This window comes from Mus musculus, chromosome 1, assembly GCF_000001635.26.
Source record: "Mus musculus strain C57BL/6J chromosome 1, GRCm38.p6 C57BL/6J".
Classification (NCBI taxonomy): Eukaryota; Metazoa; Chordata; class Mammalia; order Rodentia; family Muridae; genus Mus; species Mus musculus.
The window spans coordinates 92,496,564-92,549,834 of record NC_000067.6 but is presented as its reverse complement, the minus strand read 5'-3'; the positions used below and the strand labels follow the sequence as shown (position 1 = coordinate 92,549,834).

The window sequence follows — 53,271 nt, the reverse complement described above, 5'->3', positions numbered from 1 at the left end:
GAAGATATGGGTACAGGGGAAAAATTCCTGAATAGAACAGCAATGGCTTGTACTGTAAGATTGAGAATCGATAAATGGGACCTCATAAAATTGCAAAGCTTCTGCAAGGCAAAAGACACCGTCAATAAGACAAAAAGACCACCAACAGATTGGGAAAGGATCTTTACCTATCCCAAATCGGATAGGGGACTAATATCCAATATATATAAAGAACTCAAGAAGGTGGACTCCAGAAAATCAAATAACCCCATTAAAAAATGGGGCTCAGAGCTGAACAAAGAATTCTCACCTGAGGAATACCGAATGGCTGGGAAGCACCTGAAAAAATGTTCAACATCCTTAATCATCAGGGAAATGCAAATCAAAACAACCCTGAGATTCCACCTCACACCAGTCAGAATGGCTAAGATCAAAAATTCAGGTGACAGCAGATGCTGTCGAGGATGTGGAGAAAGAGGAACACTTGTCCATTGTTGGTGGGATTGCAAGCTTGTACAACCACTCTGGAAATCAGTCTGGCGGTTCCTCAGAAAATTGGACATGTACTACCGGAGGATCCCGCAATACCTCTCCTGGGCATATATCCAGAAGATGTCCCAACCGGTAAGAAGGACACATGCTCCACTATGTTCATAGCAGCCTTATTTATAATAGCCAGAAGCTGGAAAGAACCCAGATGCCCCTCAACAGAGGAATGGATACAGAAAATGTGGTACATTTACACAATGGAGTACTACTCAGCTATTAAAAAGAATGAGTTTATGAAATTCCTAAGCAAATGGATGGACCTGGAGTACATCATCCTGAGTGAGGTAACCCAATCACAAAGGAACTCGCACAATATGTACTCACTGATAAGTGGATATTAGCCCAGAAACTTAAGATACCCAAGATATAAGATACAATTTGCAAAACACATGAAACTCAAGAAGAACGAAGACCAAAGTGTGGACACTTTGCCCCTTCTTAGAAATGGGAACAAAACACCCATGGAAGGAGTTACAGAGACAAAATTTGGAGCTGTGATGAAAGGATGGACCATCTAGTGATTGCCATATCCAGGGATCCATCCCATAATCAGCTTCCAAACGCTGACACCATTGCATACACTAACAAGATTTTGCTGAAAGGACCCAGATATAGCTGTCTCTTGTGAGACTATGCCGGGGCCTAGCAAACACAGAAGTGGATGCTCACAGTCAGCTATTGGATGGGTCACACGGCCCCCAATGGAGGAGCTAGAGAAAGTACCCAAGGAGCTAAAGGGAACTGCAACCCTATAGGTGGAACAACAATATGAACTAACCAGTACCCCGGAGCTCTTGTCTCTAGCTGCATATGTATCAAAAGATGGCCTAGTCAGCCATCACTGGAAAGAGAGGCCCTTTGGACTTGCAAACTTTATATGCTCCAGTACAGGGGAACGCCAGGGCCAACTAGGGGGAGTGGGTGGGTAGAGCATTGGGGGTGGGTGGGTATGGGGGACTTTTGGGATAGCATTGGAAATGTAAATGAGGAAAATACCTAATTTAAAAAAAAGAGAAAAAAAATTTAAAAAAAAAGAAGGTCTTTAATTTCTTTCCTTATTTCTTCTTTGACCCAGTGGTTATTGAATAGGAAGTTGTTCAGTTTCCATGATTTTGTCGACTTTCTGTTCTTTCTATTATTGTTGAAATCCAGCCTTTAATCTATGATAGTCTGATAAGATATAAGGAGTTATTTCAAATTTTTGTATCTGTTTTGAGGCTTGCTTTGTGTTCAAGTATATGGTAAATTTTGGAGAAGGGTCCATGAGGTGCTGAGAAGAAAGTCTATTCTTTTGTGTTTGGCTGAAATGTTCTGTAGATATCTGTTCAGTCCATTTCATTCATGATATCTGTTAGTTTCATTATTTCTCCATTTAGTTTCTGTCTGGATGACCTATCCATTGCCGAGAGTTGGAATGTGTGGGACAAGTGGACTGTGCCACCAGACAAAAGAACTGATAAGATTAAACCAGGTTCAAACCCCAGCTTATCTATCTCATAATGGAGGATGGCTGAGAACTAGCTCCCGACCAGGATCTATTTGCCCTGGAACACATGACTAACACCTCATTGAAAGGATCGTGACAATCAATCACATAGGGAGAACACTGGAAGTCTTTCCCCATGCAAATTAAGCACCTGTAACATCTCAGACTGACCCACCCTACTCCCAAAATCTTTATAAGGTCCCTATCCACAGTGAATAAAGTACACGAGTATTTCACCAAGAATTGTCTGAGGGTGGCTGTTTTATTAAGCCATAACACCCTAGGGAAGAGTTCTCTCTCTAGAAGCACTGATTGCTGGGCCTCAGCTCAGCCCATCTGGCCAGGCTTGGACACTCTCACAGCCTCCACTTGCCTCTGTGGCTACCAGCTGCTGCTTGCTGGCTGTAACTGTCGGCTGTAGCCACATCCCACCACTTGCTTAGTGGCTCTAGCTCTGGATCTGGCATCAATGGGAGGAGAGACATTTGGTCCTATGGAGGCTTGTTGCCCCAGCAAAGGGGGATACTAGAGGGGTGAGGCAGTAGAGGGTGAGTGGGTGGGTGGACACCCTCTTAGAGGCAAAAGAGAGAGGGAAGGGATGAGGGGTTTGTGGCGGGAAGACCGAGAAGGGGACAAGAGTTGAGGTGCAAACAAATAAAATAATCAATTTTTAAAAATTGAAAAAGACACCAAGAAAGAGTGGGGGAGTAAGTAATTTAAGCAGATTCAGATCCATACCCAGCAATGAGATTTAATCAGTGATTTACAAAATATTTCCAAGTATGGAAGTACAGTGGCAGTGGGAAGTGAGGGAGGAACTGGAGGAGAGGAAGTGGCAGGTAGATTTGACCTAAATATACTATATGTATGTAAGATTATTAAATAAAATGTATTTTTAGTCTCCTAACTAAAGATGCCCATGATCAGATAGACTCATTGCAAAATTATCTCAGAACTTCGAAGAAGCACTAACATCAATATAACTCAAATTATGTCATAAAATAAAAGAAAGGAAGGCCTTCAAAACCTTTTTATGAAACCAATACTATTCTCATACCCAAACCAGATACACATAAGTGCGTGCTCATGCACACACACACAAATTACAGAATAATCTCCCTGATGAACATAGATACACTCTCAATAAAATTCTTGCAATATGGATTTAAGATCACGTCAAAAAGGTCATTCCCGTGACCAAGGGAATTTCATTTGAGAAATGCAGGAACAGTTCTGACATTATTTTTGAACTGCCAAATTCAAATTCATATTCCAAAATATGTCAATCAGCCCACTTTATATAATTCTAAATTCAAGCTAAAAGTAAACTCACAAAGCCTCACCTTAGCACTCTGTGAGCCAAACACTAGTGGTAATTGGGTGGTTTTTTTTTTTGTGTGTGTGTGTGTGTCTGTCCAGAAAGTTCGGGGCCAGTCCTGAGCCAGGACCCAGCATGTGTCTTCTGCACATAAATCCCAGCACTGTCTCCACCTGAAGGCTGCCCTTGGCTGCTTGCCCTCTGCTCTGTCCCTACTGGAAACAAGGCACCCATCTCCCTAGGCTGTGTACTAACAATATAGAACTTATTTTCCAGCCCTAAAGTAGCTGCTCCCTTGGGTTCCGCCTTCAAACAACCTCTGCTAATTTGCTGGAGACTCTGCCTGGTTACTGAGTTTCTAATGAGCTCATCAAACATAGATGACTGGGCCAAGGGCAGGGCCACAGAGGATCTGGATTCTGAGACAGTGAGTAAGACAAGAAGCCTTTGAGGATTCAGCCTGTACACTTTGGGGAATCCTAATGAGCAAATCTGACTAACAACCTACTTCTATTGAGCAGAAATCATCAAACAAAGTTATAAGGAGTTTGGACTTCCGACTCAGCCCTCAGTAGGCCAGGTTGGCATGGTTCTTCTTCTATGATTTTCAAATTGGTGTGCCACTACCATATGCCAAGTTAAGCCTCAGAATCCACAGCCCAGGGGAACATCTCACTCTCCTGTTTAAGCTGGTTCTAAACATCTATCATCAGATAGGGAGGAAGCATAGACAATGTAGAATTTTATAGGTTTTATTAGTTGTTTGATATTAATAATAAAGTGAAGATACATAAATCATAAAACCTTCACAACGAGAAGCCATTACAGGGATATAGGAGACTTAAGGCAACCCTTAATCAAAAACTCCACTCAACATGGACAATGATTCATGAAATTTCTCACCTGGAGCTCCATTCATAATTTGCAGACAGCTCAAGTGTACATCCTAGGGGAATCTCTTCCCCTGAGTAAAATAGTTACTGCTTATATAACCTTGGGGAAGGGCTGTGTGCATCCTGTAAGTTTCAGGAGCTTCCTAAGGCTTGTAAGTTGTTTACTTTCTGAGCCTTGTATGTTTTAATTTCTAAGTCTTAACAGCTTCTCTTAAGGATAAAATATTTCAAGTTACAGGGAACTGCTATACAATAACATAGGCAATCCACTCTAATATAAAAACTAACACTGAGGAGTGGAGAGAAGAATGGGAAACTGTGTGTTTAAGCACTTGAAGAGAGCTCCTAGGCTTATGATGTACTACAGAACCAGCACGGTTAAGGACTTTTTGTAAAGCACTAGTTGCTTTCAACACAAAACATTCTGAATTACTCAGATACATTAATTAAAACTGAGTGTTACTAAGGGATTACACAGACACATATAAATAAGTATTTCAAACTAGAGGGGTATGGGATAATGAGCCTTTAATTTGGAGAGGTGAAACTCTACCTTACTTGATATAAAAATTAATTCAGATGGATTAAAATTAAAACATAAAAATACTAGAAGCTCACTTAGAAATGTTGTATAAATTATTAAGAATGGTTTTATTCACCTCATATTGGAGATGTTGCCTATAAAAGTGCAAACCTTAGAAGTGATAATGAAACAGAAGGGACTCCATAGACAAAGGGATGCACAAAAACCGAGCTTTGGAACAGCATCAGGATGCAAAGCAAGCAATGCTCTGGCACATACTGAGAGGTGCTATGGAGCAAGGGAAGTATTTTATTTTATACCTTTTCACTAATTATTTATGTGTTCACTTTACAAACTGATTGCAGTCCCCTCTCTCCTCCCAGTCCTACTCCCACATTCCACTCCCCTATTCCTCCTCCTCCTCTCAGAGATGGGAAGGCCCCCCCCATGTATACTTTTAAGGGTCCAAGAATTGCTGAAGGAAGACCCCAGACTCAAATAATATACAAAAGCAAAGAGTGTTTATTCTGCAGAAACAACCAGCATATAGGGTCAGTCATTCATACAAAATGGTTACAAGAGAAGCTCACAGCCAGGTGTGATGGTGCATGCCTTTAATCCCAGAACTCAGGAGGCAGAGGCAGGCGAATTTCTGAGTTCAAGGCCAGCCTGGTCTACAAAGTGAGTTCCAGGACAGCCAGGGCTATACAGAGAAATCCTGTCTTGAAAAACCAAACCAAAACAAAACCAAAACCAAAACAAAACCCAAAACAAACAAACACACACACACACAAACAAACAAACAAACAAACAAAAAAACAAGAGAAGCTAACTAACTCCATTTATACAGGGTTGGGGACATTTTCTAGAAGGGTTAGGTAACCTCTAACATGATTGGCTAGGAGTGCAGCAGTGATGTTAGTATATTTTTTATTGGTTGTTATATTATCTATATTCTATTTGGTGAGACCTTAAAGAATTCCAGGAATTGACCCAATTCAGGGCTTGTTATCCCTTCACCAGACATCCCAGGAATTTACTCAGCTCCAGGCTCCTTCCTCCCTCTCAGCCAAATATCAGGGCCACTATTAACTAAGGACTCATTGTTTGTGACTCTCCCAAGGAGACTTGCCTCCTTCTTTGGGAAATTGAAACTGTAGACCTAAGATGGCTGCCTGTTCTAAAATGGAGTTGGTTAGGTCCTCTCATGCTAACCTGCCCTGACACATCAAGTCATACAGGGACTTAGCACATCCTCTTCTACTGAAGCCAGACATGGCATTCCAGCTAGGGAAAGAGATCCAAGGGCAGGAAACAGATTCAGAGACAGTTCTTGCTTCGATTGTTAGAGGACCCATATGAAGACCAAGCTGCACATCTGGTACATATGTGTAGGGGGCCTAGGTCCAGCCCATGTATGCTCTTTGGTTGGTGGTTTAGTCTCTGTGAGCCTCCATGGGCCTAGGTTAGTTGGCTCTGCAGGTCTTCTAGTGGTGTCCTTGACCTCCAGCTCCCTCAATCCTCCCCACCTCCCCACTCTTCTACAAGACACCCCTTGCTCTGCCTAATGTTTGCCTGTGGGTCCCTGCATCTGTTTCCATCAGCTGCTAATGAAGTCTCACAGAAGACAGTTATACTAGGCTCTTGTTTGCAAGCATAGCAGAGTATCATTAATAGTGTCAGAGATGGGCTCTCTCCCATGGTGTGGATCTCAAGTTGGGTCAGTCATTGGTTGACCATTCCCTCAATCTCTGCTCCCTCTTTATCCCTGCTCATCTTGTAGGCAGGACAAATTTTGGTGATTTTGTGTCCTCCTTTTTCCACTGGAAGTCTTGCCTAGCTACAGGAGATGGCCACTTCAGGTTCAGGCTCCATATCCCCTGATGCTAGAAGTCTCAGCTAGGGTCACTCTCATAGACTCCCAGGAGCCTCCCTGCCCCCAGATCTTCAGCTTATCCCAGAGCTGTTCCCCCACCACCAATTTTCTTCTCTCTCCCAATCCGCTCTTCCCCTACTCTCCCCATACCTGATCCCCACCCCATGCCCCCCTTCATAATAGCCAAAAACTGGAAAAACCCTAGGTGTCTCTCAACCAAAGAATGAATAAAGAAAACATGGCACATTTATACTATTGAATACTACTCAGCTATTAAAAACAAGGGCATCACGAGTTTTGCATATAGACAGAACTAGAAAGTATCCTGAGTGTGGTAACCCAGACCCAGAAAGACATGCATGGTACATATTCACTTATAAGTGGACATTAGCCATAAAGTACAGGATAACCTTGCTACAATCCACAGATCCAAAGAAGCTAAGAAACAAGGAGAGCTCAGGAGAGGATAAGTGAATCTCAGTCAGAAGGGTGGATGGAGGGAGTAAACTGTGTAGACGAAAAGTATTCTAAAGCTGGGGAAAGGAAAAGGATTGGGCACAGCAAAGAAGATAAAATTCAAATGAAAAGTCAACATGAAAAGATTTCATCTCAATGATTAATTATTGTTCATCTGTGAAGAACTGAGATGCGATGTTGAATATTGTCTTGGTTTCCTTGTTGCTGTGGTAAAATATTCTGACAGAAGCAACTCAAAAGAGAAGTGGTTTGTTCTAGTTCAAACCCCGTGTGAAGTTCATCAAGGTCTAGGCAATCACAGTGGCTGGAGATTAAAGCAGTGGCCTCCTCATATGAGGGCCAGACTCCTGATTTCTTGCTTTCAGCACAGAACACCCTGAATTATTCAGATACATCAGCTAAAACTAGGTTAGTGGGGGGCTACCAGACAGATTGGTACATCCCCATACAAAAAGATAAACATTTTCATGACTCCTCGCCCATGCTGAGTGGGGCTTTTTGATGATGCAGCTGCTTTGAGTCTCCCATATTCATGTAATAAGCCGTCCTTGTGAAGATCTTATAATTTATGGATCTCCTCTTTATGATTAACATAAAACAACTCAGAAAATTATAGAATTCTGCATTGTCTATGCATCTTCCCTATTTGGCTAAATGACCATATGGGGTTGTCCTGGTTCCCTGATTCTGGCCCTGTGTGACATCGTTAAGAAGCAGAGGGTGATGTCTGCATGTTGCTGATCAGTCCCCTTTCTCTTGTACAGTCCAGGATCCCACCCAGGGAATGGTGCTGCCCACAGTGGGCAACTCTTCATACCTGAGTTAATATTATCAAGATAATCTCCCACAGGCGTGCCAGAAGCCCATCTCCCAGGGGATTCTAGATTCTATCAAGTTGAGTATACTGATCATCAGAAAATTGTTCAACCTCAGTGAAGAGAGATTCAAATGTCAATAGTTAGGAAAGTCATGAACAGATTAAACACTTAAATTTCATTGCTAAGTGGATATAATGTTTAAAAGGTTGACAGCATCTTGTGTGGGACAGGGATGTCATCTTTAACTGGATGCCAATGAAGAATTCTCAAAATGGACATATCCAGAAGAAATTCTTTAATTTTTCCCTTCCCATCAGCCTCTTCTCTATCCACTTCTGACTCCTCCATGCAAGCCTGGCACAGACACTCTTCCCGTTGCCCCTCTTTCCCACACTATCATACGTCTCCCATCATTATCTACATAAAAATGCCAGTTTAAAACTAGAAATAATGACACGTTTTAGAATATACACTGACATCTTCCCCAGGGTTTCCTGAGGACTGCCAGGAATCCAGCACCACAGCTGAACAGAGGTCTATGTAGAGCCAAAACAGTAGACAAACAGTGTTAGAGCTGGTGTCATTGTCCTCCAAACATGAAGTTGAGTTAACAGCTCATAGTGCGAAGGTGACCCATTCCCCCATAACTCAGGGTCACTATGCTTATTGCTTTTAGATTTTAAAATTGAGGTAAAAATACACATAAATACAATTTATCATTTTAGCTATTTTAGAATATGTTTTATGAAATGGAGTACATTCTATTGTTGTGAAGCCACCATTGCTGCCAATCTCCAGACTTCTTTCAACTTTCCCACTGAAACATGTATCCATCTAAAAGAACATATCTTTAATGTGTAGCAACCAAAACATTATTGTTGTGGCTTGAAAAAAAACCACATAGACCAATGGAACAAAATGGAGTGCTGAGTAACCAACACACACACACAGAGGGAGAGAGAGAGAGAGAGAGAGAGAGAGAGAGAGAGAGAGAGAGAGAGAGAGACAGAGAATTGATTTCCAATAGAGGCATCAAGAGTTTGAGGGGTATGGGATGCTCTCATCAATGAACAGGGTGGCAAACTAGATGTCCATATGCAGATGGAAGCAAAGGCCCTGTCACTCACACACACAAGTCATCTCAGAACGAGGAAAGATATGTGAGATTGAAAGTGATGAAGCTCTTATTCTAGAATAAAGTTTATAAAGAATCTTCAGGGCATGTGTTTGAGTGAAGATGTTCTGTATCGAAACGGCTAAACAACAAAAGCAAAAAACAAACAAATAAAAACCCCCAGATGAATTAAATTACACCAAACTAAGAAGCTTCTACACACTGGAAACAGCACTGGAAACAATCAAAAAGAGAAGAGATGGTATCTTAGTTAGGGTTTTACTGCTGTGAGCAGACACCATGACCAGGGCAACTCTTACAAGGACAACATTTAATTGGGGCTCTCTTCAGTTCACTACCATCAAGGCAGAAGCATGCCATGGGGCAGGAAGAGCTTAGAGTTCAACATCTTGTCCCAAAGGCAAACAGAAGACTGACCTCCAGGCAGCTAGAATGAGGGTCTTAAAGCCCACGCCACAGTGACACACCAACTCCAACAAGGTCACACCTACTCTAAATAGTGCCATTCCCTGGACCAAGCATATTCAAGCCACCACAGACAGCATTTGTTGGAAAGGGTAGCCTCTTTAACAAGTGCTGCTGAGGAGAAAGGATCCAGATGTAGAATACTGATACTCGATTCCAATCCCTCACCCTTTACAAAAATCAACCCAGATACAAAGAGGATTCTAATGAGAGTCTGAAAACTGAAAGTGGTACAGGAAATTGTAGGAGAACACCTCAAGACTGAGGGGAGAGCTGAGACTTTGTCAATGAGATGCAGTAGTCCAGAAATAATACCAAGAATAGGCAAGTAGAAATGAATCAAAGCAAAAAGTATCCCCTAAAACCAAACAGGAAAGGAAGAAAGAAAGAAAGAAAGAAAGAAAGAAAGAAAGAAAGAAAGACAAAGAAACGAAGGAAGGAAAAAATAAAGAGAGAGAAAGACCGAAGGAAGGAAGGAAAGAGAAAGAGAGAGAAAGAAAGAGAGAGAGGGAGAAAGGAAGAAAGGAAGAAAGGGAGAAAGAAAGGAAGAAAGAAAGAAAGAAAGAAAGAAAGAAAGAAAGAAAGAAAGAAAGGAAGGAAGGAAGGAAGGAAGAGAGAGAGAGAGAGAGAGAGAGAGAGAGAAAGAAAGAAAGAAAGAAAGAAAGAAAGAAAGAAAGAAAGAAAGAAAGAAAGAAAGAAAGAAAGAGCGAACTGTGCAGGGATATCCTACAGAAATAGTGGGGGGTGGGGCGTCGATTGCAGCTGTTCATCTGGCAGGAGATTAATTTCCAAAATGTGTAAAGAACTAAAAACATTAAATACCAGGAAAGCAAATAATCCAGTGTGAGGGAGGGAGCAAGACAGACAAGTCTCAAACACAGAGATATAAATGGGCAATAAACACAGGAAAATGAGCAACATCTTTGGCCATCAGGGAAATATCAACCAAATCAAGAGACATTCTATTTCAGCCACTACACAATCACTGTCATCAAGAACGCAAATCCCAAGAGCTGGTAGAGGCAGGGCTGAGGGAGGGAGACTTAGACACTGTTGGTGGGAATGCAAATTAGCCCTGACTAATGGAAATCAGTGTGAAGTTTCCTCAAAAAACTAAAACTGTAATTTGCATATAATCCAAATATATCACGGCTGGATACAGAACCAAAATAATCAAAGCCAGCTGACTAGAGTCACCTGCATGCCCATGTTTACCCAACACTAGTGACAACAGCCAAGCCAGGCAACAAGCCTAAGTACAGACTGGTGGATGGATGGATCAAGAACAGGTGGGATAAATGGACCAAGGAGTTTGACTTATCCATAGAGAAGAATGAAACTGTACTGTTTTCAGAGGAATGAATTGAATTAGAAGCCACAAGGCTAAGTGAAACACCTACTAAGTCAGTCCTGTACAGTATTATGGCTTTTTTTCCCCCTCACATGTGGATTTGGGGAAGGCATGAAAGTAAGAGTGACCGTGGGAAGTGGGTCAGTGAAGGTCATAGAGAGGGTATAATCAACACATTGTCATATGGTGTATGAAAATGCAATAAAGCCTGCTACTTTGTATGATTGGTGTGAACTAAAACTGCTTACTCTCTTATACTCTCATCACCACAGAATTCCCAAGAGGAGTTACATTTATGCTACAGCCACTGGGTCTGCCCCAGGACTCCTTGCTGCCTCTGGAAGTTGTGAAAGACTCCCTGCAGTCCTGTACCAAATACCTGAGAAGAACAACTTAGACAGAGAGAGGGATAGTCTGATTCTCCTTTCTCTCCCTTAGATTTCTATTAATATAAAAGCTTAATTTTTTATTTTACCTCTTTCTTCTTTGTAATATTTAAAGCTGCTAAAATTACCCATGAGCACTGCTTTAGCTGAACCTCCTAACCCCTGGCATGCTGTGGTTTCAATTTCATTGAGTTCTTTTTTAAAAAGTATCTTTTACTCTTAGAAAGTTCCATGCATGTATACTATGTATCCTGATCACATTCACCCACCATTCCTCCCTCCAGCTCCTCCTCCAGCCTCACAGGTCTCCGTCTCAGGGTCAAGGTCTCTTTTTAGTTTTATTTAGTTTTATCAAGAAACCCCTGAGTCCAATTTAGTGCTGTCCCTATGCAATTAAGTGAATCGCCTTCCCTCCAGGAGTTCAAAATACTTTCTAAATTCCCTTGTAACTTTTTTGACAAATATCTTTTTAAAATTTATTAATAATATGTAATTTATGTCACACATATCATTGAGAAATCTCTGTGAGTTTCATAAAATTTCATGTTTTTGATTTCTGTAGTAAACCAGAGGATACCCCTGTGTATGATTTTAAACTTTTAAATGTATTCTATGGCTTAGCATATGATGAATCCTGAATAATTTTTCATATGGGCTTGCAAAGGATATTTGCTCTTTTTTATGTTGGGCTAGGGTTTTATGAAAAGCTCTTAGATGGGTGGGGTAATCGTCTTCTTCAAGGGTTCTATGTCAGTATTACTCTCATGTCTGTTGCTACAACAGAATATCTGAATGTGGGTACTTTATAAAGACAAATTTATTTAGTGAGCTGTTTTGGAGGGGTGAAAATCCACCCAAGAGCCCTCTATGTCTAGACTTTGTTGAGGGTTCCTTTGGCTAGGTAACAACACGACAGAGAGGGAAATGGGGGAACTCGCCACATACAGAAGTTGTCAAGGGCAGGAAGTAGATTCACTTTATAGGAAACCGCCCATACCTGGATGGGACAGCATATGCCTACAATTCCAGAGTTTGGGAGGCAGAGGCAAGAGGATTGCTGCAAGTTTGAGGACAGTTTACCTGTTGAGTTCCTGGCCAATCATGATAAAATAAGACTCTAAAAAGTAATAGTAAAGTAAAACAAAAACAAAAACCTACTCTCCTGAGAACTATCCTGCATGTTCAACATGAATCCCTCACAAGGGCTACATACACTCCACTTGCCTGGTCATCTCACACTGAAACAGCAAACAGGGCCAGAGAGAGTGAAGTCAAGATGTAAAGAGAGCTATGGACTCCAGAAGAGCAACTGGCCCTGCTCCGCCCCGCCCAGCCCTGCTCCGCCCCGCCCCACCCCACCCTGTCCTGCCCTCACTAGAGGCGCCCAAGCTTAGACTGTCAGTCCTTCCTGTCCCTCCTCACCTCTCTCTGCTTCCCCTTTCATGATTAGTATATATGTACAGCACAGAGAAGGGGATTTCAATATGACATTTCTACAGATGTTTATCATGCAGGTAGCTTAGCTCCTATTCCCCTCCCTGCTTTCTCTTTCTGTCTCTCCCCCCACTTCTTGGTGGCTCCTATCTCCTCTCCACACAGTCCCTGACTACTCTCATGCCTTTGTTGTTAAATCTAAGTTTTGCATATGAAAGAAACACACTTATCATTTTTAGTCTGGCTTATTTTTGTTCAGCATCTCCAGTTCCATCCAGGTTTCTGAAAAATGGTGTAATTTCCTTCTTCTTTATGGTTCAATAAAATTCCATTATTTTGTATTTGGATCATATTTTTAATTTTATTTACCTGTTGATGTTTGTCTATGCCAACTGTAAGCTTAAGCATCTCTGTGGTATGACTATGATTACCTCAGATGGCACCAAGAAGTAGTTTGTCTGGATCGTATGGCAGTTTTAGTTTTTTAGCTCTTAGTATCATGGTTGGGTTTTTGTTTGTTTGTTTTTGTTTTGTTTTCTCCCATCTTTGTCAATATTTGTTGTTGCTTGTTTTCTGGATAATACTTTTCTGACTCGGGTAAAATGGAATTATAATTCAATTTTGATTTCCCTGATGGCTAAGGATGTTAAGCAAATTTTCATACATTTATTGGTCATTTGTAATTCACCTTTTGAGGGCTATTCGTTTGCCTGTTTATTGATGGAGTCGTTTGGATATTTTATTTTTAAGACCTTTGCATATTCTATTAACCATGGTCACATGCACAGCAGGTGGACTTCCTCATGACCTGCAACTAGCTCTCCATGTTTTAGTTGTTCTGCAAGTGGTCCATGAACCTCGGAGCTTCACACAGTCCGAAAGACTAATCCCTGCTCTTGCCTTCTGGGCTATTGGAACCCTCTTCAAAAAACCCTTTGTCTCTGCTTAGACCTCCAAATGTCAGTGTTTCCCCCAAGGATTTTCAGAAATGTTGGTCTCACATTAAGGTCTCTGATCTACTTGAACTGGTTTATAAAAGGTGAGTCATAGGATCTAGTTCCCATACATATGGATATTCAGCTTCCAGAGCCACAGTGGAACACTCTCTTCTCCAATTATGAGATGGTTGTATCAATGTGGCATTCTTACTGAGTTCTCCACTCCATAACCTTGGTGTCTATGTGTGTTTTGTCCCAGTACTATGCTAGTTTTTTTTAACTATGGCTGAGTAGTGTGACTTGAAGTCAGACATTACTTTAAATCCAGCCTGTGTCAAGTTGACACACAAAACCAGCCAGTACAATTAACCCCTTGTCAACTTGATGCACAAACACATCACTATTAAGCCTCCACATTTACTTTCTTATTCATCCCCAAGATCTAAATAACTTTAAAAGTCCCACAGTCTTGCATATTAAAAGTTCAATCCCTTTAAAATATCCATTATCTTTTAAAATTCAAAGTCTTTTAAAAATTCAAAGTCTCTTAACTGTGGGCTCCACTAAAATGTCTTCTTTCTTCAAGAGGGAAAAATGTCAGGCACACAGCCTAAGCTCCCTGCTACCGGAACTTCTCACATTTCCACAACCAACCTTCCAGAGAGAGAGAGGGAGAGGGGAAGGGGGAGGGAGAGGGGGAGGCGGAGGGGGAGAGGGAGAGGGAGAGAGGGAGAGAGGGAGAGAGGGAGAGAGGGAGAGAGGGAGAGAGGGAGAGAGGGAGAGAGGGAGATTACATTTAATTGTAATCTTAGTCTCACTTAAAGACAAATTATATTTGTTGTTCTTTATATGTGTGCACAAAATAGGCCATGTTGTTATACATTAGGCAGATGGTATAGCTTATAAAATGACCTTTATACATTATAATTAACTATTTAAGTAAAAAGTACAGTCTAAGTAAGTACATGTTTTTTTTTAAATAGAAATTCTGACCTATTAAAATCTGAGACTCCCCTAATCTGTGTTATATCCAATTTCAACAGAAGTATATGGGAAATTATTTGTCTAGATCCACTTTCATTCTAGGTTCTATACTCATGTATGACTACAGACTTCCCATGCAGCTTGCAATTTACCTCAGCAGAATATCAAGAAAAATACTTCCATGTTTACTTATTTTATGTCAAGCTGTGATGCCTTATGGTCATTCTGAAGCTGTTAACATACTTGTTTAATATTTTAGCTCACTTATACATTGTTATTGTTCACACAGCATTATGCAACTGTAATATAAAATTCAAATTCAAGTTATTGCTTATTTTTAAGGCAGAAGAAGAAGATAATAACTTAAAACTTTACCCTTTAAGGTAAGTTTTGAGATGTTCTCTGAGTTTCTATCACTATGAGATACAGTCCTCTATGGTCCCCAATAACACTCAACATCCCATGCAATACATTATTAACTAAGGTCAGGTTATTATAGATACACTATACTTTTATTCTACAAGATAAGAAAATATTGAGTAGTACAAAAATTCTACATGCATATTCTTACAAAGGATAAACTAGCAGGTGGCTCATCCCTAGAGAAGGCTGTTCTCCACGTCTCAACAGTCAATTAATTGTTAATTACCTGAAGCTTGTTATCTAAATGTGGAACCCATGAAACTTCTCTCATCCATGTCAGCTGTTTTTTTCCTAATTTTATTATTAATTAATTTATCTATTTATTTACATCCCAAATGTTACTCCACTTTCTGTTCCCCCTTACAGAGTTCTTCCCCCACACCTCCTCCCCTTTGCCTCTGAGAGGATATTCCCCCCTCCTTGGGCATCAAGTCTCTATAGGATTAGGTGCATCCTCTCCCACCGAGGCCAGACAAGGCAGTCCTTTCCTATATATGTGCCGGGGCCTTGGACCAGCCTGTGTATGCACTTTGGTTGATGGCTTAGTCTCTGGGAGTTCCCATGGGTCCAGGTTAGTTGATACTTTTGGTCTTCCTGTAGGATTGCAATTCCCTTCAGCTCCTCTGATCCTTCCCTTAACTCTTCTGTAGTGGTCCCCTACTTCAGTCCAGTGCTTAGTTATGGTAGTATCTGCATGTGTTTTAGTCAGCTGCTGGTGGAGCCTCTCAGAAGACAGCCATGCTAGGCTCCTGTTATGCATTTCCTTTTGGGTCTGGGTTACCTCACTCAGGATGATATTTTCTAGTTCCATCCATTTGCCTGCAAAATTCATGATATCCTTGTTTTGAATAGCTGAATAGAATTGTGTAAATGAACCACATTTTCTGTATCCATACTTCAGTTGAGGGACAGCAGGTTGCTTCCAGTTTCTGGCTATTACAAATAGAGCTTCTATGAACGCATGTCTTTATGATATTGTGGAACATCTTTTTGTGTATATGCCCAGGAGTGATATATTTCCAATTTTCTGAGGAGCTACCAGATTGATTTCCAGAGTGGTTGTACTGGTTTGCAACCCCACCAGCCATGGAGGAGTGCTCCTCGTTCTCCACATCCTCCCTAGCCTGTGCTGCCACCTGAGTATTGATCTTAGCCATTCTGATTGGTATAAGGCAGAATCTCAGGGTTGGAGATGCTTTCTTTTTTTCCACTGTAGGATTTTGGCTTCCTTGCATCATGTGTCCATAGGTGTGTAGGTTTATTTCTGGGTCGTTGATTCTATTCCATTGATCAACCTGTCTGTCTCTGTACCAACACCGGGTAGTTTTATTACTGTTGCTTGCTAGTATAGCTTGGGGTCAGGGATGGTGATTCCCCAGAAGTTCTTTTAAAGTTCAGAATTGTTTTGGCTATCTTGGGTTTTTTGTTTTGTTTTGTTTTCATATGAAGTTGAGAATTGTTCTTTCCATGTCTGTGAAGAATTTTGATGGGGATTGTATTGAATCTGTAGATTGCTTTTGGTAAGGTGACCATTTTCACTATATTAATCCCACTGATCCATGAGCATGGGAGATTTTTTTTCCATCTTCTGAGATCTTCTTTGGTTTCTTTCTTCAGGGACTTGAAGTTCTTGTCATATAGACCTTTCACTTGCTTGGTTAGAGTCATACCAAGATATTTTATAGTATTTGTGGCTATTGGGAAGGGTGTTGATTCTCTAATTTCTTTTTCAACCTGTTTGTCATTTGTGTAAAGGAAGGGTCCTTATTTGTTGGAGTTAATTTTATATCCAGCCACTTTGCTGAAGTTGTTTATCTGCTGTAGAAGTTCTTTGGTAGAATTTGGGGGAGGGGTCACTTATATATACTATATCATCCATACCTTGACTTCTTCCTTTCCTATTTGTATACCCTTGATCTCCTTTTGTTATCTTATTGCTCTAGCTAGAACTTCAAGTACTATATTGAATAGATAGGGAAAGAGTGGGAAGCCTTGTCTTGTCCCTTATTTTAGTGGAATTACTTCTAGTTTCTCTCCATTTAACTTGATGTTGGCTATTGGTTTGTTGTATATTGTTTTTATTATGTTTGTGTATATGATTGAATTCCAGATCTCTCCAAAACTTTTAATATGAAGGAGTGTTAGCTTTTGTCAAATGCATTTTCAGCATCTAATGAGATGATCATATGATTTATTTTTCTTTGAGTTTGTTTATACAGTGGATTATGTTGATGGATTTTCATATACTGAACCATCCCTACATCCCTGGGATGGCTGATCATGGTGAATGATGATTTTGGTATGTTCTTGGATTCAGTTTACAATATTGAGCATTTTTGTGTTGATGTTCATAAGCAAAATTTGTCTGAAGTTCTCTTCACTGTCTCTCAAGACCACCTGCTGGGAACCTGCCTGGAGCACCACAGAACACTGGTGGTTCTCTCTAGAAGGTAGCTGATTGGGCAGACGTTGGCCTGAGCATAACTTAGCTTTGTGAATGTAAAAGCTGCTTAGTATTACTGCTATTTAATCTATTTGATCCTTAGTTACACTGGGGCCAGAAGCCTACAGCTTCAGAGGAATTATCACCTTTTGCTTAATGGCAGGGGATAAAGTAAAAGATGTACTCCTAGTGCTCCCTTTTCTGGCCCATCGGCCAGAAGCCCTTCACTGGCCAGGCTGCTTAACTGTTTATGAACCAGGGAGGAAGGGAAGGAAAAAGAACTCAGATCCTTTACACAGGCGAATATGCACAGACACATATACATAAGTATACCCACACTCTGGCCAGGCCAGACTGTCTCAATCAACTCCACAAGTATTACCTGCATATATGTACATATACACAAACAAACATATATACATTTGGATGGATAGATGAGGCAGAGCCCCCCTCCCCCCAAGCCATCACATCACACCATATCACCTTTATTTCTACTCTCTGGCCTTTTTATAGACTAAGTTCTTAGAGATTTACCTCATAGATAAAATACTATACAAAATGGGAGTTACAGAAGGATGTTGATATTAAGTTCAAAGCAGTGCTCCATTCTCTCTGCTCATCATAAGTTCAAGGCAACAGTTTTATATGGCTTTGCCTTATCATAGGTACACCAGTGGCTTCATCCTTGAACCTGAATGCTTTTCCTTGAATATAAATTTGTCCCAAGCCTATATCTCTTTTTAGTGTAATTATGAAAACACATTGTATTTCTTATTGTGTAACCTTTACTTAATGAGGAGTGGGCACGTTCTATTCTTGACGCTAACTTTATTACAACTTAGCAAAAGAACTAAAACCATCTCTTAAACCTTTCTTCCTAAAAAGAAATTTGACAGATATCAAATTAGGAATTCTATAAAATCATTAATTCATCTGAAAGTTCATCTTTCTGTTGATCTGCAGGAAATCTGCTCAACAGGATAGGCTAATGCTCAGGGATTATTATAATAATTTCATAATAACAGAAAATGTATATCAGCTTCAAAAAGCAGTCCGAGATGAAGTCTCTTTGGGACCTTGCTCACCCATCGCAGATCATGTAGAAACAATGGGCCACCACCAGGAAGGTCACTTACTAACTTTTGCCTATCCTAGATGGCTCCTGACAGCTACCTCACAGCCAGTCACCATGCCAAGGCATTCCCAGACCCCATAGGCTGTGATATTAATATTACTATACTACTTTGGGGATGAATGAGAAAGAAAAGGTTATAGTTTTAAAGTGATGTGTTTGTGTGTCAACTTGACAGTTGGTCAGTTGTGCTGGCTAGTTTTGTGTACAGACATTTAGAAGAGGAAACCTCACTTGAGAAAAATGATCCTACCAGATTAGCCTGTGGGCAAGCCTGTGGCACATTTTCTTAATTAGCAATTAATGTGGGATAGCCCAGATCATTGTCCCACCTCTAGGCAAATCGTTCAGGGTGCTATAAGCAAGCAAGCTGAATAAGCCGCAAGGAACAAAGCAGTAAACAGCACTCCAATGGCCTGCACCAGGTTCCTGCTTCCAGGTTCTTTCCCTGACTTCCCTAAATAATCAATTAACAGTTGTAAGATGAAATAAACTCTACCTCCCCAAGTTGCTTTTGGTCATGGTGCTTTACCACAGCAATGAAAATATAAAAACACACTCCCTTGGCATGTTGTTGCTAGTGTTGTCATTGCTGCTACTGCTGCTGTGGTGGTGGTTGTTGTGGTTGTTGTTACCTTGATGTGAGTTATTCTGAGGAAATTTCTAATCCATTAGTTTATCTTCAAGGCTGGAAAGCATCCCTTCTCTGTTTTTAAGAATTCCCTGAAGCCTGTGGACGAGTTAAGGTAACATGGGACAGCCTCCCCACCAAGTCCTCATCCCAGTCACTCTGCAGAGTCCCTTTGCCCTGTAGAATGACATGCATACATCACAGAGGTCAGGATGTGGACATGGCTGAGAGGATTAATCTGTCCACACCACTCCACCCAAAGTACAGCTAAAATATCTATGGAAGATCAAATGGATTATTAAAAGAACACATTTCACCCAAAGCAGAAAGGATGAAGGAAACATAGCAGGGAAAGAGATTAGAAATAGAAAGAAATGCAGAAGGCTCCCTCTTATGTTACATTGTGTGTAAGTTTACATTACACTGTGTATACGTGGAATATATGCTCTAAGTAGAATACAAGGTTGACTGATTTTTTTTTAACGTGTTCTCTGATCTTTAAGTTTGCCTTTTCAAGACAGGTTGCTTTGAAGATATTGGCTTCCTGTCTGTGTGGCTGCTTGTCCAAGGATCCTTGGAGGCGGTCTCATTTCCTTTGTGGTTTCCTAAGTTGTCAGTAGGAACAAGCCCCTTTCTCCTCAGATGAGTATCCATCTCAAAGGCTTGGAAGCATTAAGTCAGCATTTTCCCTCCCCAGGAAGAGATCCAGTGGAAGCCAAGGGAAGTAGAAGTATTTTTCCAAACATCCTTGACTGCACAATGACCCAATACAACTTGAACAGTCAAAACAAATTTCCCCCTGTGTTTAGTTCCCAAACTCCAGACTCCACACCTAACCTGAGGTAACCTTTGTGGTTAGGATCAGTGCTGCATTCATTACTCAGAAAAAAAGGTTATCCAACAGGACTGCCTCAGCTGAAAACCAGCATCTTCACAAACATCCAAGGACCATTTAAGGTTAGCAGAATGTTATTGTAAAGAGTTAGCAGGAAGGAAAACCAGTGGCACTCAAAGTCTTGCGCGCACTCAACAGGCCAGGAAGAACGACGCTGCTACAGGATCCTTCTGCACACGTTTATTCAGTCCTGTTTCTTCTTTCTCCATATATCTCCCTTGTTTTTATATCTCCCTTGTTTATATCTCCCTTGTTTTTATATCTCTCTTGTTTTTATATCTCCCTTGTTTATATATCGCCCTCGTTTTTATATCTCCCTTGTTTTTATATCTCCCCCGAACCCTGGGCCTCTCACTCTTTTATACTCTCTCTCAGTTCCCATCCACGCACAGCAGGCCACGCCACCTCACCAGGCACGCAGCTTCAGCTAATCAGTGCAGCAGGGGCAAATCTCCACCAAATTGGATTCACCTGTATCCTGGTACACCTGCGCAGCACTCAAGATGTTTGTGTCTTATATGAGGAAGTCAGGTGCAAGTCATATGACTTAGCTGCAGTCTCTGGCGCCTTTAGGACTGCCGCCACACCCGCTCCCCACAATTCCCCCTTTTTTCTTTTTTGGCAGAGAGAATGTCTGTAGATAGCCCCTCGCAACCATGCCCCTTACCCGTCTTTGGGAGACAAACAGCATTGGTTTGATCCCTGTCTTAGGTTGGTGACATGCCCAGGGAGTCTTATCACTGACTACCTCTCAATCATGCCAAGCCACTCCTGGGGAGATTGTGTTTTGCTTGTGGCAGGTGCATCAAAAGGCCAGGATGTTAATTAACCTATGGCCAGATCTTAATTGCTGCAAGCAAGCCTCATGGGTGAAGGTAGAGGTCTGATCCCCAGTGTGCAAGCATAGGGGCCCTACACAAAACCATCTCTTAGGCTCATCACCCAGAGAGGTCTTGGCCAGCTCCCGTGTCGTTTTTCCTGGGGGAAGGGAACTAGGACACTGAACCTTCATGCAATCAGACATACCTTCCACAGGATGCCAACAGCAAGCTATCCTCTGTGCAGTGCTTAGCCTCGCACCCCACGGCATAACGCAGCATAATTTCTTTTAGAGCGGCAAACCGAATCTGAGGAGATTGTCCCGCCTCCACTGCAGCAAAAGCCTACGCTACCATGGCGAAAGTGCGGGCCGCACACTCTGCACCTAACACATGTGCCAAACACAAAACACACACACACTATAACAAGCATACATCCCAGGGCTCTCATCCCCGCTCATCTTCCCTGAAGCAAGGGATAGATAGCCAGAGGGGCTATCTCTTTAAGGGGAATTTAGGGATCAAAAAGCGTGGAAAAATTTGAATATCATGTCGAGCTGGTATCGGCTTCTGGAATACCGAAAGGATCTCTCATCTCGGCTCCATCCTTTGTGCTTGTGGGATCATCCACCACATCCACAGGGGCAACTGGATCAGGAGCCTCATTCTTGCAGCGTCTCACCAATCTCTCCGGCACCCAAAGAGGTTCCATCTGGTCCTGTGGAAACACACAAACAGACCCTCTCGCCCACGTCAACACCTGATCCTGTCGATCCCAGGGGGGATGGACACAATACCTCGTGGTAATGAGACCATAACCTCAATCACCTGTGTGTTCATCTGGGGAGTCAATATGAGAGTCAAGTTTTCACTGCTGAGGAGGCATAGGGAGGAGGCACAGAAGCTAATTCGCCTTCCTCCTCTGCCTCGGCTCTTTTATTTTGTCCTTTCTGTCCACCTGATAACACTGTGTCTCCTTTCTTTTTCCTTTTTCTTTTTAAGCCCTTCTCCTCTTCCGACATACTTTCTTGTTGCTCTGTAAGGATTTTCTGACCTGTCTTGACTGCCTCTTGATTCAAACAGTAACAGAGTCCATATATCAGAACAAACAAGACCAAAACTATCAGACCTACCCACAAAGGGTCAATGGGAGAAAAAAGCATAACTACACAGCGAGGATCTATTGATCACTACACTGAGGTTATCATAGTTCCTTAACTTGTCCCCAAACCAGGAACCTTAACTTGTCCCAAAGCCAGGAACCTTAACTTATCCCAAAACCGTGAACCTTTCGTTACTTTGTGCCTGCTTCCTGGCAACTTTATATTCCCCTCTATTTTATCCGAGGTCCTTCCCAAACTCCTGGGTTACTTTGTGCCTACTTCCTGGCAACTTTATGCTCACCTCTATTTTATCCGAGGTCCTTCCCAAACTCCTGGGGTCACAAGTTTCACTCACCTTGAACTTACCCTGCCGGCAACCACTGACTGCTGAAAGTTCTGAACTCGGTGGGGGAGTCGGTTCCCCGTACGGGCCACCAATTGTCGCGCCCGCTCTCGACCAGCAAGAACGACGTGACCACCAGTCCTTCTAACAGCAGTTTATTCAGTCTTCATCTTTCTTCTTTCTCTTCATCAGTACCGTTCCCCAGCTGAAGAGTTCTGAATCCATGCTGGATCCTTCTCAACAGTCTGTTTTAAGGGAACCTTTATTAACCCCTTCTTCCCCGTTATGCAGTTCTGAATCCTCCCTGTAGCAGGGGCTCTTCGCTCTTGCCTGAAGATGTTTCTTTTCCCGGGTTTCAGCACCAACTCTTGCGCGCACTCAACAGGCCAGGAAGAACGACGCTGCTACAGGATCCTTCTGCACACGTTTATTCAGTCCTGTTTCTTCTTTCTCCATATATCTCCCTTGTTTTTATATCTCCCTTGTTTATATCTCCCTTGTTTTTATATCTCTCTTGTTTTTATATCTCCCTTGTTTATATATCGCCCTCGTTTTTATATCTCCCTTGTTTTTATATCTCCCCCGAACCCTGGGCCTCTCACTCTTTTATACTCTCTCTCAGTTCCCATCCACGCACAGCAGGCCACGCCACCTCACCAGGCACGCAGCTTCAGCTAATCAGTGCAGCAGGGGCAAATCTCCACCAAATTGGATTCACCTGTATCCTGGTACACCTGCGCAGCACTCAAGATGTTTGTGTCTTATATGAGGAAGTCAGGTGCAAGTCATATGACTTAGCTGCAGTCTCTGGCGCCTTTAGGACTGCCGCCACACCCGCTCCCCACACTCAAAGTACCCCAGGCATTTGTGGTGTTTCTCCATATTTCTGACAGCATGACTTGACTGGTCCACAGGACATCCTCCCCAACACACACTTGGATGGTGTTTTGCTGCTCTACACATCCAGAGCTTCTGTTCCTCTTGTTCTGTCAGGGGAAGGCACCTGGCACAAATTAGGACAGAGCCCCACTCACCCCAGGGACTTTTAAAAACTGTAACCAGAAGAGGGGCTCCAACCTCTTACAGAGGTGAAGCAGGAGACTGGGAGCATGGACCTGGCTGACCATGGGTGTTTGTTGTGTAGAGAAGAAACATCTGAGCCAAAGAGCCAATGGAAAGATTAAGATGAGGCAGCAAGCACAGATGTCCACAACCTGGTCACAGGCTACCTACATCTGCTCTGCATGCTCTTCCACTTGTCCTTTAACAAGGCTCCCGTGGCTCCATATCCAGCTCCAGTTACTCTGTGTGGTGTGGGATAACTTCAGGCTGTGCCTTGACCTGAGTTATTCCACTTCATAAAGTGACAGTTTTGACTTGAGTCATCCCGTTTGGAGTACAAGTTACAGGACAGAATGACCTGTTACTTGGACAAGTAAAAGCCACCGTTGGTGCAGTCCAGGAGGCATGGGTAGATCAATTATGTATCTGTGTCAATAAAAGTGACTCCTGTGAACAGATCAGATTTCATCAGCAGCGTTGGACATGGTTCTTCCATCATACCAGAGGCAACCTCAACTGGGGCTTTAAAAACAAGAGGTTTTTAAAGTGCTATCATGTGGCTACCTGTCCTGTTCTTTGACCAGGAAAATGGTTACAGTAAGAACTCTAGCCATTTGTCTTCAGCTCCAGCTCAAGCATGCCTCCTCCAGCCTATAGCATGAAGCCCTCCTCAAACTCTTGACAGTGCCTGTCCCTGGACCTTCCCTGACATCTCTCCACTGAACAGCTCTGTGTCTGAGCTCTGATCAAGAGCACTTAATACCTTGGAACCAACCCTAAACCTACCCACCCCAGCTTCGAGAAGTGGGATGTCTTTTTTTGGAGGGGGATGAGGAAATTGGAAGAATGGTTAGTCTTAAGAAAGCTAGCTGTAGCATTCGTTGTCAGTCTTTGTATACTGAGGAAGTCCAGGCTCAAGTGAAGCCCTGACAGGATCAGTCTGTAAGGCTGGACGAATTGGAGCCAGTGGCTTTCTTTGAAGTGGCTTTAGAAGTCTTTTGAGGAGACAGCACTGAGGTAGTCTGAGGTGCGATCAGGTGGCTCAGCATCCCCAAGGGTGAACCTTCTCAAGGGTGTCCTTTTGGTTGTTATTTTCTGTGAACACATACATTCTCACAAGTGATATAAAGTTTTTCATTAACATGGTATGGAAAGTACAAGGCACAAAGATCAGTCAATGAAAATTCTTTGCTCTTTGTTTGAGTGGGTCAAAGGCATCTGTCTTTCTAAAGCTAGTTTGGATTATAAACAAACAGTGATATAAAATTTTATCTATGCCCTAAAAGAATAGCGGGATAAGTCCTGATGACTTATTGACTACACATGGATATTTAAATTTCAGCCAGACTTAGAACTGTCACCATATAGAGAGATCATCATATACATTACCTGTCTTGGTCTTTTTGCCTTCACAGCCACTATTACAGCTTCTGTCTTAAAGGAATAGTGCACCTTTCACTGGTATATCTGCAATTTCAACTTAGGTTATAAGTGAGTTCTAGCCCATGTTAGTTCACCAAATATAGTGTGTTTTAATAATTTTGAGGCTAATAACTAATGCTGGGAATTAATACAGGGGCAGTTACTTTTTAACTAGCTATTACCCAATCAAAATCATTTTATTTGTCCCCACTTTGTATAACACAGAGATCTTTAGAATTATAATAAGTTTTAAAGCACTGGAGTTGGGCAGTCTATCAACCATTTGAGCTATTTTGTCTGTGTTCATGTCTTGAATCCCAATACACTATTTAACATATGTCTCCTTCATGCTGCCCCTGTTTCTTCAGGCTAGCCCTCATGGCCACATGTTCATGATCCATATTATCCATGGTGGTCTTCCTCTTCCTCCTCTTCCTCTTCTTCCTCCTCCTCCTCCTCCTCTTCTTCTCCTCCTCCTCCCCCTCCTCCTCTCCCTTCCCCTCTTCCTCCTCCCCTTCTTCTCCTCCCCCTCTTCCTCCTTCCTCTTCCTCCTTCGTCCTCCTCCCCCTCCCCACTCCCCCCCTCCTCCTCCTTCTTTCTCACTCCCTATCTGAGATCTCAAGCCTAGGAACCTTTGCCCCGCCTACCTCTCTTCTGCTCAGCTATAGGCTGTCAGCAAGTTTTATTAACCAACCTGAGATCATTGGGAGGGGGCAAAGTGTACATGAGAATCTGCTTATCCTGGGACAACCAGCTCTTAGGATACAGAATTTGACATTTAAATGCATAGCAACAGACCAAACCCCAACACACTAGGCTTGTCCTTCTGGTATGATGTCACCTCCTGACTCTAGGCACACAATCAGCAGCAGCAGCATGCACATTTCTTGCTGGCTTTGTGGATCTGGCAATGACAGTTCCATGGGTGTCTCTGACTGCCACTTCTAGACAAAGTGGGAACAAATAAAAATGTTGTTGCCTGTGTCAGAGAAACTGTTCTAGCAGACAGCTGTTGTCGTAAGAGTGTGCCAATATATGCAAGAACTTGCATGTAAGTGTAGATCCTCAAAACCTCAGCTCCTCAAAGCTGCTGCAGGATATGCCGGAAAGCCACGTCATCTGCTGAGTACATGGGAACTCAAGTGAAAATTCCCCAAGGAAAGTGCCAGGCCAGCAAGTTTCCTGGAAATTGCTATAAAATATAATAAGAAATAATGTCCATTTTAAGGAAACTTTCTTTTCTTCTGAAAATAGATGCGGGTCCTTTGTGCCAGTCTGAGATTAAAGCTAGTAAGACACAGAGGAGCTTACAAGAACTTAGCTGACAAGGCCCTCATTAATTATAACCACAAAGTCCCCAAAACGTTAATAAGCCTGCAATGTAAAGCTATCACACCCTGACCCTGCGGGTTTTCTCTGTGGATTCAAATTCCTCATATTAATGGAAAAATAATCTAGCAGAGCCATTGGATCATCTGCCGAATGCAGAAAAACATTCAACAAAAAGTTAGCGTCCCTTCAAAGTAGAGATCTGAGAAATTGAGCAGAGATGAAGGGGGGAATTTTTCCTCAAACCAGAAAAGGTGATCTTCCAAACCACGTGATTATAAAAAGGGGAGGTTTCCCTCAGGTCGAGAAGAAGGCCATGCATAAGAGGACCAGGATCAGCACAAGACACCCCAAGACCAAGTTCTTAGCACAAAGAACTCTATTTGCCAAAAGGACAAAAGGCAGGGAACAAGAGATAAAGACAGGAGATAGAGGATGAGGGAGAAGGGGAAGGGAACAAGGGAGAGGGTGAAGGGGAGCAAGGAAAAAGGGGATATTTTCCCCATAGAGACCAAGGACTTCCTCTGGGTAGAGAGAGACGGTTAATAAAGAAAATGGAGGAAACCCCTGTGTTAGGATGAGGTGTTTAATTTTAATTGAGCGTGTTAATTAGGTGAGCTAAAAGGGGGCTTTTGATTTCTGGACTTCAATACTCAGATAGCTCTACCCAGAGAGTCAGCCTCAAGAGGAGCAAGTGGCCAAATAAGGAACTAGACCTCGGTGACCAGCTTCAGGAATATAGCTTCGGTAATGTAAAAACTAATAGTTTTTAGCAAGGCAGAGGGAATGGGGGAGAAGGGCAAGGCCTGCCAGAGCCGTGTTTGCCATGCTCGGGCTGAGAGTCTCTTAATGGTACATGCTAACCCCACCCCATTGTACTTGACAGCGTGCCAAAGGTCATCGTGCTTAATAAGCCAAGGGAAACGAAGACACCGAGAGAGAACCAAAAGGATCGGAGCATCAGTGTTTACTCTCAAATGACGTGACATCCATGTGGGGGCCACCCAGGAGTCAGCCATCCAACGGGTGAATCGAATGACGTCAGTGAGCACAGACGCACTGTGAAATAAAACTGAGCTATGGCCCGAGACAGGGAAGATAAAAATTAAACCTCTTGTGATGGTGTCAATAAGGCAGCAGCCATTAATAACAACTGCAGCTTGTTACTGAGAACACCAAAGCCCTGAAAATAGAAATGAAGGAAGAGCGGTCAGGGTAAACATGTGGTTTAGATGAAAGTGAAGTGCTGTAGTTTTGTGTGACACCGACACACTCAGTGCATTGTGGGGGAGGCGGTCAGGTCTGACCAGGGGCAGCTTGCCTGGCCTGGCTTGTGGGTCAGTTCACTTTAATGGATATTAACTAGATGCATTTGTGGGAGCTTATAGAACTGCCCCAGCCTGCACAGATCATTCATTTGAGACAGCAAAGGACAGCTGATTGGGAAAACGGGAACAATGACTTTTAATTAACACATTAGAAGCTGGGGTGCTTATGAACCGATTATCGCTCTGTAGCACAAATAGCCTGGGTAAAGACGGATGAGCTGGACACCCAGAGTAGTCAAAGAGCAGCAACGTGTAGAGGCAGGGCCACGTGCCGAGGGGCGGCCTGAAATCTATTTTCTTTATTGCAATCTTCCTCCATGACGAGAGGATGCCAACCTACTGCCATGGGTTGTCTGATCTCACCAGATTCTGTTATTTGGTTGGGGAGGATATAGACCTTGCACAAGCTTTGCTTGCGATAAAACACTAAATTACTGTTGCGGTACTAGCAGAGAGTGGAGATCAAGCTGGGGCTGGGAGAAAGGATGCTAACCTACATACTCACATAGTGAACATCCCCCTTGACGCTCTTGATGCTGCTACTGTGGCTGGCTGTCCACCTGGAAGAGCCCCGTGGAGGAGCAGCTCCCATCCCTGGGCATATGGACCTCACCTGCCCAAGAGAACCCCCGAGGGAAGGCCACGTGTGGGGTATGAACAGAAGCGGGCTACTGCTGACTTGCCAAAGGAAATGCAGTGGTCCCTCAGTGTCTTGGGAATCCTGTGGTGATGAGCACAAGAATTCTGGGAATATCTCCAGCCCCTGCTTTGAAAACAGCTCCCAGCTGAAGTCCGCGGCCGCCACCCAGTGGTAGACGCTGGAATTTGGGATTTAAAAAAAAAAAAAAAAAAAAAAAGTGTGCTGTAATGACAGGGCCTCTTGTCAGGATATCCAGAGTGCTACCGACCTAGACACTGCCTCTAGTTCTGGTCGGCATAAAATAATCTGAAAATTTGAAATTCCAATAAAGGCTGGGTAAACCTCTAAGATGAATTCCCAGAGAGTTCTGGAATGAACAGGAATGGCTACCAGGATAGTGGACCTGTGTTTTTCTTCCGTGGCCGAGTACCAGAGGGACTGACAATCCTGTCCCCACATGGGCAGTGTCCAGGAAGCAGCTCTCAGGAGGTTCTTCCAGCAACCAGCTGATGAGACTGCAGATGGAAGAAGGAAGTTTCTAGAGACTGATGAGCAGTGGTTGGGGGCAGGGGTAGTCGAGGGGGTGATAAGCAAGAGCCCCGTGTGGTCTTCCCACTGACTCCAGCAGTGGCCAAGAACCAAGCTGTGTGGCCAGTGGGAATCTGGTCTGGTGAAGGAGGATGCCCATGTGGGAGTAAGGTCCTGCTGAGGGTGAATATGGTTTCCCCCCATCATGTTGAGGCCTCATGCCTCAGGTGGAGTGGGAGATGGGGGCTGTGTGGGCGGTACTGAGAGCATGGGGTGGAGTCCTTCCAACAGGCTGTTTCAGGTGGGCCTAAGTTCTTCCTCTAGGACTGTCTTGGTTGGTTAGTTGGTTGGTTTGAGAGTGTCAGAAAGCTGAGCCTGGCTCCCCACACACTTGCACACTCTTCCCACGTGCCTGCTCTTAACCTCACGTGCACTTTTGCTGAGGGATACACTTGCCCTCTCCTGACACGGATGGGGCCCTTGATCTTTATAACTTCTCCGACTGCTGTGATATTCCCCTAAGCAATCTCTTTTCCTTATACATTACGCAGCTCCAGGTGGCTTGTTGCAGCAATGGGCTAAGACACGGTTTGTCGGCATCGCTGGAAGTCTGACAGATGCTACTTTCCATCAAACAGTGGTAAATGCAGACTCACCGCTGCCCAAGGCACTGAGGATAAATGACGGATGAGCAGCCAACCCTGAAGAAGACATTGAAAGCGCCCCCTCCACAACTCAGGGAGCATTGTTGAAGAAAGGACAGAAAGAATGCAAAAGCTGGAAGATAAGGACAAGGACAGTGAGTGATGAGCCGTTCTGGGCAAGACTGAGCCCTCTGAATCATGAACTCAGGGAGGTGTGGATACCTGTGCTGGATCTGCATGATAATGGGTTTGTCAACAGACAGCAGTGGGCAGAGGAGGGGCCCAGGGGGCTCTGCCCATCACTGGTGAACTATTCGCTCCTTATGGATTCAGAGAGAGAGAGTCAGTGGCTTCAGCTGTTAACACACTGGTGACCCCACCCAGTTCCATTGAATAGGTGTAATCCAGCGCTTACACAGATGGTCTGTGTTAAACCAGATGGGTCAGAAAAATAAAACTTAAAGTCATGCATGTGGGGAAGGGATCTGAGGAGGAGGAGGTGAGCTGATGGGCTGGGGGAAAGAGAAGAAAGAATGGGGGCAGGGAGTAATCAGAAATATATATATATATATATATATATATATACTGTGAGATTGTCATTAAACCAAATTAATTAATAAAAATAATTTCTCTTGTAACGTAATAGACCATCTAACAGAGGCAAACAGTGCAGGCAGCCATGAACACAGCAAAAGTCTTTCCACTATGGGCAAAAAGCACCTTCCTGCCAGGTGGCCACACAAACCTCTCACTCTTCCCAGGCAATGCCAAGAGCTTGGCCTCCTTGATTCTATACCTATGACTGTATGAAGGATGAAGGACTTGTTATAGCCATGATTATTTTATAGGTTTGGTTTGGTCTATGTTGCCCAGGAACTGGGAAAGGACCATCCACGCCTGAGTTCACAGGCTCTGGCAGGGACTGATGAAAAGTGCTTTGGCTTTTTCTGGGAACCTAAGAAGATGCCCAAATGGGCAATGAGCATGTGGGGACATAAGACCCACCTACGCCATCCTGTGTCCAGACAGCTCACTTGTGGGTTCAGCTGGCTCAGCAAATAACACACTGTAGGACATGGGACTATTTCCAGCTTTGAGAGATTGTGAAAGGAACAGCCATATAGATGGAGGTATCTGGAGTTGTACATGAATATATGTCTAGTTTTACAACTCAATAAGAAACTGCTAGACGTCCTTTACAGAGCAGCTGGACTGTCTTGCTCACACTGGCAGTGTAGGAGAGTCTGCACCCACCACCATCCGGAGCTGTCTGGTGTTCTATTTTAGCCTCTCTGAGAAGCTGGAAGGCCTGCTTGGTTGTGTTTGATTTGTGACACCTACTGGCTGATGGGCGATTATGACTTTGTGGAAAGGTTGGTTGGGTTATCAGCTCGCTTCGAAACTGGACCGAGCCTTGTTCTCTCTGATGGCCTTGCTGAAGATATAGGTAGCTTGAGCCTACCTATACTCTGGGACTCACTCTCCTGCCTGGGATCAGTGGCTTCTATCACTCTGCCCACCTGGCAAGTCTGTTTGTCTTAGACATAAGCCGTGATATTTGTTCTGGTCCATCACAAGAAAGATGTCTCTGTCTACATCAAAAGTTCAACTTTGCCTTTTCACTCATGAGTGATGACAGTCATAAACTGCAGGCCTGAGTAGGGCCTTACCTCAACCTCATCTTCTGGACTAGACCTCGTCATCACTCTCCACAGAGACATGTCCCTCCCTGCCTTGAAGAGCAAAGGTGGCTCCAGTCAGGACAGGGCCATGTAGCCAGAGTGAGGGAATGGAGAGAAGCTCTGCCCAGGGCCTGAAGGCTTGGACAGGGTGCTGGGGACAAGGAGCAGAGACACCAAAAGGCCTGAGTTCCTTGCTAGCCCATGCCATCCAGCACAGGAGACCAGGGCTAATTGGCGGTGTGGGGCAGACACACTGTACTGTGGGGTAATTGGGCCCTGGAGTCCCACGTCCTCGCACATGGGGAAGGAAGCTTCCCTTTTCTCTCAGTGCCTCCTTTAAACCAGCTGTGGCTCAAGTGGGCCAGCTGCTCTGAGGGATTAGCCAGGCTGCAGCAGAAGCCAGGTGTCTGGGGGTGACAGTGGACAGAGAGAAGTGGTTTCAGAAGACTGAGGACAGACACACAGACACCGGCAGATCTCCAAGGTAGGGAATCACTGATCTTGGCACTGATTGTACCATAGAAATTTCCATGCTCTCAGCATCCTGTCTCCTGTTGCTATTTGCATGCATTTTCCAGCCTCCTCACACCCACTGCTTCTAACATTCTCTCCAATACTTACTATTCCCACTCTTCATTTTGTGCCCAACTCCGTGCACATGCCCCTCAGGAAATGTCCCCTTGACCCTGACTTCAGAAAAGTGGATGAATGAACCTCAAGAGGGCTGACATCTGCCTTGCTCCACTTGTTCCTCACAGGAAGCTGGCCTGTTCCCCTGAATACACACACACACACACACACACACACACACACACACACACACACCACACCCAGCCTGCAGTCAGCTGGAGGGATTCAGGCAGGGGCCCCAGAAAACCCATCCTTGCAGTATCCAGTGCTAATAAACCAACCCTGTGCAGTGCCAGGGCAGGCAGGACTGTGAGCCAACTACCATTTCCAGAACCCACCTTCACCATAGCCATAGGGTGTTGATGGATCAGAACCAAGCCTCTGGGAGGACTGCCCCTGTCTGTGGTCCACCTGATCACTCTCCCCTTTGTTGCCCTGCTTTTTCTTGCTCCCTCTCTCGCCCATTTAAACTTCTATTGCCCCATTTTGGTGAATCCAGAAAGAACCACAATTCTTTCTTGTGATTTGGAAATCTGAAGGCCACAAGCACGGGACTCAAAGGAATGCAGAGAACAGCTTCCCTCTAACATTTCCCATCAGAGTGAGACTGCCCTCTTTCCTAATGTCCTCCTGGACTCCTGCCTAGACTCCTTGGGTAGCTAGGCACGCCCCTGACTGTAAGGAAGACCCAGGACAGTTCTACCTCCAATCCACCCCAGGCTCTGATCCTAGCAAAATCCAACCATCCTTCCCAGTCAAGCTCTAGAGAGAACCACTAGCAGCTCCAGAGTTGGCCTGGATCTAGGCAGGGCTGGAGACTCTGGGGACAGGTGTGACAGAGGATAACCATTTTTCCAGGGCCCCTCACTTCCCAGGCCCTACCATGGTTGTGGTCTCACCTGCCTGCTCCTGCCCACTGCCACTCAGACTGCAGAGTGGCTTGTCGTGGGAGCCTCCACACTTGCCAAAAGTCTTGACAGGCAATGGAGGAACAGGACTTATGCCCTGTGCCCCTTTGCAGTGCTATTGTGAGCCTCATTGAGGCCTCCATGCCCAAGGTGACAGAGAAGTAAAGGGCGAGCTGAACTGAGAAGTGGCAGGTAGTCTCCAGATTTCCAGTTGTCTTTTCCTGAAAGGACTCTGTTCTGTGCGCAAATGTGTTCCCATCCCACTTTCCCATTCTGTTTGCTCCTGGTCACTAGCCAGACAGCCCCAACCTAGTCCTGTGCCCCTGAACTCCCAGCAGGGAGACCCTGCTTGGCCTGGCTGGAACCTCACATCTCTAAATCTCTAACTGTCCCTTCCTTCCCCAGGGGCACGGCCCTGAAGTATTTCCAGTCTTCCCCTTGGCCCATCAAATTCACATCTGCTGCTAATGATTCATTGACCAGGGTCATCCTCGACTCTCGGGGTCTGGATCAAGAAAATGTGTCAGGCACTGTCCTTAGCCTAAGTCCCATCTCGTCCTCCTAGAGGGATCAGAAGCTCCATATATGCACCCTTCCTCTGCTGGACCTCAGTGCACTGATCATTTCCAGTGTGGATCAGCCCAGCCATCAGCCATCAGAGTGACACTGATCTATTGGCCTCATGTGTCCTTCAAATTCTTTTCTCCTCTAGTCCACACAATCCCTTCAACTGGACTAGCCCTGACCAACTCCACATCCTTCAGCTATGCAGTAGGTAGTCTCTGCCTTCTTCTTCCCAGGGAGCCATGTGGCAGGTCCTTGCCTCTTCGAAACTTTTCCCAAGTGTCACTTCTTGCTGCTGTCCCCACCCAGCTGTGCCCGGTCCCACCGACCAACGCCCTCCAGCTCAGCATCAGCTCCCAGGCTAGGAGCTGTGCATCTTGACCTACTTTCTACTTTACTAAAATTCATAGTCTATGAAGGTGGTGAGGCGGAGACAGTGTATTCTCCTGGTTGATCCAGTTGCTTGGAATGACTGCTCTATAATGGGCACTCCGTGAAACTGGATGGACCATTAAGTGGAGACAGGCACCATTCCAGTTTTGCCATCTGACCTCTGCCTTCTGGGGAGTCCTGCGTATAACTGTTCACTCCTGGCATTTTTCATGGTGTCCATGGGCACCAAAACCCAGCATGACCCTGATTTCTAGGTCCTCGACCACAAGTGCACTTCCCAGTACCCAAAGCCCCAAGAAGCTAAAAGCCATCTTTATGGTCACCAGAACAGTCTTCGTTTCCATCTGAGAAGGTCCTAGTCAGCAGGGACATTCAGAAAGACCACTTTTTTTTTTTTTTTTTTTTTTTGGATACAGGCTAGCCTCAGGCTCATCATAATCCTCCCTCCTCAGCCTCAAGAAGACAATTTTTAGCGTCTATTTAGAAATCCCTCAGTTATAAGAGTTGTGGTTTTTCTAAATGAAAAGTTCATGCCTTCTGAAAATTGGGACAATTTGTCTATGTCTTTATCCCCTTTGGAAGCAGGTACAACAGGAAGCATTGGTTTACTGTGGCCATCATGAAGAGCCCGCTCGGTGTACCTAACCGTGGCGGGGTGGAGGTCACTCTGAAGGCTGTGGGTTGCTTTGATCACATGAGGACCAACTTCCTTGAGATGATGGGTGTGTTTCGGTGATAGGTTTCGACAGCTCACTTTCTAGCCCTGACCTCGGAAGTGAACTGTGCTCCTGTGTGTGTGTGGCTGCTGTTCTGACCAACCTCAAGGATACTTCCTGGGCTCGCCTCAAGTTCTGAGAGTGTAGGACGTGAGATCTCTGCGAGTGCTTTTCCTCCACAGCCCCTGTCAAGCGGTGGAGTTAGGAACTGGCTCCCTCCCACTAAGTCAGGGAGAATCCTCCATGCTTGGAAGTGGCTCACACGGAGCAGGGGGGATCTGTGGTCTGCACTGGTGAGACTTCAGGGACAGTCCCTCTTCTCTGACACTTCCTCAACAGCCCTGGTGGCCTCCTGGTGACACCAGCTCTATTGTCACCCCTCGGCATTCTAATAACCCACACACACACTTGAGCCTCTAGCACTCACCCTTACAGGACTGCTTTTAATACTGTGCTAGAGGGTGCCTCCTCTCACTTGTGAAGGGACCGGGCTGGCTCACCTGCTAGGTGCTTTGTATAAGATGTGTTAATGTTATAAGGCTGTGACTGCTCCCCTTTGCTTCTGTCTCCTAATACTGTTTTGTTTTTGCTTTTTTGGTTTTGTATGTATGTATGTATGTATGTATGTATGTATGTATTTTTATTTATTTATTTTGGGGTGTCTGTGGGGGTCTGATACTAAGTTGAATTAAGTATTTTTGACAAAAGATTATATAAGCAATACTCTGATTCAGGAATGTATTTTAATTGATGAGACAGTAACTCTAGACACAGACTTGCTTTTCATCTTCATCCCCAAGAGTATATGTGGAGTTTCCAGCTGAGTCGTCAGGGGTATGTGTGTGTGTGTGTGTGTGTGTGTGTGTGTGTGTGTGTGTGTGTGTAGATATGTGTAGCCAACTCTGCAGTGGGGTCAGTAGTCCCATTGGCTGGGTGACCCTGTTCTATTTGCATTTTTCTTCACAGCTGGTATTTTTCTTAATCTGGTCCTTGTTCTTTGTCACCTGGTGCATTTTCTTGTTTCCTTTACTTCTGTACTTCTTTGTTGATCTTGTGGCATTTAAAGGATCCACATTGTGTTAAACAGTGACCTTGAAAAGATTTGAGAATGTGCCAGTTACAAACTCTAAGGATAAAAGTCTTCCAACTTTCGCCATTGAAATGAAGTCAAACATATAGTTCGCTTATTACAATCTCAGCCCCACCCAAGGTTCTCTCAAGTATTAAAACACTGTTTGTCATTTTCCTGAAGAAGTAATATCTTGCATTGTGTATCTTCTCCATTGGCAAGGACCAATGTGAGCTGCTTTGTCAATGTGCCAATCGCTCCTGTAGGACTGAAGGGTGTTTAAAAGGCTTATTCCTGTCACAAGTTCTCTCCTGTGGGTAATCCTCCTCTACAGTGATGTGCTTGCCTCAGGATTGCTGTTTTGTCTCTGGTTAATGCCCGTGACACCCGAGTTTCACACTGAGGGAGGGTGTGTGAGTCCTTGTTCAGCACAGGTGGCCAGAAGTCAGGCCACAGTCACACAGAGATGGCTCCAGGTCTGGGTACAATTGGTCACTCCGTGGAAACTGCCCTGTTGTATTCTAAACTCTCAATGTTTGGGACAGGAGACTAAATCTAACCCAGTTGATCTTCCATTTCTATCTGGATGCTTCAGGAGTCTTCTGCCTTGATGATGATGATGATGATGATGATGTGTGTGTGTGTGTGTGTGTGTGTGTGTGTGTGTGTGTGCTGTTTGTCATTTGAAACCTTTACTGTGCATCTTGGGCAACCATAGGCAGACTTGGTTGATATTTTCCTTGAGTGTCCACTGCATTTGTTACTTTTCTTGCCACTGTGACAGAAGCAACTGAAGAGAGGAAAGGTTTGTTGTGGCTTACACTTACTTGCATTTCTCTCCCCACAACATAGAGAATTAAGAAGCAGAGAGCTTGAGCCTTCTCCAGAATCATATACGGCCTTCAAGACCCACTTGACCTAACTAAGCCATATGTCCTGGCTGGGGACCAAGTATTTAAACAAGAGCCTGCCTGCGGGAGGCATTTTACATTTACATTCAAACCATGAAGTCCTTTGAAGGTCCATCTGTCAAAGGACTCATCACAGTCTGGGGAGCTACAGGGGAATGGTGAAACCTTAGGGGTGCTACTAGGAAGGAGTTAGGTCACCGGACATGTGCTCCTAGCTATTTTCCCGTGATCACTACTGTCATGGGGTGGACAGCCTTTACCACATGCTCTTACCAGGATGTGCTTAGATCACCAGAGACTGAGAACAGCAAGGCTGATGTCAAAAAACAAAAAAACAAAAAAACTCCTCTGAAACCATGAGCCCAAACAAAGCTCTCCATTCTTCAGTGGAACCCCTCTGCTCTACTCTAGTTACAGTAATCAGACATGACTGACAGGCCTGCCCTTTCTGGATGGCTGGGAAATGTTCTATAGTATTCAGCAGCAAACATAGCCAGACCCATCCTGAAGGAACACTGGATGGCTTGTTAATTTCAAACACTTGCCTTAGGTTAGTAGAACAGCCTGCTCCCTGTAGCCTGGAATTTCCTTCTCAGTTAGGATTCCCTGCTTCTTCTTTCACCACTTGGCTCATCCTGTGACCTTTGATTCTGTAGTCCATGAGAATAGTTCTAGACAGTACCAGGCACCGAAGCTTCCCACAGTAACAGTCTAGCCAGCACCTGCATGGGTCCACTTTTTCTGTTCTTGGTATCTCATGCAGAGAGCAGCAGCCCTGGTGTTAGAAAATCATGTTTTGTGTCCTGGTGCAGCCATGACCTCAAGTAAATCCACAGACTGAAAGTGAAGACAAGGCTCTGCATTGAGGCATGAGGAGATGACCCATGTTACTTAGACATGGAAAGAGTAAAGATGCTCTTCATCTTGTTTGAGTTTAGCATCTCATTGCTATTCTAGACTTCCTCTAGTCTGCTGCCTTTAGACACTAGAGTTCAGGCCTTCCCTGGCCCAGAATGGTGCTGAAATTCTTTCATTCTTGATGTCTCATGTGGTCTATAAACACAGGAAAGAGGCCACCATCCTGTGTCTGAAAACCAATCCCAAGGGAATGCCTGATTTTAGGGTCTCCATAGCCCGAACCAACCATTCCAGAAGCCCTAATTACTTCATACCTATTTTTAAATGTCTTCTCTGAAACCAAACAAAGGTCTAACCTCTGCTAATGTGGAAGGAATCATTAGAACCACAACAGTAACCCAGGTGGCCGTAGCAATGGTGAGCCACTTGCCTAGAGAGCAGGCACAAGAAGCCCACCACTCTCTCATGTTCACAGATTTGCTGCATGGTTCCAGGGTGCAAACCACAGTCTCGCCAGCCCTGTGGATAGAGAGAGATTGGGACAGTCTATTTCCAAGCCCAGCATCAGAGCCACAGCATCTGGTATCAAGTACTAACTGCACTTAAGAGTTTTTTTTTTTTCTTTCCCTGGCATTTCCATTTCTGCAGATTTGGCTGTCTGTTCTTCCTGCTGGCTACCCTTCTCCTGGCCCAATGCCTTGTTGATTCTTTCAGGTACAGAAGGATGAGGGGGGAGAACATCACCAAGGTCAGCACCTTCATCCTGCTGGGCTTCCCCACAGCCCCTGAGCTGCAATACCTGCTCTTCCTCCTCTTCCTGCTCGCCTACCTCTTTGTGCTGGTGGAGAACCTGGCCATCATCCTCACTGTCTGGAGCAGCGCCTCCCTCCACAGACCCATGTACTACTTCCTGGGCATCATGTCCACCTTGGAGATCTGGTATGTTTGTGACATCATCCCTAAGATGCTGGACGGCTTCCTCCTGCAGAGGAAACGCATCTCTTTCATTGGATGCATGACTCAGCTCTACTTCTTCAGCTCCCTGGTGTGTACAGAGTGTGTACTCTTGGCTTCCATGGCCTATGACCGCTATGTGGCCATCTGCCACCCCCTGCGCTACCAAGTCATCATGACCACAGGGCTCTGTGTCCAGCTTGTGGCCTTCTCTTTTGCTAGTGGCTTCAGCATCTCTGTGATTAAGGTCTACTTTATCTCCAGTGCCACCTTCTGTGGCTCCAATGTCTTGAACCACTTCTTCTGTGACATCTCCCCGATCCTCAAGCTGGCCTGCACTGACTTCTCTACTGCGGAGCTGGTGGACTTCATCCTGGCCTTCATCATTCTGGTGTTCCCACTTCTGGCCACCGTTCTCTCCTATGGCCACATCACCCTGGCTGTGCTGCGCATCCCTTCAGCCACAGGCCGGTGGAGAGCCTTCTCCACCTGTGCCTCCCACCTCACTGTGGTTACCATTTTCTACACAGCTTTGCTCTTCATGTATGTGAGGCCCCAGGCCATCGATACCCGGAGCTCCAACAAACTCATCTCTGTTCTGTATACAGTTCTTACACCCATCTTGAACCCCTTGATCTACTGCCTGAGGAACAAAGAATTTAAAGATGCCTTAAGAAAGGCCTTGGGCTTGGGTCAAGCTCCCTTGTAGGAGGGAGGGCACCTTCTGCTTCCAGAGCATTTCCTGAGCGTGTGTCTTTGGTGCTGAGGCTGGTGGGAACCCTTGCCATTGCTGTAGTGCTGAAGGCATTTTAAAGCATCCCCTTTTCCTTTGTGAAGTGGGAATGATGGGCACTGTTTGTATACTGATGCCATCCGATTCCCTTTTATATGTGAGCAGAGTGTGAAAATACAGAAACACTGCAAAACAAGCTCCAGGGGTCCCCAAAGTACATCTGGTGTATCTGGGAAGTGTATCTGGGAACTGCAAGAGTCCATAGACTCGTTTTAACTAGTAGGGCATGCTTGGTAACAATTCAGGAAAATAGCTTTTGCTTTTTCTCTTCCGGTATCCATCCCCATAGCCCTTTCACTGCTGAGAAAATGAAGTCCTACTACGGCTTGAGTTGATCTCAGTTGACATCAAGTGTGGATTATGTATGTCTTCTTGGGACTGTTGCTTCCTTAAATTTCACCACGGTGACCGGTGTCCCTTAGCAAACAAGGAGGCAGGCTGGGAGTGATGGCTTGTGACCTGTGAGACAGAAGCATGTGCTTGGCAGGTTCCTAGGACAAGAAGGTAGAAAACCCGCAGGAGGCGGTTCAGGAGAGCCTGGGGGTGTGGCTCTTACATTTTGGAACATGAGTGGTTTGGGTGGAAGAGTGGAGAAGAGCAAAGGAAGCGGCAGCAAAGCGCGGAGGCAGGAAGCAGCTGAAGTGGTGTAGATCACTGAGTTGAGGGGGGCTTTAGAAACTGGTGTTTGCAAATGACGGAGACGCTGGGCCAGGTCTCCCCCCACCCCACCCCTCACCCTACTGCACGCTCAAGTCTGACCACTAAAGCTTAAAATTCCTGCCTAGGACGACTTGCAGTTGTTTAAGAGCTGAACAGAGGCCCTCTGGGGGGAAGAGAGACTGTTCAGGAGTTGTTGGGCTTTTCTAGAAGGATAAGTAGCCCTGGGATGAGGTGGTGAACACATGGGATAGCTAGGGTTCAAGGGAGAATTTGGGGTTAGGGTGGAGAAAGCACATTGGTGCCCTGGATTGAATGAAAAGGAGGAGACTGAGTAAACATGGCCCATCCTCTCCCTCCCTCCCTCTTGACCGAGGGTAAAATGAGACCAGCTGTCTCCTGTGCTCACTGCCATAGCTACAGCCACTATCAACACACCTCCACCATGGTGGACCTCACCTGCTAACTGCGAGCCAAAAGCCCACTCATTTCCTTACATCGCTTTTGTCTGGTATTTTGTCCAAGCAAAGAGAAGAGTAGTGAACATAGCAATATCTGTAGACAGAAAATGGAGGTGAGATTTGAACAATTGGCTACCTGGGATTGGCTGAGCTAGGCTAAGCTTCTGTTAAAATGGTATCTGTTAAATATCAATCCATCATGCTAACCTGGAGATTCATTAGAAAAAAAAAACCACAAAGATTAAAAATCGTTGGGAATCCCAGCTTACCACTTACTACTTAGGATGGCTACAAACCAACCATTGCTCTGTAAACGCTTCATGTTACATTCTCTTGAGAGACTTACTTACTGAATTTGGTGTTAGTGTCTACAGAAGCAATAAGAGCAGTTACTTTTTTTGTTTGTTTGGTTGGTTTTGCGTGCCTGCCTGTCTGTCTGTCTGTCTGTCTGTCTGCCTGCCTGCCTGTTTATAGCCCAGGTACATTTCAAACTTGATATACCACCAAGAATGGCTTTAAACCCCTGATCCTCCTGCCTCTAAATTTCAATTGCTGGGAGTGTAGGCATGAATCACCACACCTGGCTGCTTCCCTAACGTTTAAGTCAAGCTTTCTGTACTGGCAAAGTCAGAGTATAAATAAGAGCAGTAAGTTGGTTTGTTGACAGACACAAGAGTGAACTCAAAAGCAAAAAGGGACGTGCAAATCTGCCACTGTCTAGTTCTGTGGCAGACACATGTTATCCCTTCCACCTGTCTGATACCTGGTAGGACTAGCTCACACAAAGTCAAGTAGTTTCCCCAGTGTCCAGGTTGATGTCAAAACTCCAAACTCCCAGGCCCCTACTACTTCCAATACTGAGTTCCCCAAATCTCAGTAGATCTTTGCTCATTGCGATGGCCTTTTCTAACTAGCAGTTGGTACTAATTTCAGTTATCAATCATATGAGCCACTGAGCATGTAGACGTCTTAGAGTAAGATGATGGGTGGAAGTGAGATGGTGTAAAAAACAACAACAACAACAAAAAAAAAAGCTAGGCACAAATCAGCAAGAAGGCAGAGGTAGGGAGTGCATTCTACAGAAACCGACACAACCCCTCAGGACTTGGAATGGCTGGCCTTGTGGAGTATTTCAGCAGAGATCACTTACACTGGTTCACCCAGAAGTCTGGGAAACTTCCATGTTATCCCTGTGTAGCAGCATGACATTAAAAAGCCATGCTTAGTGAAAAGGACACCATGGATTTAATCTGATAATTTCACATAGGTAATAACTTGGACTTACAGACCCCAGGTCTTCAGTGTGTGACCTCTGGGTGTGCAATGCACCTTTCCCAAGCATCATTAGACAGGCTCCCAGCTGGAAATGCTCCTGATGACTCCAGTGAACTTAGAAAGGCAAGCATCAGCAACATCTACACTGTCTGAGACATCTTCCCAATCTTCTCCTGGGGTTGCAGGATGAGAACCCCCAAGAGGCACTTACCTTCCAGGAAAGTTGTCTGACTGCTAGCCCACAGCCAAAGTAACTGTTCTGATTTTTTTTCTGCTAGAGCAGAAACCCTCACTAAAGTCATCCATGACTGTAAGGAAGGAAGAGGAGAAAAGACTAAGACAGCAACAAGTAAGAAGGGATAGTAAGTCTGCCATCAAGCCAAGAAAGTCCTGTCCATGTGCTTGGGAAAGCTGTCCACCTTCTTCTAGGAGAAACTTGCCCATCTTCTCAGCATTGTCTTGGGTCTCCAGCAGATGTTCCAACCAGGAGGCTAGGGCTGGGGTAGCAGCTTTGGGGTTATCCATATGAACTACAGTTTCAGGGTCTCTAAGTTTTAGAGAATATGGTTGCAGGGTTTGATACAGCTGTGGCCAGCTTGCCCCTGAAACTGTCTTTCTCTGGTGCTGTAATAAGAACTGGGCCTCTCAATTCTGGATAATGAAAGGTCTTTGTCCTCAATTGGAAGATCACAGACTTTCTTCTCCAGCTGAAAACCCACCTGAACATTAAAGCTCCCCAACACTTAGCAGGGTGAGGGAGGTATGTGGGCTCCCAATGTTAGGGCTGCAGGGTTGCAGGAACTGTTTTCATGGGATCAGCATGTGCTTTCCAGTGGGAATGGATCTTATTGTCTTTAGTGACTCTTACCATCACAGTTCAGTTGACTCAATTAACTTGCCAAATTCAGAGTTAAAATGACATTTCAGAAAATTGGTGGCATAGGTGGGTAAAAGGCAAGAGGACCATGTGTGTCTATGAAACCCAATTGCTGTGGAACTCTTCCAATTGGTAGAGTGCTTCTACCAGTCACTGGAGATTACTCCATGGATGTTTCAAATAGGAGATATATCTTCTGATGAATTCTTGGATACTGTTGCATTGGCTTTCTTACCGCAAATGCCTTTCCAACTAGAAACTACACAGTCCCCTGCTCCATCAAGAGTGTCAGTTCACAGCTTACATCTGTTAGTGGGCAGACATATGAAACGCTGATGTCTCCCCAGAATGACGGGTCTCACAAACCTAACGTTGTTTAGGAGCTATGCTAGTGCATTGGGAGCAGTCACCTCACAGTTGTCCTGTAACCCGGATGGCTTCTCCATCCCCAAGCTTCACAGGGTTGGACCTTTAACAAGAAAGCTTCAAGGGCTCAGGAATGACCAGCCATTGAGCCCTCTGTGAGGCCATGCTTACACGTCCCTAAAGATGCCAACTTTGTTTTTAATCAAATCAGCATCCCGGGTGCTGCATATTAAGTAGATGGTTCTTTCTGAGGAGGCTTGGACCAGAGCGTGGGAAGCACCAGGGTTACCTCATATCAATGTCGGCACTAGCAGATGCAGCACACAACCTGCCTTGATGTTGACTGACACATGTGAGCTTCACCTTAATGGTGGCAACATGACATGGAGACAAAGGAACAGAGTTTGCCACTTGGGGTTGTATTGAAGGCAGTCCCACTGTACCTGAGAAGTTCTTCATTTTCCTCATGGGTCCACAGTGTGTCTACTCCACAACTGTGAGTGTGTATGGACGAACATTGGCTGAGTTTTCCTGAACCATATGATGTCTGTAGCACAGGAAGCTCCAGGGCTGGGCTGGCTCTAATCCTGAAACACTTTCTCTTGCTGGGGCTTGAGCATCTGGTCTGCCTGACAGCCTCCTTCTGAGTCTTTAGCATAGGATGCACTGGGGACATGAGGCTGAGGACTGTCCACTATACTATCTCAGAAAGCAACACCATGAGCCTCCACTTCTGATCCTACATTGCTGAGCTGATGGCTTCTCCATCATCAGGCAGCAATAAGAGGCAGGGTCATGTCATCTTAGACCAAGGCTTCTTAGTCTCTTTTCTTTAAAACTCTTTCCACCTGGGAAATTTTTACACAAAGCTGAATACACAGGGACACAAGTCAACCATTTGTTGATATTCAGCATAAAGAAAATGATTTTTAGAACACTTCTTTTGTATGTATAAAATTTTGCCATTATTAAAGATGGAGGCAACTTTACCAACTAAAAAGATAAGTGTATTTGTTTATGTTTACACAAAGAATAAAATCTTTAGGGATGGTAAATGGGAATTCCCATCACTGAGAAACTGTCAGGGACTTGTAATTCAATTCTAATGGAAGACCATGAGAGAACAGGACCACTCATAGTAGAGAAATCCCAGGGTTGAGACAGGCTTCCAGTACTGAGGAGTGAGCAGGCCATTCTCTTTTAAAAAAAATTTTTTTTAATATTTTTTCTTCATTTACATTTCAAATGCTATCCCGAAAATCCCCTATACACTCTGCACACCCTACTCTCTAACCCAACCCCTCCTGCTTCCTGGCCCTGGCATTCCCCTGTACTGGGGCATACAATCTTTGTAAGACCAAGGGCCTCTCCTCCCAATTTTGGCCAACTAGGCTTCTTCTGCTACATATGCAGCTAGAGACATGAGCTCTGGGGGTACTGATTAATTCATATTGCTGTTCCTCCTATAGGGTTGCAGAGCCCTTCAGCTCCATGGGTACTTTCTCTAGCTCCTCCATAGGGGCCCAGTGTTCAATCCAGTAGATTACTGTGAGCATCCACTTCTGTATTTGCCAGGCACTGGCATAGCCTCACAAGAGACAGTATTTTCATATTGTGTATTTCTCACCCAGCAATCTCTTCCCTCCCTGTTTATTCCTTTATCTCCAACCCAGTGTTAATTCAGAATATCCAGTGCTACTCTTATCCGGCCCTATATATTATGTTCTTCTTGTTTTATCCTTACTCTTTCCCTTTTCATCTTTCTCCCACACCACCCCAAAACCAGACTGGACCAGTTTAGGGTGTCTGTGGCTCAGCCTCCTGAGAGATGAGACTGTTGTGTTATCTGGCAGCGTATTGTTACTATTTTTTTTTTTAGTCTGCTTGGTCTTTGGCTACTCTGTGGAGTCTTCTTTCTTCCACCCTTCTCCATCCTTTCAGTCATCCTCTTAAACCCCTTACACTAGATAAGAGAAAAAATGATAGAAAAGGAGAGAGATCCCTGAATGAAGTCAGGGTTGAGAACGGGGGACATTGTCTTTAGACTGTTCATGCTGATTAAGGGCATTGAGTTCCTTGGGGAAATTTTTATCTTCAATGTCAGGATATCTATTTTTTTTCTTGTTGTTGTTTCTTGTTTTTGCATGACTACTTACAAACCATGACTAGCAGCAACCAACCAACAAGCCACACCTGTCCTACCTCATAGGACCTTAGCAGTTAAACACCCTCTAAAAAAAGTCCCCAGAATGCCAAATGTCATACAATTGCAGAAATTATCTGCAGCTGGAAAAAAAAATCATGCCCCTGCTAGATAAAGCACCTAGCAAATCAGAGTTGACTGCTGTGGAGAATCTGAAGTAGCCCCATATCCCCACACTTGGAATTAAGGTTAATATTCTTTTAAAATTTATGTATTTTTTAAATAACTCAAAATTCCAGAACCCCAAATTCTCACTATATTTTCTCCTGTTCTAAGCCACAAATTGTGCTGTGTTTGTCAGGAAATTTTAAAACAGAAATGTTTTCAATAAAACAAGCACTTTTCAGGTCAGTGCGTAAGGTGTTCAGGAGATCTCTCCTGCTCAATTCTAATTAAAGCATAGGACATTATGAGATCTGAGACCTTTACCTATAGCTTGACCTATGATATCAGCATGGTACACATTAGAAAGAATATCCCTCAAATTCCTTATCCATAGGCTCTTTAACACATTGAATGGTCTAATAACTATTTTACATTCAATATTTATATTTTCAAAAGCCAATACAATTCAAAAGACAATACCTGTCTTGTCTCAGGGTCTGATATGGCTTAGTTCACAGCTGAGACTAACCTCTGTAAAATAAATAAATAAATAAATAAATAATCAGTGAAGAGTTCTTCAGAGCCTTGTATAACCTTTGTAAATGAGGTAGATTCATTTTCCCAGGCTCCCCAACTGTGTCCCAAGCTCTTAAAGCCAACTAAGTAGCATTGCTCTATAGTCTTGTCATCAAATTGAATGTGTTCTTGTGTATCAGACTACCACCCTTCACCCAGCAACTGATCTTTGACTATATTCATTCCCCTTGATCTATTTCACTGTTCAGTATGCGAGGCTTCTTCCATCCACCATGTTAACCATTGCAACTGCCAACCAGCCTCTAGTACAGCTGTTACCAATCCTTTCCAGTCTTGGGGAATAATTCTATTTTGAGTTGCCCAGTTATTTAGAATTTGTTTCAATAAGGTGAATGCATCCCATATGAAATCATGGCCTTTTTACTTTTTTTAATGTTGGCTGACTTTATTTATTTTTAATATTACAGCATTAGAACAACAGTAGGTTGGCCTTTTTTTTTAATGTATATGAGTACACTGTTGCTATCATCAGACACACCAGAAGAGGGCAATGAATTCCATTACAGATGGTTCTGAGCCACCGTGTGGGTGCTGGGAATTGAACTCAGAACCTCTGAAAGAGCAGTCAGTGCTCTTAACTACTGAGCCATCTCTCCAGCCCTAAAAATGAACCTGTTGCTCTTTTTTTTTTAAGAATTATTTATTTATTTATGTATTCATGACCTCTTTTAAATGCTTTAGATCTATTATTTCAATAGCACACCATCTTATCTCATCATAATATTGTTTCACCTGGTTAGCAGACATATTCTGTGTGACTACTGGGAAAACTGCTGGTGGTGATTTCCTAATCCTTGGCCACCCCTCCTTCTACTCTGGTGACTTGGTTGGTTCAGGATTTATCTTTTCTCTTAAAATGAGCTGTTTGATGAGATTGTTCTCCCACTCTTTCAGCTTTTCTCTGACAGGACGACCCTCCAGCATAATTTGTTTCCCTCTTTTTTCCTGTAGGAAACTCCTGCTCTCCTACTCAGTCACCAGGACTGAGTCCTTATCCTCTCTTTTCCAGTGCTCCTTGCCTCCCAAGCACTTCCACTTCCTCCCAGTTTTTCCAGTGGCACAGCTAACTCTGCAACCATTTCAGAAAAGAGAAGAGAGTGAATCCTTTTGTTTTACCATTTCAGCCATTTTTTTGTTTCTCAGGTCCATCCAAATTAACTGGCAATTTTTTTATATGTGCAACCATTCTTCCAACCTTTTTTTAAACAGAATATACAATAAAGAAAAAGGAAAAACATAAAATCACCTCTGTGCACAAATCTGGAAATGTCCTAATTGTAGGAACCATAATAATTTTTTTTGCTGAACTCATCCCCTGCCATTTCCTGTATGTCATTTGAAATTAAACTTCTAATTCTGCCCAGTGCCATGTCTGGGCACCACTTATAACTGGCCATTGGCTACATTATAGATTCTTCTTTTTTCCAGTTATCCACCCCTTTTCTTCCATCATTTTAATCCCTTAATACTAGACAGAAGAGAGAAGAGAGATCTGAATAAAGTCAGGGGTGGGAGATAAGATGATTTATCATTCAATTACTTTCCTCTGATTAGGGATGTCAAGTTCCTAGGAGCAAGGTTGATCTTTCTTCACCATTAGAATATCTAATTTCTTTTTGTGGTTATTCCTTTTTGTGCTTGACTACTTCTTTGTGCTTAACAGTGATGCACAGCAATCTGCAGCAGGCAAAATCTTGGCACTGCTAGAGCGTGAGGCAAATCATAGTTAGCTGCTGTGGACAATCTGAAGCAGCCCAATATCCCACACCTGGGATTAAAACAAAAACATTCTTATTTCTGTGACTTTAAAAAAACAAAAATATATAATTCTCACTACATCTACCACTAGCCAAACTATCCTCATCTCCAACCCCCTCTTTGTCCCTACAGCTCCTCTTTCAATTAAGTCTCCTTCTCTACTTTTGATTTGAAAAATAAAACTGAAATGAAAATTCCATAAACCTAATAAGAAGCTAAATGGAAAGCCTCACAAATGGAATGGATTTCAGGGAAGACACACTACCAGGACTTAAAGACATGATTGAGAAATTGAAACATTCAGACAAATACAAAGACAAATAATAAAAATGCATGAGTGAACATGTCAATTAGTGGATTTTATTAAAATATCAGATCTATGGATTCTAGCCATAGAAAAGGGGGAATTTTACACTGAAGGCATAGAAAACATTTTCAAAATATCATACCAGATATTTTCTTCAATATGGGGAAAGAGATGCTAAAGCAGGCACAGGAAGCATACTGGACACCAAATGGAAAAGACAAAAAGAAAGAGTCTATGCCATATGTCTTAGGGTTTTACTACTGTGAACCAAGGCAAGTCTTATAAGAAACAACATTTAATTGGGGCTGGCGTACAGGTTCAGAGGTTCAGTCCATTATCATCAAGGTGGGAGCATGGCAGCATCTAGGCAGGCATGGCACAGGCAGAGCTGAGAGTTCTACATCTTCATCCAAAAGCTGCTAGTGGAAGACTGACTTCCAGGCAACTAGGGTGAGGATCTTAAGCCCACACCCACAGTGACACACCTACTCGAACCAGGTCACACCTATTCCAACAAGGCCACAACTCTACATGGTGCCACTCCCTGGCCCAAGAATATACAAACCATCACATTCCACTCCCTGGCCCCCATAGACTTGTTCAAACACATGAGTCTATGGGGGGGACTTAAATATAGCATAATGCAAAATGCATTTAGTCGAACTTTTAAAGTCCTCACAGTCTATAGCAGTCTCAACAATGTTACAAGTCCAAAGTTCAAGGTCTCTTCTGAGATTCATCCAATCACTTAACTGTAATTCTCAAAGAAAGACAGGAAACCAGCTGGGCAAATTCCAAACTCTGCATCTCCATGGCTGATGTCAAAGCGGTCTTCAGATCTCCACTCCTTTTTCATCTTTGTTGACTGCAACAAATTGCTTTCTCCTGGGCTGGTTCCACTCCCTGTTAGCAGCTTTCCTCACCATGTATCCCATGGCTCTGGCATCTTTAACATCTTTGGGTCTCCAAGGCAATTTCAATGTTACAGCTTCTTGTTTCAGTGTCTGGGATTCCAATTGATCTTTTAGGCTCCTCTTAAGGGCTGGCATCACTTCTCCAGCTCTGCCCTTTGTAGCACTCTAAGCTCAGGTTGATCCACTCCACTACGGCTGCAGTTCTTGGTGATCACTCCATGGCACTGACATCTCCAATACACTGGGGTATTCCACTCCAACTAGGCTTCACAAATAGCCTCTCATAGGCTCTCTTCATGGTGCCAAGTCTCAAATCCTTTACATGACCCCTTCAGTCCTGGGCCATCAACTACAGCTAAGGCTACACCTTCTCCAGTGGCCTCCATGACCTCTCACAGTGCCAAGCCTCAGCTGTTCTTCATGACACCTTCATGCCTTCAAAACCAGTACCACCTGGGTGACTCTACACATTACCAAGTCCATCTGCAGCATGAGGTATAACCTTGGCTATCTCTGGAACACAGATTCTTTGTGCTCCCAGAAAACAATTCCCATAAGATTTCACCTCAGTGATGCTGGTATCTTCTTAATTACTGCTAATTTCTTAGCTCCAGCTAACCAGATTCAATTGTCCCAGTAGTTCCTTCCATTCTTAACTCTAGAGCCAGAGTCACATGGCTGAAGCTGCCGAGTTCTGCTGCCCGCAGGAACTAGAAAATGACCCGCTGGTACTATTACATTGTCACTGGCTTTCTGTTTTCCAAATCCTTCACTGCCTAAGCTTGGCTATCCTGGATCTTGCTCTGTAGATTGACCTTAAATGCACAGATCAGCATGCCTGTCTCCTGAGATTAAAGGTATGTACCACCATGGCTGAATCTAAATTTAGCTGGGTAGGATTTTGCCCAAAAGTCCCACTCCCTTAATCTGTTATCTCCTAGAACACAGTATTTTGCTCCATTTCACTTCCTGATACCCCTTTAATACCCAAACCATATATTTTATATTTTTCCTTTCTAAGCTTGCTATGCTTCTTCAAACTCTTCATAAGACTTAACCAGAGAATACAGTCTCTGCTGGGCTTTTTAGAACCTTCCTTTGTCAATGCAATTGATCTGAGTCTCTTCACCTTAGCCTCAGGCAGATTTTCAGACACGTGCAAAAAGTAACCACATTCTTCACCAAAGTACCACGAAAACAGTCTTTATGCCACATTCTGAAATTCTTCTCCTTTGAAATCTCTTGGGCCAGGTCAACACAGTTCAAATCACTCCCAGCAACAAAGTTTTCCATAGTCCTACTAGGATGACCCATTAAGTCCCATTTAAAGCATTCTACTGTGTTCCAAATCCAAAGTCCCAAATTCCACATTCTTTCAAATAAAAGTATGGTCAGGCATATCACAGCAATACCCCAGTCCCTGGTACCAACTTCTGTCTTACTTAGGGTTTTACTACTGTGAACAGACACCAAGACCAAGGCAAATCTTATAAGAAACAACATTTAATTGAGGCTGGCTTACAGGTTCAGAGGTTCAGTCCATTATCATCAAGGTGGGATCATGGCAGCATCTAGGCAGGCATGACACAGACAAAGCTGAGAGTTCTACATCTTCATCCAAAGGCTGCTAGTGGAAGACTGACTTCCAGGCAACTAGGGTGAGGATCTTAAGCCCACACTCAAGTGACACACCTACTCCAACCAGGTCACACCTATCCCAACAAGGCCACACCTCTAAATGGTGCCACTTCCCGGCCCAAGAACATACAAACCATCACACCATATTATAGTTAAGACACTATATACATAAAACTGAGAATACTGCAAGTCAGAACCATCAAGTCACATTTAAGAAGAGACCCATAAAAATAACAGATGCTTTACCAACAGAAACTTTAAAAGCCAGAATGGTTGGAAGGATCTATTTCATATTCTCAGTGATCATAGCTTTTCACATGGGCTACTATACCCAGCAAAACTATCTGTCATAAAGCAAAGCTAAAGAAAAGCTATCCATGATCACTAAGCCAGATATACAGAGGAATTTGGGGGTCAAAGGAGACAGAAAAACATTCAAGAAGCTAAGGGTTAAGAATATACCAGACTAAACAGTAATTAAGAAAACAATGATTTAGAAAGCACTAAACACTACATGAAAAATTAACATATGTCAGTAATAATTGTATGAATGGTCTCATTCACTAATATATGAGACTAGATTAACAAATAAGGATACAGGGATAGAGAAATGGCTCTATACACACATATATATGTGAAGATCCATATATTGTCTCAAGAGTCACATCTCACTATCAAAGACAAACATTATCTTAATGTGAAAGGATAGACAAAAGTATTCCAAGTAAAAAGAATAAGAATCAAGCAGGTATTGCTGTTGTATTCTCTGACATAATAGACTTCAAACTTATCCAAAACTTATCAAACGTGATAAAGAAGGTCACTTTATACTGGTTAAGAGCACAATTCTTCAAGAGGACATTACAATTATAAATATACATAAACAAAATTGGTATACCCAATTTCATAAAATGAATAGTAGTAGATATAAAGTCACATATTAACCTCAACACAATAATAGTGGATGAATTTACTTTCCGCTTTCCATCTCTAATTTTCTGGTTATGTCTTCTCTCTGTTTTGATTACTGCCATCAAGATTTTGTCATATATATATATATATATATATATATATACTTCATAAAATATATAGAATGAAAATATTACTCTTATTTCTCTTAGTAACTTTTTCTATTTCTTTGATAAAATATCCTGACAAAAGCAATTTATCAGGAAGGTTTTGTTTGTCTCCCAGTAGAAGGATCCAGTTAATCTTCATAAAGGAGTTCCAGTGGCAGGAGCGTGAGGTCACATTGCACTAGTTAATTAGAATTAGAAAACAACAAACACCTGTGCTCAGATAGCTCTTTTCCCCTTCATACAGTCCAGGACCAAAGACTAGAGAATAGACCTGCCCATTTTTAGTGTGGCTAACCTCATTGAACAATGAACAATGAATAATCAACATAGTCCCTCCAACAGCATGTACAAAAGTTAAATATTCCCTCACAGGTGTGCCTTGAGGTCTGTCCCCAGACATTCTAGGTCCCATTAAGTTGATGATCAACAATAAACATCATATTATCAAAATCAATCTACAGATTCAATACAATGCCAATTAAAATTCCAATACCATTCTTAACAGAGATAGATAGAAATCTTAAAATCCATATGGTAAAACTAAAGGCTTTGGATAGCCAAAGGAATTCTGAGCAATAAGAATAATGCTGGATGATTGGCACCATCAATTTCAAGTTATACAACAGAGCCTTAGCAACAAAAGCAGGATGACACTGCCACAAGAACAGACATACAAAGCCATGGAGGAGAACAGAGGACCCATATGTCACCATGCACAGCCACAACCATCTGGGTTTTGTTGTTGTTTGTTTGTTTGTTTGTTTTTGTTTTTGTTTTTGACAAAGATGCCAAAAATAAACCCTGGGAAAAAGACATCTTCAACAAATGGTGCTGGAGAAACTGGATATTTACGTGTAGAAGAATGAGGTTTGGCCAGGCAGTGGTGGCGCACGCGTTCAATCCCAGCACTTGGGAGGCAGAGGCAGGCAGAATTCTGAGTTTGAGGCCAACCTGATCTACAGAGTGAGCTCCAGGACAGCCAGGGCTACACAGAGAGATGTTGTCTCAAAACCCACCCCACAAAAAAAAAAAAAAGAATGAGTTTTGATCTCTGTAGCACACCCTTCACAAGAATTAACTCCAAATGAATGAAAGAGCTTAACCTAAGACCCCAAAATCTGAAACTGTTAGAGGGAAAAAAATGGAGAAAACACATGAAGTGTAAGTATAGCCCAGGATTTCTCAACAGGACTCCATTTTATCAAGGACTAAAGGCAACTGACCAATAGGTCCTGGTGAAATTAAAGTTTCTATAGAGCAAAGGAAACAACTGAGAGGACTGACAGCCTGCAGGATGCAAGGAAATCTGCCAGCTACACATCTCACAGAGAATTGATGTCTAGATGTCTAGGTATACAAGGATCTAAAAATAACCTAAAAAAGAAATCAAATAACCCAATCAATAAATGAGTTAATGACATAAACAAATAGTCCCCCAAAAATTACTCATGGTAATACGCATATGAAAATTGTTCAAAGTCACCAACTATAAAGAAATGCAAGAAGTGAGACTCAAGATGCTTTTCCCTCAGACCTCCTTGTATCTAGGCATTTTTTTTGGAAGTTGTCCCCACTATTTTTGAAGAGCCTCCATGCTTAGGAAATTTTATCTCCTGGTGCCTTCAGAAAGCAGCCCAGAGATGTGTCTCTTCGCTAAATACAGATACCACCAGGTTCATAGTCATGGTTTACTGTAACAATGGGATTTGGGACATATGCAATATAAACAGTACACTACCATTGTAGTTAGCTGGAAATTACCCAACACATGTCCTTGTCATATCTCTTAGATCTATAAATAGTAACTCATTCAGGGGAAAAGGCTATTTCAATTGTAACCTGTTAAAAAACTCATATCACAAGTTCATTGTGGATTATCAGGGCACCTTCCAATGCAACGACAAGATACAAGCAGTTTTGACACACAAAGAGGAAAAGTTGACAAGGCTACCACAGGCCCAGGGGCCAGGAGCCACCCGAGCTGAGAGACTAAGAAAGAGATTAGTAATCCAGAAGTATGCAGAGACTGAAGGAAGTGAGGAAAAGAGGGCTGGAAATGTGGAAAAACAATCCACAGGGAATAGCTTGATCATAACCCTCCATAGAGGCCTCAGGTTACTTGATCTGGGGGAAAGAGTGGAGACAAATGAGAGGTCAAGAGAACTGAGGTACGGGAAATGAGTCCTGAGAGTAGAAGGCCTTC

The 53,271-nt window shown here is 43.6% G+C and overlaps 1 protein-coding gene across 1 annotated transcript, besides 3 other annotated features; it reads left to right on the top strand.

The window, feature by feature from the left end:
• Positions 3,095–4,904: an enhancer, noted in NCBI's record as "Rhodes enhancer fragment used in the GFP reporter construct". NCBI's record gives its function as "activates a minimal E1b promoter by reporter assays in transgenic zebrafish olfactory sensory neurons" and the evidence as "EXISTENCE:transgenic organism evidence [ECO:0001131][PMID:25417106]".
• Positions 3,473–3,942: a transcriptional cis regulatory region, noted in NCBI's record as "Rhodes enhancer segment used in the LSCHR array". NCBI's record gives its function as "acts cooperatively with segments of the Lipsi, Sfaktiria, Crete and H Greek islands to upregulate expression of the Rhodes cluster olfactory receptor genes when inserted as an array next to the endogenous Rhodes enhancer" and the evidence as "EXISTENCE:transgenic organism evidence [ECO:0001131][PMID:28933695]".
• Positions 3,671–3,720: a protein binding site, noted in NCBI's record as "emsa-Rhod-lhx2-F probe that binds Lhx2". NCBI's record gives the evidence for it as "EXISTENCE:protein binding evidence [ECO:0000024][PMID:28933695]".
• Olfr1414 (olfactory receptor 1414) lies at positions 31,320–38,787 on the top strand. Its single transcript, NM_147039.2, has 2 exons — positions 31,320–31,519; positions 37,799–38,787. Exon 2 carries the CDS (start codon positions 37,809–37,811, stop codon positions 38,745–38,747), a length of 939 nt encoding a protein of 312 aa, NP_667250.1. The 5' UTR covers positions 31,320–31,519; positions 37,799–37,808; the 3' UTR covers positions 38,748–38,787.
• Positions 38,788–53,271: the final 14,484 nt, after the last annotated feature.

What these genes read in the sequence shown, in the direction of transcription:
- Olfr1414 (NM_147039.2), top strand. Translation starts at nt 37,809, where the DNA reads ATGAGGGGGGAGAACATCACCAAGGTCAGCACCTTCATCCTGCTGGGC.